The 72,089-nt window shown below is 44.9% G+C and overlaps 2 protein-coding genes and 1 long non-coding RNA gene across 9 annotated transcripts; 2 read left to right on the top strand and 1 right to left on the bottom strand.

The window, feature by feature from the left end:
- The first annotated feature begins 1,984 nt into the window (after positions 1-1,984).
- Positions 1,985-30,792, top strand: LOC125540634. Of its 6 annotated transcripts, none has more exons than XR_007297351.1 (7): positions 1,985-2,428; positions 2,688-2,725; positions 28,902-29,003; positions 29,104-29,160; positions 29,544-29,640; positions 29,759-30,496; positions 30,596-30,792. It is a non-coding gene; the product is annotated as an uncharacterized LOC125540634 (long non-coding RNA). The 6 variants fall into 6 exon arrangements; XR_007297350.1 differs by lacking the exon at positions 1,985-2,428 and having other exon boundaries at positions 2,458-2,725; positions 29,759-30,287; positions 30,384-30,496; XR_007297352.1 differs by lacking the exon at positions 1,985-2,428 and having other exon boundaries at positions 2,458-2,725; positions 29,759-30,214; positions 30,384-30,496.
- Positions 30,793-34,017: 3,225 nt separating this feature from the next.
- LOC125535063 (formamidopyrimidine-DNA glycosylase-like) lies at positions 34,018-39,296 on the top strand. The gene is made up of 10 exons (XM_048698119.1): positions 34,018-34,322; positions 34,963-35,014; positions 35,950-36,007; positions 36,561-36,629; positions 36,726-36,851; positions 37,211-37,261; positions 37,808-37,885; positions 38,347-38,449; positions 38,550-38,584; positions 38,688-39,296. Exons 1-10 carry the CDS (start codon positions 34,094-34,096, stop codon positions 39,120-39,122), a joined length of 1,236 nt encoding a protein of 411 aa, XP_048554076.1. The 5' UTR covers positions 34,018-34,093; the 3' UTR covers positions 39,123-39,296.
- Positions 39,297-47,488: 8,192 nt separating this feature from the next.
- On the bottom strand, positions 47,489-53,846 carry LOC125535064 (probable E3 ubiquitin-protein ligase HIP1). Of its 2 annotated transcripts, none has more exons than XM_048698121.1 (7): positions 53,610-53,846; positions 52,890-52,978; positions 50,436-52,219; positions 49,759-49,812; positions 48,879-48,971; positions 48,150-48,296; positions 47,489-47,956 (listed from the first exon to the last, which is right to left on the bottom strand). In XM_048698121.1, the coding sequence occupies exons 3-7, from the start codon at positions 52,113-52,115 to the stop codon at positions 47,825-47,827; spliced, it is 2,106 nt and encodes a 701-aa protein (XP_048554078.1). In that variant the 5' UTR covers positions 52,116-52,219; positions 52,890-52,978; positions 53,610-53,846; the 3' UTR covers positions 47,489-47,824. The 2 variants fall into 2 exon arrangements, with proteins under 2 accessions (XP_048554078.1, XP_048554077.1); XM_048698120.1 differs by having other exon boundaries at positions 53,606-53,846.
- Positions 53,847-72,089: the final 18,243 nt, after the last annotated feature.

The following is a 72,089-nucleotide window of genomic DNA, read 5'->3' on the forward strand; positions in this document are numbered from 1 at the left end:
ATCTACTACTATTATAAAAGAAAGAAAGGGGCAGATCCAAACAATCATATCCATCCATCATCAAAATCTAATGGCCTTTAATCATTCTATGTTTAACGCTATCAACCACGCAATAAGCCACGGTCTATCGATGCCCCGCATTAAAAAAGAAAGGAAACCGCCCACTCGCACGACCTCCTTCTCCCCGCACGACCTCCTCCTCCTCCTGCAGGCCGCAGCCGCGCCGTTCGCCTCCCGCAGCCGCGCCCTTCACCGCCTCCTCGCGCTGCCAGAGCCACGGGAAGCGGCCGCGGGTCGCCGGGAGCCTCCCCAGCCGCACGACCTCCTCCTCCTCCCCAGCCGCGGCTCGCCGGGAGCCTCCCCTGCCGCCGGAGCCGCCCCGCCGCAGCTTGGCCGCCGCCACTTCGCCTCCGCCACTCGACCCCGCCGTGGGACAGCCGTGGGACAGCCGGAGCCGTCGCGGGTGTGAGCTGCCGCCCCGCCCATCCTCTCCCACCTCCCGCCCATCCTCGCCCTCCGCTCGCCGATCCTCTTCTCCGCCGCCCGCCTTCCTCTGCTCCTCTCTGCCGTCGACGATCTCATCCGAGCCAGTAAGTTTTCTTTACATTCAAGTGTGCTTTGTTTGAACAACATGCTTGTGGTTCTGTTCTTTCCACACAAGATAATCTGATACATACATGATCCTTCTGGTTATGCATACATACATGATCCTTCCACACATCAGGAACAATTATTCTGGAACAATTGCCGTATGTGAATTATCATGATCCAACGCCAATGCCACACTCAACCCTAAAAGGGTTACAGTTTATGAGGACATATTGAATTAGTGAGAATTTCAGAAATTTGCAGCCCAAGCAACTCATACATTTGAAGTTTTGTTGCTTACCTTCCCATCCCATTGTGTTGCTATGCTCCTGAATTTGCCTAACTACAGGAAAAGGAGGCCAAAGTTTTGCTATATTGGGTTATCCACAATAGTATCGGCAGCGATGTTTTGTTTTGTCACAACTACTCAAATATATAATATAAATAATCTAAATATATAATCTGCACATTGTAGTTTGAGTTAAAAGAATACCACATTGTAGTTTCAATTAAGAATAAAGAAAACCCCGTGTTTTGTTGTTTCAAGAGATTGAGACATGGGCTGTGAGCAAGCATTATATATTGACACGAAAGGTAGATCTATTTAGATCATGAAGGTTTGCGCACTGTGATGCAAAGGCCGTATGCATCGACCAGGCGAAGGTGGGAAGGTGGGGCTTAGCGGGATGGGTTGAGAGGAGGCAGTGGAGAGAGGAAATGGGAGAGGCGGATGATGAATATAGGATGTTGATAGAATAGATGATTTTGCGCGTGCAGGTTATCTGTTCCAAGGTCTGCTCGGGGTATGCAGCCTTGTTGGAACTACTGGAGTTGGAATCTTCAAAGTTGTAGTTTAATCCTTTCTAATCAATGAATGTTATTGATGGAATTTTCCAACTATGTTCTCGACTATATGGAACCTCTTGCTATTAAACTGAAGTACCAACCATGGCTCTTGGGTCTTCTGTACATGTATGTGTACATTACTTACTAATTGTATATGCACTAGACCGTTCTGTATAGGATGACCCATTTACAGGCATAGGCATACAGAGGTTTCAATTTTGAAATTTGGCAGGCTTAATTAAAGAATTCAATTTCCTCCTATTTTTGTATGGACAAAATGTATGTGCCTCTTAGAAGATGACTTTCTATTCATACAAAGTACTATTTTGTGTGTGTCATGCATAGCCAAGACAACCTAACTATCTGATCTTTGGGATGCTAATTTGTGCACACACAATTAAAACCAGCAGCAACGACAATGTTTCCTGTAAAGATCAATACCTGCTACATCTTCATTGTTTCCTTTGATAATGAATTCTTGCTACAGCTACAGTGGATCCTGTGATGCATTGTGAGGCCTGCAACGTGATTCTGGTTCAGCATGGATAATGTTGATTAGGACTGTAAACATTGTCATGCTTAATTTTAGTTGCTAGATGGAAAAGCAGTGCTGCAAATTTTAGAACTAGGACGTCGTTTCCACGGTTCTATATAGTTATTTGCATTGTACAGTCACAGTTCTAAGCTTAATCTTATTAGTTCTGTAGCATTGCAGATCAGGGTCTTTTTTCCTAGCAGATCAATACCTTTGGTCGGATTTAGCTTATTTGATAGTGAACAAAACATAAATGGTGTGAATATAACGAATAATTACGCGGTGTGACCTATCAAAACTATTAACGTGAATTTTTCAGTTCTCATTTTTACACTTTTTATTCTTCCCTTGAGATCCACTGTTTGCTCTTCTAACAATATAATACTAGCTGTGCACTTGCAGCCCCTTTCAGTTGAGCTGGGTCCTGGTATCCTCGGGAACATTTTTTTGGGAATCCAGGTAAGCTCAGCATGATAAATTGATAATCAGTACATTTCGTTGATTTACTCTTTCTGTGTCACTTGTCACAACCTCATTCCTGTTAAATTTGAAGCGCCCACTAAAAACTATTGCTATTAGATCTAAAGACGATGCACTCTGGGAATTTAAGTGAAAAAAGTTGGGCAATGCATTTAGCATATTTTAACTGTGAACGAGGGACATTCCTGTTAATCATTGGAAGGCCCTCTAAAATATCTCCTTTTATTATTTGCTTCAGCTGTTGGAGATGTTCTCGCAGTCGGAGATCTATATGATGTAAGTTCTTACGATGTTGAATTTTTTTTATGGATATTATTGTACAAAGGATAGCAGCTTTGGGTCTGTGTGCTGGAATTTTGTCTATTTTGGGCATAGCCCAATAGCAGTTTCAGAAATTCCTAATAAATCCTAAAGGCCCACGCAGCCCATTTGTGCAAGGCAAGAGGTGGAACAAAAGTCTAGTCCCACATTGCTAGTTTAGAGGTAGTTGGACCTCTTTATAAGGGAGGTTCTTTCCCTACATGTATGAGCATGAGAACAAGAGGGACATCCACGCGCGCTCCTCCTCCGCCGCACGCCTCGTCACGACGCGGGTTGCGGGAATGAGCTGACGGGTATACGAAAGGTCACGTGGGAGTTGAAACGTTTTTCTGTAGTGGACACTGAATTCGAACGGCGCGCCTCTTCGGCCGTTGCCTGTTCGCTTCGTCTCCCTTCGTTGCTTCACCTCCCGCCGCAGCCTCTTTGCGTCCTTCTCCTGTGCCTATATAAGAGAGGTCGCTCCTCTCCAGAGAGACACACCAGAAGATCCCCTTCCTCTCGCCACAAAGTTCCTGAGCACTGCACTGCTGCTACGATCTTCCCCATCCCGGCTTGCGGCGTGGACCGCAGGTCGGGATAGTAGGCCTCCGAAACCGCACCTTTTGAGTCCTGTACGGGAGAAGGGTGATAAGATTTTTGGGGAGCGCTCAGCGCGACTACTGGCTGCTTCATCACGGACGATCCGGTCGCCAACAACTACTTCCCCGACGTCCACAACCTCCTCGACGACATGGCAGGCGAGGACACCGACCCCAAGTCCAGCGCTTCTGCTGCTGCTATCCCGTACGTGTTCTTGTCTTTCCTGTTAAAGGTTCTGCCGCAGTTCCTTGTTCTAGTCCTTGTCCTACACATGTTAGGTTCTACTTCATATATGCTACTTGCTATACTGTCTGCTTTAGATATGATAGGCTACGGTTCATATATGCAGAAGCTATTTACCTTCTCTCTGTCAGAACGCATGACTTGTTTTATCTCTTCTATATTAGTCATGCTTTATCTAGTATTTCTGTTAATAAAATCATTTGGTAAATTGCTCATATTTCCAACAATCCAAAAACCTTATTATAGGCAATTTACCCCAAGTGGTTTTGCTGCTTCCATGAGACCTCCTATGTTTGAGGGTATCCATTATAAGAGGTGACGCGTGAGAGTAGTCTTATGGTTTCAAACCATGAGTTGCTATGACGCCACTCTCGGCAAACCTGAAGGAGAGCTTGATGCTCAACGGGCACAAGCTTTTCAGAAAATGGATACTCTGTTTAAGGCTACTCTCTTGAGTGTTCTTGGTGAGAACATAGTTGATGCTTATGCGTCAATTGATAATGGAAAAGATATGTGGGATGCACTCGAGGCCAAGTTTGGGGTCTCGGATGCTGGCACTGAGTTGTGCATCATGGAGCAATTCTATGATTACAGGATGACTGAAGAGCGCTCCGTGGTTGAGCAAGCTCATGAGTTACAGTTATTTGCTAGAGAACTTGAGCACTTCAGTTGTATGCTACCAGACAAGTTTGTTGCCGGAGGTATCATCACTAAGCTTCCTCCTTCATGGAGGAACTTTGCCACCTTGCTGAAGCATAAGAGGCAGGAGTTTTCCGTCCCAGATCTCATTGGCACTCTTGATGTGGAAGAAAAGGCGAGAGCAAAGGACACACGTGCTCGAGGTATTGAGGGAGGATCTAGTGCCAATGTGGTACAGAAGCAGAACTTCCAGCCCCACAAGTTCAAGAACAAGGGCAAGTTTGATGGAAAAGCAAAGTTTGATGGGAAGAACAAGGCTGTGCAACACACGAACTTCAAGAAGAAGAATGGCAAGAAGAAAGGTGCTTGTCATGTGTGTGGGGATCCTGATCATTGGGCTCCTAGTTGCCCTAATCGCTATGACAAGCGTCATCCTGGGAAAGGCGGCAAGACCGCTAATGTTGTCATTGGAGACACTGACATGAAGGATGCTGGGTATGGTATATTTCCCACTATTCTTTCAGTATGTCATTCTCCTGACTGGTTGATTGACACGGGTGCTAATGTGCATGTATGCGGTGATATTTCCATGTTTTCGTCTTATCAGACCGCAGGGACTTCAACCGTGCTGATGGGCAACGGTTCAAGTGCTTCTGTTCATGGTGTTGGCACGGTCGATCTGAAGTTTACTTCGGGGAAGATCGTGCGGCTGAAGAACGTGCATTATGTCCCCTCCGTCAATAAAAATCTTGTTAGCGGATCTCTTCTGTGTAGAGATGGCTACAAGCTTGTCTTTGAGTCGAATAAATTTGTAATATCCAAGTATGGAACCTTTGTTGGTAAAGGCTATGAGTCATGAGGCTTGTTTCGTTTATCCTTATCAGACGTTTGCAATAAAGTTGTTAATCATATTTGCAACAATAGTGAATCCGATGTGTGGCATTCACGTCTTTGTCATGTTAACTTTGGTTGCATGTCGCGACTAGCGAAGTTGAACTTAATCCCTAGTTTCACCACCGTCAAGGGATCTAAGTGTCAAGTGTGTGTGCAAGCTAAGCAACCTCGTAAGTCTCACACGACTGCGGAAATAAGAAATCTTTCACCACTAGAGCTCATACATTCAGATCTATGTGAAATGAATGGTGTGTTGACAAAAGGTGGAAAGAAATATTTCATGACGTTAATTGATGACTCCACTAGATATTGCCGTGTGTATCTTCTGAAATCTAAGGATGAGGCTTTGAACTTTTTCAAGATCTACAAAGCTGAAGTGGAAAACCAACTTGATCGAAAAATCAAGAGGCTTAGGTCCGACCGTGGTGGAGAGTATTTTTCCAATGAGTTTGATGCTTTTTGTGCGGAACATGGTATAATCCATGAGAGGACTCCTCCCTACTCACCTCAGTCAAATGGGATGGCCGAAAGAAAGAACCGTACTCTAACTGATTTGGTTAACGCCATGTTAGATACATCGGGTCTCTCCAAGGCATGGTGGGGGAGGCGATATTGACAGCATGTCATGTCCTGAACTGAGTCCCCATAAAGAACAAAGAGATAACTCCATTCGAGGAATGGGAGAAGAAAAGGTTAAAACTCTCTTATCTGCGAACATGGGGTTGTTTGGCGAAAGTCAATGCTCCAATTTCAAAGAAGCGGAAGCTTGGACCAAAGACTATGGATTGTGTTTTCCTGGGATATGCTTTTCATAGCATTGGCTATAGATTCTTGGTTGTAAAATCTGAGGTACCTGACATGCATGTCGGTACGATCATGGAGTCGAATGATGCGACTTTCTTTGAAGATATCTTTCCCATGAAGGATATGGCTACCTCATCTAATCAGGAGATGCCTAGTTCATCGAATCAGGAACCAGTTACAATTACCGAACCCACAATTTCGATGGAACACTTTGAAAGTCCTGTGGAGGAGAACAATGAAGTTCCTATTAGGAGCAAGAGACAGAGGACTACAAAGTCCTTTGGTGATGATTTTCTTGTGTACCTCATAGCTGACACTCCCAGTTCTATTTCAGAGGCCTATGCATCTGAAGATGCTGACTACTGGAAGGAAGCGGTTCGTAGCGAGATGGATTCCATCTTGGCAAATGGAACTTGGGAGATAACTGATCGTCCTTATGGGTGCAAACCTATAGGATGCAAATGGGTATTCAAGAAGAAGCTTAGGCCTGATGGTACTATTGAAAAGTACAAGGCTCGGCTCGTGGCTAAGGGTTATACCCAAAAGGAAGGTGAAGACTTCTTTGATACTTACTCACCTGTGGCTCGACTGACCACTATTCGAGTTCTACTTTCACTAGCTGCCTCGCATGGTCTTCTCGTTCATCAAATGGATGTTAAGACTGCTTTCCTAAATGGAGAGTTGGACGAGGAAATTTATATGGAACAACCAGATGGGTTTGTACTAGATGGTCAGGAAGGGAAAGTGTGCAAATTGCTGAAGTCTTTGTACGGACTTAAGCAAGCACCCAAACAGTGGCACGAGAAGTTTGAACGAACTTTAACAGCTGCAGGCTTTGTTGTGAACGAAGCTGACAAATGTGTGTACTATCGCCATGGTGGGGGCGAGGGAGTTATCCTGTGCTTGTATGTTGATGACATACTGATTTTCGGAACCAATCTGAATGTTATTAAGGAGGTCAAGGATTTCCTATCTCGTTGTTTTGAGATGAAGGATTTAGGAGTGGCTGATGTCATTCTGAACATCAAGTTGTTGAGAGACGATGATGGTGGGATTACATTGCTTCAATCTCACTATGTGGAAAAGATCTTGAGTCGCTTTGGCTATAGTGACTGCAAGCCCTCTCCAACACCATATGATGCTAGTGTGTTGCTTCGAAAGAATCGAATAATTGCTAGAGACCAATTGAAGTATTCTCAGATTATTGGCTCGCTTATGTACTTAGCCAGTGCTACAAGACCTGACATCTCTTTTGCTGTTAGCAAACTGAGTCGGTTTGTTTCAAAACCAGGAGATGTGCATTGGAAAGCTCTAGAGAGAGTTTTGCGTTATTTGAAAGGCACTGCAAATTATGGAATTCACTACACCGGGCATCCAAAGGTGCTTGAAGGGTATAGTGACTCAAACTGGATCTCAGATGCTGATGAGATAAAGGCCACGAGCGGTTATGTATTCACTCATGAAGGTGGCGCTGTTTCTTGGAAGTCTTGCAAGCAGACCATCTTAACGAGGTCAACAATGAAAGCAGAACTCACAGCACTAGATACAGCTACGGTTGAAGCAGATTGGCTTCGCCGGCTCTTGAATGACTTGTCGGTTGTTGAGAAACCTGTACCGGGTGTCCTTATGAACTGCGACAATCAAACTGTGATCACGAAAGTGAGCAGCTCAAAGGATAACATGAAGTCATCAAGACACGTTCAGAGAAGGTTAAAGTCTGTCAGGAAAATGAAAAACTCCGAAGTTATTGCATTGGATTATATCCAAACGTCTAAAAAATCTGGCAGATCCTTTTACTAAGGGTCTATCACGTAATGTGATAGATAATGCATCGAGGGAGATGGGTATGAGACCCACAATATGAGTTGTTCACAGTGGTAACCTATTCTTTGTGATCGGAGATCCCGTGAATTAGATGTGGAAGACAAGCTGTTGGTCAACTGAGAGGAGAGTATCCTTACTATTCACAATACCACTCCATGAAGATGCAATACTCTCCTTATCTGCATGGCAGGTTGATGTATATCTTAATGTGTTCTAAGTGGCTTATTTAAGCAGAGATGTTATCCTGCAGAACATCTTTTGAAGAACACACCTATATGAGTCTGATTGTCAAACGTCGCAGTCTATGAGAGTAGGGTTCTCTCCAGTAAACTCATGAAAGGTCACGGAGTATGACGCATAAGCTCCACCCGCGGGGAAGACCCACAGTAGCCACGTATCGGTCAAGGCTTTATGTGAAGCTAGATTCGCAGAAAACTTGCAGTTCAAGGCCCAGTCCACTGTTCAAGTTGCTTACTAGTGTAGCATAGAGTTCTAGGTGAAAGTTCAACTTAACAGTCTCCACTGCAGTACCGGTATATAAAACAGTGTTTTGGAACCAAAGGAAAATTTTTGTGTGCCTCTGGGATCTGGTGGGGGATTGCTGGAATTTTGTCTATTTTGGGCCTAGCCCAATAGCAGTTTCAGAAATTCCTAATAAATCCTAGAGGCCCACGCAGCCCATTTGTGCAAGGCAAGAGGTGGAACAAAAGTTTAGTCCCACATTGCTAGTTTAGAAGGAGTTGGACCTCTTTATAAGGGAGGTTCTTTCCCCACATGTATGAACATGAGAACAAGAGGGACATCCACGCGCGCTCCTCCTCCGCCGCCCGCCTCGCCTCGCCACGCCACGCCACGCCTCGTCATGACGCGCCGCGCCGCGGGTTGCGGGAATGAGCCGAGCCGATGTCTAAATTTTTGCCACGCACGGATGGGTATACGAAAGGTCACGTGGGAGTTGAAATGTTTTTCTGTAGTGGACACTGAATTCGAACGGCGCGTGTTGAGGATATAACTACTGAGGGTAAACCGCCAACGAGGGGTCGGTTCACCTTCAGTTATACTGAAGCCCAAAGAAACCCAGAAGATGGCGCTTTACGGATGAAGCTTAGAGGCTCAAAGCCGCAGGCGATTTAGGGCCCATGATAGTAAACCGCCATGATTGTATGAACTTGCATTGTAAGATAAGAAAGAAGAGACCGAGGCGGACACTTGTATGAGCCAGCCTCAGGACTCTGTAGACCGGCCGGGGCCCTCCTGAGTATATAAAGGGGTGACCCGGCGGCGGTTCAGGGAGAGAGAAAAAAGGACAACTCGAAGCTAGACAAAGTGGATTCGCTCCCTGGCCTTCGAAACCCCAGCAATACCGATCACAACTAGACGTAGGCTTTTACCTTCATCGAAGGGGCCGAACTAGTATAAAACTCACGTGTCCCCTTGTCCGGTTTAACCCTTTCAAGCTAACCCGTAGCGATGGCTCCACGACTAAGTCCCTTCATGAGGACATATGTAACGCCCGGATAATTAAGCTACAGTGATCCTCTGCTAGTGCTGCCACGTGACCTCGTTTATAGTTCCTAATCTCGTGTTAGTTCGAAACTGATTCAAATTCAAATTCAAAATCAACCAAAGAATAAAAGTTTTCAAATATTAAAACTAAAATGTTCGGAGTGGACCAAATATTGCATAGGTAATTATGGTGGAGAAAGCACACCTTTATAAAATGTTTAAACACTCTAAAATGAATAAAATAGTAGCAATAATAATTATTTAAATGCTTTCAAAATGTTAAACAATTTCAAAACTATTTTGTTTCGGTGCTAAGTGGTTTGTGGCTGTGGCTTAGTTTGCAACCTCTATTTTGGTGCCACTGTAGTATTTTACTAAAATTGAGAAATAAAAGAAAACACAAAAACAGAAAATAAACAAAAGAAAAAGAAAATACACAACCCCCCCCCACCCTGGGCCAACCGGCCCAGCTAGCCAACCGGCCGACCCAGCCGGCCCTCCTCTCTGGCCTACAAGGCCACCTCCCCGAACCCTAACCCCCCACCCGATCCCCACTCCCCCCCACTCGCCCCACCCCGCTCGCCCCCCTCGCTCCCTCCCCGATCTGGATCGGGGAAGCGAACCCACGACCGCGCCGAGCCCAACGCGCCCCCGCCGCTCGACGACGACGCCGGAGCCGTCCCTCGCCGCAGCCGCTCGTCTCCCCGTCGCGCGGCCGTCCTCGTCCTCCCCCCCCCAACGGCCCCCACGAGCCCCCGCCGCCGCCCGGACCCCGCCCCCCCAACCCCCCCCCCCCCCCCCCCCCCCCCCCCCCCCCCCCCCCCCCCCCCCCCCCCCCCCCGACGCCACCGTCGCCTTCCTCCTCGCCGGCGCCGTCGTCACCGGACCACCTCGACCCCACGGCCGAGACCCTACGCCCCGCCGTGAGCTCCGGCCCCCTCCCTCTCTCCCCTGGTTCTCTGACCGCGGCCTCGCGTGGCCCCGCTGCTCGCCTCGCCGCCGTTCAGTGCCCGCGCGGCCTCTGCCCCGCGACGCTGCGCTCCCCCTGCTCGCTACCGCTGCCTCAGTCGCTCCTCTGCTGCTGCTCGCCCGCGCCCTGCCGTGGCCACGCACCGCTGCTGCCGCTGCGCCTCCCTAGCGCCCGCCGCGCCTGCGGTGGCCCTTGCGGCCCCGCCTCTCCGCCGGCCACCACTGCACCTGGCCTCGCCCCTGCTTCCCCTTGCTGGTGCCGCGCCGCCGCTCCGGTGGCCATCGCCGACCACGGCCTTGCCCGCGCCCCGTTCGGGCGAGCGCCCGCACCCGCTCGCCCGCGCCCTCTAGGCCCCTGGGGCCACTGACATGGGGGCCCCAGCCCCAGAACGTTTTGTTAAAAAAAAGAAAAGGAATTAAAAATAATATGTAAAATAAATAAAATAAATAAATAGATAATAATAATTTAATTAATTAATTAATTAAGGAATTAATTAAGTTAATTAGTCATAATTAGATTAACCTAACTAACTAATTAGTTTAATTAAACAGTAGTTAGTTTAGTTAAACACTTATTAGGCTAAACAGTCAATGACCAGTGGGTCCCACACGTCAGTTGACCAGTCAACACCTCTGTTGACTGCTGACGTCATGATGACGTCAGCAAGCACTGTTCTGGATAATGTTGTATTAAAATAATTAAATAAATCCTGAAAATGATTTAAATCTTTTAAAATTAATAGAAAATAAACCGCAGCTCAGATGGAAAAACTTTGTACATGAAAGTTGCTCAGAACGACGAGACGAATTTGAATACGCAGCCCGTTTATCCGCCACGCATCCCTAGCATAGCGAACACGCAACTTTCCCCCTCTGTTTCATCTGTGCGAAAACGCGAAACACCGGGGATACTTTCCCGGATGTTCCCCCCCTTCACCGGTATCACCTCATACCGCGATAGGGCACCCCTAGCACCGCTACTTGTCATGTCATGCATCGCTATGCATCTGTTTGCTTAAATATTTATTGTTTCTCCCCCCTCTTCTCTCGCTAGACACCGAGACCGACGCCGCTGCTACCCAGTACGACTACGGAGTTGACGATCCCTCTCTCTTGCCAGAGCAACCAGGCAAGCCCCCCCTTTGATCACCAGATATCGCCTACTCTTCTCTATACTGCTTGCATTAGAGTAGGGTAGCATGTTACTGCTTCCCGTTAATCCTATACTGATACATAGCCTGTCCTTGCTACTACTGTTGTTACCTTTACCTGCAATCCTAATGCTTAGTATAGGATGCTAGTTTATCATCAGTGGCCCTACATCCTTGTCCGTCTGCCATGCTATACTATCGGGCCGTGATCACTCGGGAGTTGATCACGAGTATATACTATATACTTTATACATGCTACATGTGGTGACTAAAGACGGGTCGGTTTGAGGAGCACCCGCGAGTGGATCTTTGAGGCGGAGCGACAGGGCAGGTTCCGACCACCTAGGAGAGAGGTGGGCCTGGCCCTGGTCGGCGTTCGCGGATACTTAACACGCTTAACGAGATCTGGGTATTTGATCTGAGTCCGGCCATTTGGTCTATACGCACTAACCATCTACGCGGGAGTAGTTATGGGTATCCCGGCGTCGTGGTATCAGCCGAAGCCTTTGTGACGTCAGCGACTGAGTGGCGCGCGCCGGATTGGACTGGAACGCCACTAGGCTAGGTCTGCTTTCGGCCGCGTACGCAACGTGCAGGTGTGCTAAGGGCGATGGGCCCAGACCCCTGTGCGCATAGGTTTAGACCGGCGTGCTGACCTCTCTGTTGTGCTTAGGTGGGGCTGCGACGTGTTGATCTTCCGAGGCCGGGCATGACCCAGGAAAGTGTGTCCGGCCAAATGGGATCGAGCGTGTTGGGGAATGTGGTGCACCCCTGCAGGGAAGTTAATCTATTCGAATAGCCGTGATCTTCGGTAACAGGACGACTTGGAGTTGTACCTTGACCTTATGACAACTAGAACCGGATACTTAATAAAACACACCCTTCCAAGTGCCAGATACAACCGGTGATCGCTCTCTCACAGGGCGACGAGGGGAGGATCATCGGTTAGGATTATGCTATACGATGCTACTTGGAGGACTTCAGTCTACTCTCTTCTACATGTTGCAAGACGGAGTCTGCCAGAAGCGTAGTCTTCGAAAGGATTAGTTATCCCCCTCTTATTCTGGCATTCTGCAGTTCAGTCCACATATGATACCCTTATTCCATTTGATACCCATGCATATGTAGTGTAGCTCCTTGCTTGCGAGTACTTTGGATGAGTACTCACGGTTGCTTTCTCCCTCTTTTCCCCCTATCCCTTCTACCTGGTTGTCGCAACCAAATGTTGGAGCCCAGGAGCCAGACGCCATCTTCGACGACGACTCCTACTACACCGGAGGTGCCTACTACTACGTGCTGCCCGCTGACGACGACCAGGAGTAGTTAGGAGGATCCCAGGCAGGAGGCCTGCGCCTCTTTCGATCTGTATCCCAGTTTGTGCTAGCCTTCTTAAGGCAAACTTGTTTAACTTATGTCTGTACTCAGATATTGTTGCTTCCGCTGACTCGTCTATGATCGAGCTCTTGTATTCGAGCCCTCGAGGCCCCTGGCTTGTAATATGATGCTTGTATGACTTATTTTATTTGTAGAGTTGTGTTGTGATATCTTCCCGTGAGTCCCTGATCTTGATCATACACGTTTGCGTGTATGATTAGTGTACGATTAAATCGGGGGCGTCACAACATATGCCGTGACAATTCCACGACAGTTGGCGCCCACCGTGGGGCTATCGCACGATGGTTTCGAGTTCTTGAAGGGCAGCTTCGATGGACTTACGGGATATGCTGTGGGCCGGATGACGAAGAGTTGCCGCGGCAAGCTCTACATCGACAACGCAGGATGGGGTCCCGAGGCTAATTCAATCGAATATGGGTACCGGGTCCCCTTTGGTGGGATTCACATCTTCATCGGCAAGATCGGCGAACCAGCCCCCGAGCCGGACACCTGCACTGACAACATCGAGACGGCTCGGCATGCAAGTTCTTCACCGGTTCAGCCTGAGGCCAGGCATGTTTTCGTAGGTGTCGTCCACGGTTCGGGTTACGAGGAGGAACCGATCTCCGATGGAGAAACCATAGTCCGTAGTGATGACGAGTCTTCCGGAGAAACCGAATCGCTTTACCAGTTGTACGACGGACGGATTAAGGGAGGATCCGAGGGCAACAGTATTCCGGATTCCCCCGGTCTGCCAAACCGGGCCGCTGTCTTCATGGCCGGCACACGACCGGCGCCTCATTCATCCACCGCCGCATGCAGGAAGCTCGGCGCCGCCTCCGGCCCAAGTCTTGTCTGATTTGTTTGACACTCTAGCAGCACTGATGTCCGCGGAGGTAGACGCAACAGCCAGGGATCAGCATGATGCGGAGATTCTAAAAGTGAAAGATCAGATAGCCCAGGCTAAAGCGGACCTGGCAGCAGAGAATGCTAGGATGGCCACAGAGCGGGCCGAGTTGGAAGCACAGGCTTACCGGATTAGACTAGATCAGAATGCTTCAGAAGAGGTCATGAGAAGAAGGTACCGATCATGTCTCCCGTCGGTTTATGAGCCGCAGAATCTTTTCAACACGCCAGGGGCAGGAGCTGGTAACCAACCCGCGCCAAACCAGGCGGGGGCACCAGAAGCAGGAGCATCGGTTCAGCCACGCGCAACAAACCTGCCTCGCCAGAACAACGTTGTATCATCAACGCCGCCCGGGCATTATTCCAACCCGTTGGATAATATTGTGGCCGCCGCTTCACGCCTGGCGGCTCTCCCAACCGACGGCGAATCACCAGTTGCAGTGGAAGCGCGTCGGGCCAGGGATCTCCTTCAGACAGCACTAAATCAACAGCAAGTGTATTCACACAGCCGTGAGAGGATTCATTCCACTCCCGACCAAGCCGGAGTTACAGCAGGCGCGTGGAAGATGAACCGGCCGTGTCCAGCAGTGCGCACCACTGACAACATACTCCGGTTCACCCCACTGCCTCCGTGGAGCCAGGGGTAATGTTCAGCTCCCTAGGGGTACCATGCTTAACTCCCGCATTGCGTAATGTGCGATTGCCCAAGGATTTCAAGGGACCTCGTAAGGTACCAAATTACACCACCGATTTGCAGCCAGAGGCATGGGTGGAGAGCTATGAGATGGCAATGGAGATGTTAGATGTGGATGAGGCGGTATGTGCTAAATATTTTACCATGATGCTGGAAGGAACAGCTCGCACTTGGTTGAAGAGCTTGCCAACCAACTCTATCGATTCATGGGCCGAATTAAATCGTCGGTTTATCCAGAACTTCAAGGACACGTGCAAGCAGCCGATGTCAATTGTAGATCTGGCCGCTTGTATCCAAGAGGAGGGGGAGTCCACGACCCATTGGGTTAAACGGGTCTCGACGATTTTGCATTCGTCAGATCGTATTAATGCAGATACCGCAGTATTAACGTTGGAGGGCAATTGCCGTTTCAAGCCGTTGAAACAGAAGTTGGGAAGGCTCAAACGTCATTGCAACGACATGTCAACACTCATGGCCGCTTTAGTTAAGTATGCCGATTCAGATAATACCAAGGATCCGGATTCAGAGGAGGACAAACCGGAGAAGGGAAAGAAGAACGGCGGTACAAAATGGCAGCACCACAACCAAGGGGGCCATGGGAATAACAGTAAGCGTAAAGCAGATAATTCAGATTTGGTGGCTAACATAAATATGCAGCGTCGCAAAGGTAAACCGCCCCAGCACGGCATGAATCTGGAGCGTTTGTTAAACCAGCCCTGCCTGAAGCATGGAACCAAGGAGGCCCCTTCCACACATCTTTGGAAGGATTGTCACATATGAGAGAGTTCAAAAATTCTAATTTATACCGGTATGATCAGGATCCACCGGGCGGTTCAGGCCCAGGTTTCCATGGAGGCGGCGGTTCAAACTCTGGATTTCAGAACAACCAGGGCCATCAAAACAACCATGGTAATAACCAGCAGAATAACCGAGGGAATCAGCAACAGTCAGGTTACCAGAGTCACCCCAAACAGTTGAACAGCGGACAGTATCATGTGTTCACTACTAGCTTGTGCAAGCGAGATCAGAAACTTCACAAGAGGGCAGTCAATGCTGTTGAACCGGCCGTACCACATTATCTACGATGGTCGGAGCAACCCATTGTATGGAGCAGAGAGGATCACCCACCCCGGGTTGACAATCCGGGTCAACTAGCTTTGGTGGTAGCCCCTCAGGTAGGGGGCTATAAGTTTACCAAGGTTCTGATGGATGGAGGGAGTAGCATCAACATCCTGTATTATGAGACTTTCCGTCGCATGGGGTTGACAGATAAGAATCTTAAACTATCAAACACTGTTTTTCATGGTGTAGTACCAGGTAAATCGGCATACCTTGTGGGGAAGATTGCTTTGGAAGTTGTGTTTGGAGATGAGCTTGATTCCAGGTCTGAGACGTTGACCTTTGAGGTGGTGAAAATCCAGAGTCCATATCACGCGCTATTTGGACGGCCGGCTTACGCAAAATTCATGGCGAGACCCTGTTATGTTTATCTACAGCTCAAAATGTCGGGTTATAAGGGGACGATCACAGTACATGGGAGTCGAAAGATTGCCTTGGATTGCGAGGAAGGTGAAGCGGCATATGCTGAATCGGTTTGTGCAACAGAGGAGCTGAAATTCTATAAAGACAATGTTGATCTGGCGGACATGACCCCTCTGAAGGAGCCTATGACGGAGCATGACCCGGCCCTGACGTTCAAACCGGCTAACGAGACTAAACTCGTTGACTTCGTCCCTGGTGATTCATCCAAGCAGTTTAGTATCAGTACAAATCTGGATCCGAAATAGGAAAGCGCGCTCATCGAGTTCATCCGTTGGAACCAGGACATCTTTGCATGGAAACCTTCTGACATGCCAGGTGTACCGAGGGAACTCACTGAGCACACGCTAAATATTGATCCTAAGTTTAAACCGGTCAAACAGTACCTTCGCCGCTTTAACGAAGAAAGACGCAAGGCCATCGGCGAAGAGGTAGCCCGGCTGCTGGCAGCTGGGTTTATCGTCGAAGTGTTTCATCCCGAATGGTTGTCTAATCCGGTGCTTGTTCTTAAGAAAAATGGCACTTGGCGTATGTGTGTGGACTACACTGATTTGAATAAAGCTTGCCCGGCAGATCCTTTCGCTCTCCCACGTATTGATCAGATCATTGATGCAACGGCGGGTTGTGAGCACCTGAGTTTTCTGGATGCTTATTCAGGTTATCATCAGATTAAGATGGCAGTTAAGGACCAGGAGAAAACAGCCTTCATCACTCCCTTTGGAGCCTTCTGCTATGTTTCTATGCCCTTTGGGCTCAAGAGTGCCCAAGCAACCTACCAGTGTTGTGTGCAGAATTGTCTTCACAACCAGATCGGGCGTAATGTTCATGCCTATGTGGATGATATCGTGGTGAAGTCCAGGAAGCAGGAAACCCTGATAAATGATCTCAAGGAGAAGTTCGACAATCTTCGGGTTTACAAGATGATGCTCAACCCAGACAAATGCGTTTTTGGTGTTCCGGCAGGCAAACTTTTGGGTTTTCTTGTGTCTAACAGGGGTATTGAGGCAAATCCGGAGAAGATCAAAGCAATCACATCCTTGGCTAAACCGGCGTGTATCAATGATGTTCAGTGTCTGGCGGGCCGGATTGCAGCCCTCAGCCGATTTATCAGCCGTTTGGGAGAGAAGGCGATTCCCCTGTATCAGATGTTGAAGAAAACGGATAAATTCGTCTGGACTGACGCCGCCAATGCGGCATTCGAGGAATTGAAGCGGCAGCTAGCTGAACTGCCAGTCCTCGCTGCTCCAGTTGATAATGAGCCTCTATTGTTGTACGTGGCTGCCAACGCCCGGGCGGTCAGTGTGGCGATTGTGGTTGAGCGTAAGGAGGCCGGAAAAGAATATCCGGTTCAACGACCAGTTTATTATATCAGTGAGGTACTGATCGAATCAAAGCAAAGATATCCGCATTGGCAGAAGCTAGTGTATGGAGTTTTCATGGCAAGTAGGAAACTCAAGCAATATTTTCAAGGTCATCCTATCACAGTGGTCAGTTCTGCTCCTCTGGGCGATATAATCCAGAATAGAGAGGCAACTGGCCGGGTTGCGAAGTGGGCGATCGAGCTTGGTCCCTATGGTTTGAGGTATACACCCCGAACAGCTATCAAATCTCAGGCGCTTGTGGACTTCGTCAATGATTGGACCGAGTTACAGGAACCAGAAGACAAACCGGATAATACATACTGGACCATTCACTTTGATGGATCCAGGTAGCTGGAAGGCTCGGGGGCTGGAGTTGTCCTCACTTCCCCTCGAGGAGATAAGATTTGTTATGTTCTCCGCTTAATGTTTCCTTGTACTAACAATGCAGCGGAGTACGAGGCCTTGCTCGACGGTCTTCGTGTAGCTAAGGAAATGAACTTAAGCCGGGTTCGATGCTTTGGAGATTCTGATCTGGTGGCTCAGCAAGTTTCTGGTACTTGGGATTCTAAAGACCCGCTCATGGCGGCTTATAGGCGCGAGGTGGATATTGTAGCAGGTCACTTTAAGGGTTATCAGGTGGAGCACATCGACCGGCGCAAGAATGAAGCAGCAGATGCTCTAAGCCGACTGGGATCTCAGCGTAAACCGGTACCACCTAATACCTTTCTAGATATCTTGCATAACCCGTCTGTCAAGTTGCCTATAGAGGAGGATTTAGCTGTTCCTGATCCGGAGGCCCAGTTGGTAGCCGTTTTACATGCCACTCTGGATTGGACGGTTCCATATTTGGCGTATCTGAACCAGGGCGAATTACCAGAAGACGAACTTTTTGCCAGGCAGATAGTCCGGCGGTCCAAGTCTATGGTTGTTCACAATGGCGAGTTGCACCGTTCTAGCGTTTCAGGCGTATTCCAACGTTGTGTTTCTCCTGAAGAAGGACAAGAGATTCTACGAGAAATCCATGAAGGGGATTGCGGTCACCATGCCAGCTCAAAATCCTTGGTTGCTAAGGCTTTCCGACACGGGTTCTACTGGTTGACAGCTCATTCTGATGCGGAAGACTTGGTAAAGCGGTGTGACGCTTGCCAGAAATTTTCACGTCGTGCTCATGTTCCTGCTCAGGAGTTAGGCATGATCCCCATCACTTGGCCGTTTGCTACTTGGGGGCTTGATATGGTTGGACCCTTTAAGCGTTCTAAGGACAAGAAGACCCACCTGTTGGTGGCGGTTGACAAGTTCACCAAATGGGTTGAAGCGGAGCCCGTCAGTAAATATGATGCAGCCACGGCGGTTCAATTTATCAAAAAGATTATTTTCCGTTTCGGCTTTCCACATAACATCATCACAGATAATGGTACGAACCTTTCTAAAGGTGAGATGGAGGAGTTCTGCCAACGAGAGCACATCCGGCTTGATGTAGCGTCCGTGGCTCACCCCCAGTCCAATGGTCAAGCTAAGAGGGCGAATCAAGAAATCCTGAAGGGTATCAAGCCTCGGCTCATGGTCCCTTTGAAGCGGACGCCGGGTTGTTGGGTGGAGGAATTACCATCTGTGTTATGGAGCATAAATACCACCCCAAACCGATCTACGGGATATACACCCTTGTTCCTGGTCTATGGGGCTGAGGCTGTCCTCCCAAGTGATATTCGTCACGACTCGCCCCGGGTCGCGAATTATGTTGAAGCGGATAATGAGCAAGCACGCCAAGAGGCGCTGGACCTGTTAGATGAGAAGCGAGACATGGCTTTGGCTCGGTCGGCGGTTTATCAGCAAGACCTGCGGCGTTATCACAGCCGCCGGGTTAAGACAAGAACCTTTCAAGAAGGCGATTTGGTACTTCGGCTCATTCAAGACCAGACTGATATGCATAAGTTATCCCCACCTTGGGAAGGGCCTTTTGTGGTCAGCAAAAATCTGCACAACGGATCATACTACCTCATTGACGTCCGAGAAGACTCACGTAGCTCTGAGGAGGAGACCCGGCGGCCATGGAACATAGCTCTCCTACGGCCTTATTACACTTGAAGCCACAGGCTTTTCATATGTACATATTTCAACAATGTATATATTATGATTAATATAATAAACCGGCATCCTTGCTATCAAGCAGGGCCTCCGCCGTTTTTTCTTCAAATATCTGTTAACATGGGGGCTTCCTGTTCAAACATAGGTGTATTCACCAAAGAGAACATAGCGTTACTACCCTCTTGACGCAGCTATCACGCCACAACAAAGCTTGGGAGCTTCACACCCAAGGAGCCAAAGAGAGTCTTGTTGCTACGCACAACTCAAACATAGGCACCCATTGAGCACAACTCACAAAGTTACTTGGGGGCTCTTTGCGTCAAATACCAAAGAGTTTGAAAGGACCCTTGTAGCTGGGTATCGACCCACGGCTTGGAAGCCTGGTGTATTCACCTAAAACCCCGGGTTAACCTGCCTTCATCAAGTAAGCCACTCCTATCCAGGTAATCCTGGCACGACCCGTTGAACGTTTGACAGTTACTCTCATTGAGACCCTGAACTTGTCAAAATTAAAACGATGATTGGTTAGTTGGAGGGCCATCTTAAAAGGCTTTGCCAAAATGGTTTAACTCAGTGGCCTGGCAGCCCATGAAAAGCCTCGATTTGGGCCTGGCAGCCCTCGAAAAGCCTCGACTACGTTTTTTTGTTTGCTTTTTCCCAAGTTTTTGTTTTTCGTGAGGTCGACGTTAAACCGGAGTTTTTTAACCCGGCATGGCTTACGGATCTTCTGTTAAAATATACAATTAAAGGTAATCCGGCATCCCTCAAAACCGGTCTGGCTTTGACACTTTGTCTGCAGCAATCGGCCGGTGCTCATCACAACCCGGTTCTATATCATATATATACATATATATATATATATATATATATATGTATATATATATATGTATATATATATATATACCAACATGGTATGGTGGAAGTTGGGTTTTCACCTTTCTTCAAATCACAATTGGTAAACCAACAACAATGTTTTATATCACAGGTATGATTTATTATTGCTGCAACTGTAGTTTCTTATAAAGTTGTGTTGGGTATTTTGACCCGTCCGGTGGTAAACCGCCTGGACAGATTTTCCTTATGCAGGCACAGGGATTGCATAATATTGTAAAAATACATAAGCCAGTACTGAAATTCTCATGACAAATCAACGCAAAGTGTATCCCGCTGCACGAGGGCAACGGATCAAAGTATTTTCCACTAGCTTATTACAAGGCGCTTGAAGGCCCAAAATATGGTGTTTCCAGCAGAACAAGGTCACTCTAATTGCCGGATCAAGTCTCATTACCATGTTGATGCGAAGTTGATGGGTCATCTGGCGTCGATTCAGCCTCCTCTTCCCCACCTAGCAGCTGGAAGTTTGTGGTGGTCCAGTCAATCCGGGTTAAGGCCTGAAAGATAGCTTCTTCACTGATAAGTTCTGACGGATCAATGTCAGGGGCATAAGTGTGCTTACGGATTCCTGGAATAAGATTTTGCGCCTCCGGAATGACAAGGTTAGCCCGTTTGTTGTTGGCATCATAATAGGACCGGTGAACCGTCAAGTTAGCATCTTCTGCCAGCTGACTCGCCAGAGGACGCATCTCCCTTGTCACTCTTTTAAGGGTTGCATCATCAAAATCTGCCCCGTTTTCTTGTGTGCTTGGAAAGCCTTTGGCAAGGTCAACCGGATCCAAGTCAGCTATCCATGCTTTGGCTCGGGTAAGTGCCAACAAAGCGCCGGCCCTGGCAGCAGATCGCTTCACCTCTTCTAGTTGTGCTGGTACCATGGATAGCCTTATCAGAGTATCCTTGATCAGTGTTGGGGCCGGATTGTCATAGGAGGCGGCACAGATAACCCGTTGAGCACCGGTGTAAAGTTGTTCCAGAAGAGTATATGCTACTTTCAGCTTCATGCGTACATCTGAGCCCAGATGAGTAATGCGGCTCCCTGCAACGGTTTAAGAATTTCATATTTCAACCGGTACCTTACAAGATGGATATTTCAAATATTTTGCTAGGGGTACTTACCAAATACTGCGGAGGTCATGGCGTTCACTTGACGCTTTAACCCAGAAAGCTCTTCTGCCACCGGTTTAAGTGCAGATTCGGCGTCTTCAGCCCGTTTCAGCAATGTCCCCTTTTCAGTGTCACAGTTGGCACGTTCCGTCTTGAATTCTTCTTTCAGTCGTTCCATGGAAGTTAAAGCGGCTCGAAGTTCATCTTTGTCTTTGGAAGATTCTTCTTGGTGAGATTTGATACTTTCTTGGAAATCAGCAATCTGCGTCTGTTGATGGTTTATGTCAGCCTGCCAAAATCAAGAGGAGCATTTCAATATTTTATCAAAAGTCCCAAGCATACAACTGGTTCTACACTTGGCACTTGGGGGCTAATGCGGATTAATTCTTTCTTACTACTTATTCAAAGTCCCAAGGATTCATACAAGTTTCAATCCTGGCACTTGGGGGCTAATGCGGATTAATTCTTTCTTACTGCTTATTCAAAGTCCCAAGGATTCATACAAGTTTCAATCCTGGCACTTGGGGCTAATGTGTGTTTGTTCAAAAAACTTAAAGGTCAACAATGTGCAGTTTGGAAATTCAAAGTCCAGGTTTTTTTTACAAATTAAACCGACCCTTGGGGGCTACAGGATACAAGGCAGTGAAAATACAAAGATAAGGAGGAAAATGTTTACCTCATAATGTTCCTTCATCAGATTTACCAAGTCAGCCTCATTATCTCGACTTGTATAAAGCCGGTTCAAGAAACCGGAATGAAGATCCTGGGCAAAAAGATTAGCATATTTTGACATATCAGTTTCCATCTTCCTCTTGCCCATTGAAATAAACTCATCCTTGGCGGTATGTTTTGCCAAGACAACTGGATCACCCGGAGTGGTATAAGCAGTGCCAGTAACAATAACGTCATCGTCTTTGGCTGGGCTTGGCGGATTAGCACTTGACTTTAGTGGATCAGCAGCAGGACTTGCGGGCATAGCATGTGGACTTGAGGTATCCTCATGTATGGCCGGTTCAGCTTCCAGCGGATTAGCATTGATAGTTGGCTCTGGCAGGGTAAAATCATCCATGAGATTATCAAGATTTTTATCAAGATCCTCAGGAGCTTTCTCTAGTTCAACTTCACCGGTAGGGGCGCTGGTCTTGGCCTTCTTACTCAAACGAGCTTGAGCACTAATATTAAAACAAAGATTAGCATGGTCAACTGAGTTATGAAAGAGAAGGGAAGACTACACACTTACCCAGGGACGGTTTTCAGTGGAGGCAGCTGAGTGGTTGATGAACCGCCAGATGAATTAGAAGATGCCTGATAATTTGAATGAGAGGAATTGGGAGGGCATCGGAAGAAACCTTTCAAAAGATAACGTTTTTCAGGAGAACAAGCAACCTCTGGACGACGTTTCCGGTTTGGGGTGTGAGGTAAACCGGAAGAAGTGACCTGTTCACCACTGTGCCGGGTTGTGCGACGCCCTTCGGTTTGCTATGTCTCCAAAGAAAGTTTTTGATCCAAATGAGCAACAGGGTGAGAGCATTTCACTTTTCGAACTGCACGGCGAAATCGTTGAACCGGCACAAGTTCTGAGTCAGAAAGACAAATTACCTCAACATGATCTGCATGGCTGGCCTCCGCATCATCCTGGGAATAATCATTATCAGTAAAATATCTGGATAGAAGTCAAGGGAGTCAAACTTTACCTCACCAGCCGAGTCATCGACATCTTCTGGTGGTTCCGAAGACTCAGCAGTTTTCTTTTTGGTAGTTTTTTTGATGACTTTGGTCTTACCACGAGGAGCTTTAGCTGCTTTGTCTTGAGTTTTCTTTTTCCAAAAGGAGCTACTAGCCTATGAAATTGCACAAAAAGATTATTATAGCAGTGTCGAAGCGGAGAAGGATCAGGAAAAGTACAAGATTAAAATATTTACCACTGGCGGTTTGTTGGAGGCGTAAAAAGGACGCAGACCAATTTGAGTACATACGGCGAGCAGTTCGTCAAGTATCTTCTTTACACCTTCACTGACTTCATCGTCCGTCAGTTCTATTGAATTAAACCGTTGAGGATCATTGGTGTTGCCGGTGTATTCAAACATCAATCCGGGCCGGCGGCTTAAAGGAAGAATGCACCATGAAATCCAGCAACAGACGAGATCAACACCAGTTAAACCGTTGGCAAGAAGAGCCCGGAGTTTGGCGAGTTGAGGTGCATAGGCTTGTCGATCTTTGGCAGGCAATCTCTGAGGTAAAGGGTGATTATTACTGAGCCGGTGCGGACGGTAGCCCGGCAAGGGATTCTCTTCGGCAGGGGCAGTATTCTGACAATAGAACCAGGTTTGGTTCCAGTCTTTTGGATGGCTATGAAGTTTGGCGTGAGGAAAATCAACCTCTTTCCTCTTTTGGATTGACACACCGCCAAGTTCAGTATTAGGTCCATCAGAAAATTCCGTCCGGCGGTTTAAGTGAAAGAGATCTAGAAAGAGGTCGACAGTTGGTTCTTCTTGCAGATAAACCTCGCAGAATACTTGGAAATTGCATATGTTGGACACAGAATTTGGTCCAATATCTTGAGGATGAAGTTGGAGCCTGGCAAGAACATCCTGGAAATTTTTTGATCCGGGAGGACTGAAACCTCGAGCTAAATGTTGCAAGAATACAATCACTTCTCCATCTTGAGGTTCAGGGGGGCACTCAGGGCCAGGAACTCGCCAACGGAGGACATTTTTTGAAGCCAAAGCGCCGGTGGTGATATATTCATTGATTTGCGTTTCTGTGGTCCGAGACGGAACCCAGTTGCAAGCAGCAAATTGCTTCGTCATCTTACAAAGTCTGTAAAAGGATTATGGATGATTTACGATTGGCAGTTCGTATGTGTTTGTCAAAATGTTAAACCGGCAATTCAAGGTATACGTATGAAGTGAACCGGGCATGGATGTTCAAAGTCTAGATGGCGGTTTACGAGAGGGCTAATGACATACGACAGATTATCAACACTAAAGGATAAACCGCCTTTTGGAGGTAGAACCCCAAGCTGGAAATTTGTTAAGTGTGGAACAAACAGGTTTCACAAGTTGCACTTATTATTTTGGATCAAACGGTCGCTCTAGAAGGAAAAATTTCTAGACCTAAAGTAGTGCAGAGAAGTTCATACATTTGAAGAGGGCTTCCAAACAATGGAAATAAGATCTATTTTTTACGCAAGATAAGCACAAACAGTTGCCGCAGCAGTTCTACGTTGTTTTTACGATCTAAACAGGGCATTGGAGGTGAAAACTAACAAGGGTTTTGCATCGGGCGGCGATGACCGCCGATGAACTCAACAAAGTTCCAATGTAGATCTGAGAAGGGGAAGGAGAAGAACTCACGGATGTGGACGAGCTGCGGAGGTTCGCCGTTGATTTCTGGTCAGAATCAGGTCGATGCAGCGGCCTGAGTCGGTGCGTACTGGAAGATCAACGACGGTGGTGGCGGCGATACTTGAGGTCTTCGGGTCGCGAGGAGGAAGACGATGTGGTTTTGGAAAGGGGGAGAATGGAAGGCACCTCGGTCTTATTTATAAGGAAGTGGGATAAAACAGCAGGCGCGAAAATCGAGGAATTGGAAGCGGCAAAAGAGGATGCTGCTGTCGCCTCGATCCTCGGGAGTTAATTAAAGAGAAGGGAATCTTTATAAAAACTTTTTATACAGGGATGATGCCACAATGATTTATTACAGTAACAGAAGATGACGTCATGGCGATTCACCAAGGTTCACAGGGAGAAGACGATATGGCGGTTTACGTGAATTGCCAAAAATTCAAGGATTGAAGATTGACATGAACAGGTCCAAACCAATCTGGGGCCTAATGTTGAGGATATAACTACTGAGGGTAAACCGCCAACGAGGGGCCGGTTCACCTTCAGTTATACTGAAGCCCAAAGAAACCCAGAAGATGGCGCTTTACGGATGAAGCTTAGAGGCTCAGAGCCGCAGGCGATTTAGGGCCCATGACAGTAAACCGCCATGATTGTATAAACTTGCATTGTAAGATAAGAAAGAAGAGACCGAGGCGGACACTTGTATGAGCCAGCCTCAGGACTCTGTAGACCGGCCGGGGCCCTCCTGAGTATATAAAGGGGTGACCCGGCGGCGGTTCAGGGAGAGAGAAAAAAGGACAACTCGAAGCTAGACAAAGTGGATTCGCTCCCTGGCCTTCGAAACCCCAGCAATACCAATCACAACTAGACGTAGGCTTTTACCTTCATCGAAGGGGCCGAACTAGTATAAAACTCACGTGTCCCCTTGTCCGGTTTAACCCTTTCAAGCTAACCCGTAGCGATGGCTCCACGACTAAGTCCCTTCATGAGGACATCTGCCGTGACAATTCCACGACAGCGCGTCTCTTCGGCCGCTGCCTGTTCGCTTCACCTCCCACCGCAGCCTCTTCGCGTCCTTCTCCTGTGCCTATATAAGAGAGGTCGCTCCTCTCCAGAGAGACACACCAGAAGATCCCCTTCCTCTCGCCAAAAAGTTCCTGAGCACTGCGATGCTGCTACGATCTTCCCCATCCCGGCTTGCGGCGTGCACCGCAGGTCAGGACAGTAGGCCTCCGAAACCACACCTTTTGAGTCCTGTATGGGAGAAGGGTGATAAGGTTTTGGGGGAGCGCTCAGCGCGACTACTGGCTGCTTCATCACGGACGATCCGGTCGCCAACAACTACTTCCCCGACAACGACTTCTTCCCCGACGTCCACGACCTCCTCGACGACATGGCAGGCGAGGACACCGACCCCAAGTCCAGCGCTTCTGCAGCTGCTGTCCCGTATGTGTTTTTGTCTTTCCTGTTAAAGGTTCTGCCGCAGTTCCTTGTTCTAGTCCTTGTCCTACACATGTTAGGTTCTACTTCCTGTTAAATGTGTGTACTATCGCCATGGTGGGGGCGAGGGAGTTATCATGTGCTTGTATGTTGATGACATACTGATTTTCGGAACCAATCTGAATGTTATTAAGGAGGTCAAGGATTTCCTATCTCGTTGTTTTGAGATGAAGGATTTAGGAGTGGCTGATGTCATTCTGAACATCAAGTTGTTGAGAGACGATGATGGTGGGATTACATTGCTTCAATCTCACTATGTGGAAAAGATCTTGAGTCGCTTTGGCTATAGTGACTGCAAGCCCTCTCCAACACCATATGATGCTAGTGTGTTGCTTCGAAAGAATCGAATAATTGCTAGAGACCAATTGAAGTATTCTCAGATTATTGGCTCGCTTATGTACTTAGCCAGTGCTACAAGACCTGACATCTCTTTTGCTGTTAGCAAACTGAGTCAGTTTGTTTCAAAACCAGGAGATGTGCATTGGAAAGCTCTAGAGAGAGTTTTGCGTTATTTGAAAGGCACTGCAAATTATGGAATTCACTACACCGGGCATCCAAAGGTGCTTGAAGGGTATAGTGACTCAAACTGGATCTCAGATGCTGATGAGATAAAGGCCACGAGCGGTTATGTATTCACTCATGCAGGTGGCGCTGTTTCTTGGAAGTCTTGCAAGCAGACCATCTTAACGAGGTCAACAATGGAAGCAGAACTCACAGCACTAGATACAGCTACGGTCGAAGCAGATTGGCTTCATCGGCTCTTGAATGACTTACCGGTTGTTGAGAAACCTGTACCGGGTATCCTTATAAACTGCGACAATCAAACTGTGATCACGAAAGTGAGCAGCTCAAAGGATAACATGAAGTCATCAAGACACGTTCAGAGAAGGTTAAAGTCTGTCAGGAAAATGAAAAACTCCGAAGTTATTGCATTGGATTATATCCAAACGTCTAAAAAATCTGGCAGATCCTTTTACTAAGGGTCTATCACGTAATGTGATAGATAATGCATCGAGGGAGATGGGTATGAGACCCACAATATGAGTTGTTCACAGTGGTAACCTATTCTTTGTGATCGGAGATCCCGTGAATTAGATGTGGAAGACAAGCTGTTGGTCAACTGAGAGGAGAGTATCCTTACTATTCACAATACCACTCCATGAAGATGCAATACTCTCCTTATCTGCATGGCAGGTTGATGTATATCTTAATGTGTTCTAAGTGGCTTATTTAAGCAGAGATGTTATCCTGCAGAACATCTTCTGAAGAACACACCTATATGAGTCTGATTGTCAAACGTCGCACTCTATGAGAGTAGGGTTCTCTCTAGTAAACTCATGAAAGGTCACGGAGTATGACGCATAAGCTCCACCCGCGGGGAAGACCCACGGTAGCCACGTATCGGTCAAGGCTTTATGTGAAGCTAGATTCACAGAAAACTTGCAGTTCAAGGCCCAGTCCACTGTTCAAGTTGCTTACTAGTGTAGCATAGAGTTTTAGGTGGAAGTTCAACTTAACAGTCTCCACTGCAGTACCGGTATATAAAACAGTGTTTTGGAACCAAAGGCAAATTTTTGTGTGCCTCTGGGATCTGGTGGGGGATTGCTGGAATTTTGTCTATTTTGGGCCTAGCCCAATAGCAGTTTCAGAAATTCCTAATGAATCCTAGAGGCCCACGCAGTCCATTTGTGCAAGGCAAGAGGTGGAACAAAAGTTTGGTCCCACATTGCTAGTTTAGAGGGAGTTGGACCTCTTTATAAGGGAGGTTCTTTCCCCACATGTATGAGCATGAGAACAAGAGGGACATCCACGCGCGCTCCTCCTCCGCCGCCCGCCTCGTCACGACACGCCGCGGGTTGCGGGAATGAGCCGAGCCGATGTCTAAATTTTTGCCACGCACGATGGGTATACGAAAGGTCACGTGGGAGTTGAAATGTTTTTCTGTAGTGGACACTGAATTCGAACGGACGCGCCTCTTTGGCCGCTGCCTGTTCGCTTCGTCTCCCTTCGTTGCTTCACCTCCCGCCGTAGCCTCTTCGCGTCCTTCTCCTGTGCCTATATAAGAGAGGTCGCTCCTCTCCAGAGAGACACACCAGAAGATCCCCTTCCTCTCGCCACAAAGTTCTTGAGCACTACGCTGCTGCTACGATCTTCCTCATCCCGGCTTGCGGCGTGCACCGCAGGTCGGGACAGTAGGCCTCCGAAACCGCACCTTTTGAGTCCTGTACGGGAGAAGGGTGATAAGGTTTTTGGGGAGCGCTCAGCGCGACTACTGGCTGCTTCATCACGGACGATCCGGTCGCCGACGACTACTTCCCCGACGACGACTTCTTCCCCGACGTCCACGACCTCCTCGACGACATGGCAGGCGAGGACACCGACCCCAAGTCCAGCGCTTCTGCTGCTGCTGTCCCGTACGTGTTCTTGTCTTTCCTGTTAAAGTTCTGCCGCAGTTCCTTGTTCTAGTCCTTGTCCTACACATGTTAGGTTCTACTTCATATATGCTACTTGATATACTGTCTGCTTTAGATATGATAGGCTACGGTTCATATATGCAAAAGCTATTTACCTTCTCTTTGTCAGAACGCATGACTTGTTTTATCTCTTCTATATTAGTCATGCTTTATCTAGTATTTCTGTTAATAAAATCATTTGGTAAATTGCTCATATTTCCAACAGCCTGTGTGCACATGCTAATGTTCGCTGACTCTATTGTAGACTGTCTTCGAGAACAATTTGATGAACCACAGTGTCGCCCTTCCACCTGGTTCTATGGGGAAAGTAAATTACGTCGCTTCAGCTGTTCAATACAGCCTATAGGTTAGTGGAAGCTATCACTTTATTCCAATTTCTAATTTATCTGCATGTGTTCTACCCATGCTTAACTTTATTTGAAACACTACTCTTGTCATGTATGCAGGATACAGTGCTAGAGTTAGAATTTCAGGGCATGAAAAAGCAATTTACTATGCTTCAGGTAAGAAAGTTATTTCATACAACTCTTTTTAGGAAGTTGGTACTCCCTCTGTAAGATCTTTTAGAGTCCATGATAGTGTCAAAAAACGTTTTATTTTAAATTACAGAGGCAGTAGCTTATTGTGTTGAATTTATTGAACAACAGACATGCCATGTGTGTACACCAAGACCTGTTGCATCAAAGCTTTTTGCGGATACACCTCTTCATACAGGACAGCTTTGTGTACAACTCATCTTTAGCTTCAATTTCCATAATAAAATGTGTTCTTTTGTTTTATCATCATGGTTTCTCTTCTTACGTAACCAAACATTCTCAGATGTTAGTTTCTTATTGCCCTCTGAGTCCATTAAATCTCAGTCCTATCTATTTTGTGATGGTTCCAGCGTGTGCTTGACGCATCCCTTGGTTCTTGGAGAAACATGTGCTATTCCTGGTGCTTTTGGTTGTGGAAAAACTGTTATTAGTCAGGCACTTTCCAAGGTGATCACTAATTCTCCATTCTTTACTGCCCTGATGTAATAGCTCCAGAGAATTGTTCCTTCCATATATTTCTTGGTGGCATCTCTATACTGATTGTTGAGTTTAACAATCTCTGTAGTACTCCAGTTCTGAAGTTGTGGTTTATGTGAGATGTGGTGAAAGAACAAATGAGATGGCTGGGGTTCTCATGGACTTGCCCCAATTGACAACGACGTTGCCCAACGAACGTGAAGAGTTTGTCATGAAGAGAACAACATTGGTTTCTAACGCGTCTAACATGCCCGTTGCTGCTCGTGAAGCCTCCATTTATACAGGTAAAGGTGTAATGCCTTGAAAGCCGTGGAAGTAAAGGGGATTTATTGATCAAGCTGGCTCATTATATTAGGGTTGTCTTGATCTTGCTTACTCAAGTGCTTCGCCAGTAGAGCTGCACAACATGTGCGATGTGCCAAGCCGTGCTTTCAAGTTGTGTCCTCGGCCCTCCCCGTCGTAATGGTGGTCTAGCATGAAGCTTGAAAGTTGATCCAAACCAACACCATGTATTCTTATGGATGTATGAGTCAACTCATTGTAGGTGGAGCTTTTCTCTTGCGCACAACTTACTTTATTTTATGCTTTATCAGTGTAATGTCCAGTTTCATTTGCAGGTATACCATTACTCTTCTCATGGTATTGCAGATGCATCATGTGTAGCTTTTCAGCCTTGCAAAATAGAAGTTTAATTTATACATGCATATTGTCAGAATATTGGTGCGTTCAAAAGACTATGGGTGGAATTAACAAACTGGCTGAAAATATGAAACAAATCCAGGATGCTTTGCCAGCTTTTCATGGAGATTCTGCTAATTTCAACACGGTAATATTTAAGATTAATTAAAATCTTGCATTTCATTGTTTTATCTGAATCACTTATCATCTATACTATTGCACACAAAACAGTTGCATGATTAACCAGAGGAGGAACTTCAAGAATTGGAGGGAGAGTGTGTGTCTGGTCAATAGGCAAGCAGTCCCCCCTGCTCCATCGGAAGCTACAATTGAAGAGGTTGCTGCACTACAAGCTAAAATGACGAAACAACCAAGTTAATGTTTGATCTTTTGTTACATCGATTTGTAAACCTTAATGTCTATTTGCTGCTTTCACAAGACTAACTCGCTGTTGGACGTTGAAATACTACACATACAAGTAGATTTCCACATATAACTGTAATATTAGTCAAGACATGCGTTGCACGTGCACGCTTACTAGTATCATAGAAAGAAAACAAATGAAGCAAAATCACGAGATAGAAAACATAGTAAACTCGGGAATGAAGCAAATGAAGCACTTTTCTATGAAGAAAACAAATGAAGCACTTTTTTCTAGGAGTAGTTGCATATTATTTTTTCGAAAATTACATCTACAGTTTATTGAAAACTGAAATGGATTAATCAAGAGGAGAAAAAATATCAAACCAGATTGCCTTCTCCAAAAACATGGTAGTTGGACATTTTTATTTCTTCATAGAAAAGTGCAACTCGGGAATAATCAGACTAGATAATGCTTACACGGAACTCGGATGCACTTTTACAAAACTGACAGTTCCGCATTTCTTTTAAAAAATGTGTGAGTACCTTTTCTAGAAAATTTGTATCAAGTTTAAAAAGCCCACGAAATATTCACGAACCCGAAACATATTTATAAGTTTAAAAAATGTTTATGATTTTTTAAAGAGACAAAAAAAGGATGAAGAAGTAAGAGAATAGTTTGAAAAGGGAAAAACTGCAAAAGAAACGAAAAAGAAAAGAATCCGGAAGAAAAAACAAAGAAAAACAAAAAAACAAGAAAAACACATGTAAAAAGAGGAAGAAACCCAGCCTAGAAACTTACTAAAACCGGATCATAAGCTACCGAAACCTTCTAAACCCACTTCCGAAAACCAGCTAGCTGAACGCTCCGAGCAATTAATGAGCGGTCCGTACTTGTTTGTTCTTTCGGCGATCTGTGTTCGTTCGGTTTTTTTTTTCCTTTTTATTTATGTTTTCTTTTTTTGGTTTTATTATTCCTTCTACAGATTTCTTTCATTTTCTTTTTTGTGTCGTTATACTTATTTTTGTTTCTTTCATGATTTTATTCTCTTTCTTATTTTTTTGTTCTTGTTTCTTTTGGTTTCCAACAGTTTTCTTTTTGTTAATCTTTGTTTCTTTATCAATTTTCCCTATTTTTTAATCTGTTTTTTCTTTGAGTTACTTTTTCATTTATTTTCTTTCAATTGTTTCATTTTTTGTTTCAATGGGTTTTTTCTTGTATTTGTTTTTATTTCCATTATAAATATTTTTGTATATGTCATGAATATTTTTCTAATACACGGATACATTTTTTCTAATACAAGTTAAATTTTTTTAGTAAATGCTTAAAAATATTCTACACATTTCTTAACATTTTTAAATACTTGATTACAAAATTAAAATAAAAGATTAACATTTTTAATACATGAACCACATTTTTTCTATATGTATTTTGATATTTTTCAAATGCTTGATTAACAATTTTCAAAAACAGGATTAATACTTTTTAATACATGGACAGTATCTTTCAATATACATTTACATTTTTTAAATGCTTTATAAATATTTTTCAAATGCAAGATTAACAACTTTTTAATAAACGATGACCATTTTTTTCTATACACATTTAACAGTTTTCAAATACTTGTGTAGCATTTTTAAATACTTAATTAAAATTTTATAAATAAATGATCAACTTTTCTCACACACGTTATATTTTGTTTCGTATACTTAAGAAACATATTCATTATACACATTTAACATTTTCTAAACGCTTTGTTTACATTTTCTCAGACGTTTTATACAAGACTTGATTCTTTCTTCTGTGAGGCTTGTTATAGGCGTCAAAGCTACTTGGTGCTCGACGCTTTTGGCCGGTTATTTGGTATAGGCGTACAGGTTTTCTCGGATGTTAGTTGATGTACCCTCTATTGTACTCCCTCCGTTCGGAATTACTTGTCTCAAAAATGGATGTATTTAGAACTAAAATACGTCTAGATACATCCATTTCTGCGACAAGTAATTTCGAACGGAGGGAGTAGGTTGCATCATGTTTGAAAACCTAGCGCGACCTAGCCAGCCGCCGCCTTCAAAAAGCTAGGGTTCTCTGCCTTCCACCGATGCAGGCGCCAGTCCGTTCCGTCTCCTGTGACCTTAGGGCCATGGAGGCGGAGTGGATATCGGCTCTTGCCGGTGGGAGGGCTTCGTTTTTATTTCTTTTTTTTTTGAGCTTTACTAGGGTTTGTGTCCTGCTCAGGAAGGCGAGACGGCGGCGGCTCCTTGATGGAATAAAGGTCTCCCGTCTAGCCCCCGATTCGGTGATGTATCTAGCATCATCGGTGGACATGTGAAGGTGTGTCTTCGGCGGATCTGTCTTTGGTGGATTTGCTCGGATTTGTTCATCGTTCGTCTTCGTTCGTGTGTCTTCGTGTTGGATCCTTTTGATCTACACTCTTCATCCGCGGCGGGTGCTGTTCTGGTGTGTTGGTTCCATGTGGTCTTAGCACGACGACTTTCCGACTGTCTACTACAACAAGGTTTGCCCGACTCCAGTGAAGGAGGGGCGATAACAGCGGCGCGCCTTCGGCTCGCTTCAGTGCTTGTAGTCGTCGCTAGATGGTCTATGGATTTGGATGTAATTTTTATTATTTCTAGTGTTGACTGTACTATCATGATTGAAGATGACTAGGTTGGAAAAAAATTTCCGAAAGAAAAAAAAAGATTTCTTGGATGTTGCTTGGCCCTTAAGCCCTCAGTCTGTTTGGTAAACACTCGGGCAGGGAAATGAAAATTTGCACAAGGGTGTTTATGAAGAGATTAGATACGGGAAGTAGATTTTTACTCTCATCCTCTTGTTTTGGCATATGATGGGAAATGACGTGGGATAAAACTTTGCTCACGAATTAACAGAGTATCCTTGGGAAGAAATCGATGAGAATTGGTTTTCTCAACTCGCATTTCCCTTCCCATTTAAACTCTCATTCCTTCTAATCACATATAGTGGACTTTTAATCTCCTCCCACTCCCCACCTCTAATTCTCCCGGAACAAACCCGCTGTCTTGGTTGGTCGCTTGCTCGTCGAGAGGGACGACAATGACAAATTACAGGCATCCTCGGCTTTTTAAGAGTGTGTAGACGGCCTTGTGGGTAGTCAGATTGGCCAGGAGCCCTTTTTTATGGGTGTGATGTTAACGAACGAATCAAAAAGAAATCTCGTGGGCATGATTTAACCGTTTTCGTCTGAGTTTGCGCAAATTAACCGGTAAATTTAATGAAATGGAGATCCTCCACGCCCGTCTTTAAAAAAAAACTCCCGTAGAAAAGCGGCACTGGTAGGGGAAGGAGTCGTGAGAGAGAGAAAAAACAGAAACAGAAACTAGAAGTGGGCGAGAGGCGGAGAGGGAGATGCCGGAGCTGCCGGAGGTGGAGGCGGCGCGGCTGGCGCTGGAGGAGCACTGCGTCGGGAAGCGGATCGTGCGGTGCTCCGCCGCGGAGGACACCAAGGTCATCGACGGCGTCGCCCCGTCGCGGCTGGAGGCGGCGCTGGTCGGGAGGACCATCGCCGCCGCGCGCCGCAAGGGCAAGAACCTATGGCTCGTGCTGGATTCGCCGCCGTCCCCCTCCTTCCAGTTCGGTCCGTCTCCGATCCACACCCCACCACATTCAATCTACTCCCATTTTGTTTCTCTTTCCTCCCCTTTTGCAATGATTTTATTAAAACATGTTTCTTTTATTTTTCAAGAACGGCATCGTCCTTTCAGGCCTGAGCATTTTGTTCGCGGTGCCATGTTTTTATTTCTTGTGTGATTGTGACCGTGCTTTTGGTTAGGGTTTTCTACACATCTAGGGTTATATGATTTCAGATTCATGAACAATGGAGTCAGCTATTCGATTCCATGAACTGTAATGGTAACTATTTTACTAAATAAAATATGCATCTCTGTTATGGTAAACGGACAGTGTAAACATCACAATGGCTTTTTTTTATCTCGTCAGTGTTACAATGTAGTCCCCTCCTGAAAATGTGGTATTGAAGTTGTAGGAATTGTGTTGACTTGCTTTAGCTCATTTGATCACGAAGATTTGTCAGATTTTGTTTGACTTTTACTTAGAGCAAGTGACAGGTATTACAGAACAATGTAGAGAGACTTTATTGTAAATTTAGGTTGTAGTCTCCAGAGTTTGAACTGGGCAAGCATGAATGAATGGTCTTGATTATATAGAAGTCAGTTCCAGTTATACATAAAGCGCCTAAATGTTAATCTTTGTCACAGGAATGGCTGGAGCTATTTACATCAAGGGTGTGGAACTGAGCAAATATAAAAGGTTTCATCTTCTTTCTTTGTTGGTGCTTGTTTTACCCTTACCTACTGTTAAAAGCTGCTATCATCTCTCAAAAAGGAGAGACAGCTATATGGTTTAGAAATAGCATTGTTATTTCCATTCTAGTATATTGACTGCGTACTTAGCTAGGTCTTTTTTCCATGCACTGCTACATTATCAGGTATATTCAATTAGCATTGTAATGTTTGATGCCATTACCACCTGATGCTCTGCGTGCTGTGATATGTTATAGTCCCTGTTCAAGAATTCATCCGATTAACCAGTTAACTTGCCGATTAATCCCTACTCATAGGGTCACCGAGTAGCCAATAAACCGAAAAATCGTCCGTTTAATTGATTAAATGGCCGATTAACTTGCCGATTAGCCGATTAATCCCCTACTCGCTAGCCAACCGAGCAGCTACCAGTTAACGATTTCCTCAACAATGGTTATAGCATTAGTGCACACCAGAAAATCTAGACACTACCGGTAGAACCTTATGCTATAGTATGATTGACGAATGTTCGCGTCTGTTATAGAAATTCTGATAGTTTGGTAGATGTTCTAGTACTGACGGAAAAAGGTGTTACCTCCAATTTCAGACATTTGAGGACTTTGTAAGATTGCTTTTATCAAAATTGCATAGTGCATTGTTTGGGTTAGTTATAAACCAGATGTGATTCCATCGTGTTAAAGAAAAAGAAAAACTATGTTAAACAATAAGCACGATGATTGGGGGTCCTCTGTGTTGACATAGGTACAGCAAAGCCACTTAGAATTTGAAGGTGTGGTCAGGCATTCAGGACTAGGCTACTACTCTTTGCATAAATGTTTGCTGTGTCTTTAGCTCATCATTCTAGTGTTGCTAAAACTTGACCCTGTGGCTTCAGTGAACTGAAATAATTTGGATCCTTCATTCCTGTGGCATTTAATTTAGGTCTGCAGTGAGCCCAACTGAGGAATGGCCTTCAAAGTACTCCAAACTATTTGTTGAAGTATGGAACCTAATCTGGTGACCTTCCTTATGACAATTTCTTTTCTTTCCTTTATCATCATGCGTGGGAATTATGTTTCTTGCAATTCATCTTGTCTGGCTCATTTCACACATGGGTGCTTATAGTTATTTTTGTTTTATGTATTTTTATCAACCCTTCTCATAGATGAATCTGTAATATCTTATGGTGGTCAGTTATAGGATTTGGATAATTATCTGCATTTGCCTATCTGGGATGTGATGCTAGAATATATATTATGCTAAGTCTGATTTAACAATGTTTAAGATCTTGGAGGCAGCCGACACCATGTTCTATCTCCTGGGATCATGCTAATGCTTAAATGAACTGCAGTAGAATAGCGGAAGTTGAAGCAAGTAAAGAAAAAATCATGCTAATGCTTATAGATTCTAGAAACAGTAACGTGATGAAATATGCACCTTAGTAGTCTTCACCTTTCTTGTTAACTACTACTTTCTTCTTTGGTCTGTGCTAATTATTTACTTTTTGGAAAATCTTTGCCATGTTTCATCTTGCTCTTCTCAACTTATTACAGTTGGATGATGGCTTGGAGTTCTCCTTCACTGATAAGAGGCGTTTTGCAAAAATACGATTGCTTGACAATGTAATATTCTTGTGATTCCTTGAAAACAAAATTTGTTCTCTCAATATGTGGTAACATTTTGTAATTTGTTTTTGTTATTATGTCTCTGTTTAATAGCCAGAAGCTGTCCCTCCAATTTCTGAACTTGGACCAGATGCCCTATGCGAACCAATGCAGCTTGATGATTTTGTACAATCTTTTGGTAGAAAGAATGCTCCAATAAAATCCCTTTTGCTTGATCAGGTATGATCTTAAGCTCCATACTCCGCTCAAACTGCTTGTCTGAATCAGAAGGAGTTATCCATATTATATTCAGTTATCCATATTATATTCAAAACTCAGTTATGAGCTTATAAGAAAGTGTTGTCAAACAACTAAAGAAATTTCTTGGCTTCGTTTCCAAATATTTCTAAACCTCAAGCACTGGTTGACATTTTTTACCAGTTAATTTATAGATTGTGGTTTAAGATAATCATGCAGTTGCCTCAGCACCAGCCACACACAGCCATCCCTTTCATTCTTATTGTCAAGATATTTTTTAGCACAAAAACCTTTTAATTATGCCAATTCTTACACCCCCTTTTGTTGAATCATCTTTGCAGAGCTTTATGTCAGGAATCGGCAACTGGATGGCAGATGAGGTGCTTTATCAGGTCTGTTTCCCTGACATTGCTAAAACGCTTTGCTAGATAAAATTATAAGAGGCATTAGTCTTTTAATTTTTCTATCCTCTGTATTAATGCCTACTGCATAGAATGTATCATAGTTCTACCCTAGTGAGGTGATTTGTTATAAAGATCAATCGTATTTGTCTAATGATAGGTATAATGTGTCTCTTGGGCAAAATAGCCATATGTCATAGCTACTGTTCACACATGTGTTAGTACACCTCACCATCAGCAAATTCCTATTCATCAAGTCGCATGGACTCTCTACTCTGTAAAGAAAGGCTAATTTGTGAGGTACTATAGAAAATTGGCCCAAACTTGAGCAAGCCCTCTAGCAACACAGCCAGGGACAAGGTCAAGCCTTGTTATCCCCTTCGCCTTAACACTGATTCGCATTGCTATCTTCATCCACCTATCCCGTCCACCTGTGCTCATAAGTTTGGGCATCCGCAGTTTTGCAAACATGCTATTGCTGTGGTACCATTTTTGTGTAAATCTTGAAGTTTCACCTTTTGCTTGATCTGGGTATAGGCAAGGATCCATCCTATGCAAACTTCATCGAAGATATCCAAGGAGAAGTGCAAGGCACTCCATCGGTGCATCAAAGAGGTTAGCTCGTGAACTGCGGTTGACCTGCAGTGTTATCCTTTGACCTTTGCTGGAAATGGATTTCAGTTGCAAAATAGTGAAAGACATCAATCCATTAAAATTTGGATGTTTGTTGTTTGTCCTGTAAAGCAATTAGCATGCAAAAGTAATCTTTTTATGTACTATTCTATATACACTAACCACATACTGATATTGAACAAATTTCAGAAAATTTGAATGTCAGATATTATTTTCTGCCACTTGCTTTGTTGTGCTTGTGCATGTGCTTGCGCAGAGGCTTGAGTTGAATTACAACTGTAGGAGTCTGCTTTACCTGTACAATACTTGATCCCCATGCAATAAAACTAGTGACATTTCTAGCATGGCTGCAGTTATCTTTGTCCCTCCTTGTGCATGTTATTATGGTGGCAATTGTACTATATGGAAATCATGGTTTGCCTGTCTCTGGCAATTCTCCATAGGTGATTGAAAAATCCGTTGAAGTTGGTGCTGACAGCAACGAATTTCCAGAGAACTGGATATTTCATTCTAGGGAGAAGAAACCCGGCAAGGCCTTTGTGGATGGTCTGATAATTTACTCTTCCACTTTTCTTTTCTTTTCTGGTGCACATACAGCACACCCGTGTTGTCTATCAGTGTTGAACGTTGCATTTGCTGCATGCAGGGAAGAAGATCGACTTTGTTACAGTAGGCGGCAGGGTAAGCTTCAGACTGAGCTCACCGTACTATGCCTTTCTTTTCGCGCGCTATGTTTTTTCAGACTTGCTGTGTTCTGCTCTTACTTGCGCTGTTGTTTGTTCAGACGTCGGCGTACGTTCCAGAGCTGCAGATGCTGGATGGGGCTGATGCTGCGGCAGCAAACAGGTCAAAGAAAGGCAGGGACAAGGTAGAGGAAAATGTGGGTAAAACATCAAAGAAAGGCCAGAAGGCTGCTCTGAAGGAAGGGGGGAAGGCGGCACAGAAGACAGATGTTGATGAAGAGGAAGAGGATGATAAACCAGCAAAGCGAAGAGCCAAGGGGGCAAAGGCCCTACCGAAGAAAGTGGGTAATACTCGTGCTGATGATCACGAGGAGGGAGAAGATGAAGATGAAGAGTCGAAGCCCGCCAAGAGGGGGAGGAAGCGGCCAGCAAAGGGCCCATCGAAGAAAGAAGGTTGTTCTTCAGACGATGAAGACTCGGCTGGCAAGGAAGAGACTGTGGTTGCGGCAAAGAGGCCGCAGAGGAAGAAGCGGTGAGCCGATCTAGGGAGGGATTTCCACCTTGTCTGGCCCTTTGCTTTGCAGTGTAGAAACTGGCACTACTAGATGAACTTCCACCCGGGAAGGAAGACGCCTGGGCTGTTGCTCGACGCGACTAGATCCTGGCCATTTAGTTGTTTTATGCACAGATTGGTCGACGCCTCTATCTAACCCGTGTGGCGATGCGAGACTGGCTGCGGGCATGCCGTCTTCCTTTTTGTGGTTGCTGAAGGTTTAACTTCCCCTTTCGAAATCGTCACGGTTTGACGAATCCTCGCGCTCAACAAAGCTTCAGAGGAAGCTGTGTGTGTCGCACACAACGGCCCGCCCCGCCTTGAGCAGAGGTAGGCGCCACAGGTCGGAGAAGAGTAACACGGTGGCGCAGCGGGTGTGGCGCTGAGTGTGCAAGATTCATTATCTGTTTGCAAGTGCCATGTGCGTGAGCAAGTGGCTGTTCAGCTGGGAGTTGTAACTGAACAAGATTCGGTCTGAAATAGAACCTGAAAACTGCCTTCCTCTTCTTCTTCATCTCCAATTTTTACCTGTCAACATAAATGCACAAACCGAAGCCTGGGTTCGTGTTCGATTTGCTAGGCCGTGGCTGAGGGCGAACCCGCTACGTTGGCCAATAATAATTAAGAGACCTCCACTGCAGAAGACCCTTTGGAGATGGGCAATTACAGGTGTTTCTTAAAAAAAACTCGCTCACTCAAGAAAAAAAGGGCCCTGGTTCGCTTGGTTTTTTATTTCCCTGGTTCACTCAGTTTGCCCGGGTTTTCTATTAAAAAACTTGGTTTGGTCGGGTCCTAATTGACCATTCGCTGTGGACCGTTTACAAGAGACCACGTTGGCTGTTGATTTTTTTTTTTCATAATGTTCATGAATTCAAAAAAGTTCATGCAATAAAAAATAAAAAAATAGAAAAGTTTCATAATCTTGAAAAAAAGTTCACGGCTTTAAAATAAAAAATCATGAATTCATAAAAGGTTCATCAATTTGAAAAATGTTCACAAATCTGGAAAAGTCCATTGATTTTGAAATAAAAATCACAAATTTGAAAAAACTTCAACTTGAAAAAAGTTCACGAACTTAAAAAAAGTTATCCTACGTAATCAAATGCAAGTAGAAACAGTTGGTCATTACTAGGCCGTTAATTGTATCTTTAATTATTTCGCCGTAGTAGCTCTTAGACATGTCGCACTCTATATAACTAATGATACCCCATGTGTTGCTGTGAAAATTGGTTGCAATATATTTTAATAAGATTTGGTTGTATCAAACATTAATATCTAAGTTAATAACGTGAGAATAAAAAATACATAAGCTTTATTGCATTTTTGCAATTGAATATAAGTTGCATAATTAAATAGAAAGCATGTTCGGTTTGGGACATGGAGTATTTGATCCCGAGCTCATATGCTCCCGCATGAACAGTAAAATAAAAAATAGTAAAAAATCTGAAAAAAAATTATGATGAACATTGATAAATTTTCTAACTTCGTGCAAAATTTTAGGTTGAAATGACATCGTGGAGGTCTAGGCAAAAAAGAAAACCGATGGTCCAAAAGACTATTGTTGGAAGCATTTTGGAGCATCGATTCTGTTATTTTTGCCCAAACCTCCACAAATGTCATTTCGACCTGAAATTTTACACACAGTTAGAACATTCATCATTTATTTTATTTTATTGTTCATGCGGGAGCATATGAGCTCGGGATCAAAAGAGCACTGTCGGTTTGGATCGCCGTCTTACTTTGAAATACCCCTGTAAAAAATGCATCGCCGCGTCGTTTTGGTTTTGGCCCAAAATTACTCAGTGGCCGGTATGATACAAGTTAAACACCTCCGCACTAGATTATACCGTTCCCAAGCGCGCTTCAAGTGTCCAGCCTTGGTGCGTGTACGCACAACTCGTTCATTCTAACTAATAGGTGTTGCAGGATGTTGAGGACGCGGGGCAGCTATATAAACTTGCGCCATCACTATGCTCAGAACCATCCATCACTCACACACAAAAAAGAGGGGCAAAGTGTGGTGCTCTTGGTGTATGTATCGGGGCCGCCTCCTACTACGGCGATCGTGACGGGCCAACAAACCTTTGCTATGTTGTACTCTGTACCAGGGCCGGCCCTAGCCCATGACGAAAGGCGGCGGCCAACAAACCTTTGCTATGTTGTACTCTGTACCACGGCCTACTCAAATAAGGGCCGAATACATGTGCATTCTGAAATGCATTACAAAAATATTATGTATAAATTATGAAAATATTATTTGTGAAACATAACATCAACACTAATGAATGGATGGAGAGGGGACCATCCCCCCCCCCCCCCCCCCTAACTTCACCATGTTGTATTTATTCAACATTTCTTTTATATTTGAGTACATGTGCCTAATCACCATTGTTTGTATCCTACAATCACATATACATGTTGCATTAAGACTTTGTTTGTGAATTAAAAATACATGCTTGATGTTTATGCCTTTATAATAATTTTCATGATATGCAATATATATATCGGTAAAAATATTTATGTTACTATGTTATAGTTGGTAGGTCTATTATGCCTCATTCGCCGCACTAGGCCGTTCATAATGGTCTGGCCGGCCTGCTCCGCACCATCAACCTCGCTGATTTCTGGAGTACTTTCTTTCTAGTTTCTCATATATTCTTTGTTTGTTCTCTTGATGTTCCTCTGATGCTTTATTTCAGCCTGCTACTGCGGTTATGGAACCGCCATCACAAGGTTGGCCTTCTCAACACTCGTGTTGTCGGCTAGCCAGGAATCGGGGACCCTGGCTGTGGTGTGTGCCTCGGAATCAGGTGCAAACACCCTACATGCAACAATGACATCATGATGATGACATTCACGGACACCTACCACGGAGGCCCGTGTCACACTGTCCTGCTGAGCTACTATGCATTCTCTTCCATGGCCCAGCCAGGCAGGGAGCCTGAGCTGAGGGCGGCTCGCATAGTCGAAATCACATAGGAAGAGTAAGTCCACTGAGGCGCTCCCTTTTGAAGTTTCTGTTTATTTAATTATAAGCTACTCCCTCCGTCCCATAATATAAGAACATTTTTCAAGCTATGCTAGCTTAAAAATATATTTTTATATTATAGGACGGAGAGAGTAACAGATATGGTTGCAGGTTTGACTGCTTGTGCTCCTGCCTAGTGGCGGAGGTACATGCGACTCGGGGGGGGGGGGGGTACCGCACCAGCCATGGTGTGATTACTGAAGTAAACAATGAAGGCTCAAGTTAACAGAAGTTCTGTCATTTGGGCCCCCAAACGTGCATATCCCCATTCCCCCCCCCCCCTCCCCCCATACTCTGCTAGCTCTGGTGGTACTCCTATACCAGGTTGATCCAAGTGGGGTAGCAGACCAATTCCACTATGAGTCCTATTCTACACTCTAGGGTACGCAAAATGTGAACATGCTTACCTTGCTCTTCAAGGACTCCCTCAGAACGCCTTACCTTATTGTAGTTTCCATCATTTCCATTACTCTCCTGTTCTCTATTACTTTTTCTAGTGCACTTTAATTATAGTATGATCCTTCTTGAAAATTTTCCAAGCGCGCTTTGAGTGTCCAGCCTTGGTGCATGTACGCGCAACTCGTTCATTCTAACTAATAGGTGTTGCAGGATGTTGAGGACGCGGAGCGGCTATATAAACTTGCGCCATCACTATGCTCAGAACCATCCATCACTCACACACAAAAAAGAGGGGCAAAGTGTGGTGCTCTTGGTGTATGCATCGGGGCCGCCTCCTACTACGGCGACCGTGACGGGCCAACAAACCTTTGCTACGTTGTAGTTTGTACCAGGGCCGGCCCTAGCCCATGATGAAAGGCGGCGGCCTAAGGCCTACTCAAATAAGGGCCAAATACATGTACATTCTGAAATGCATTATAAAAATATTATGTATAATTATGAAAATATTATTTGTGAAACATAATATCAACACTAATGAATGGATGGATGCCCCCCCCCCCAACTTCACCATGTTATATTTATTCATTTTTTCTTTTATATTTAAGTACATGTGCCTTATCATCATTATTTGTTTCCTACGGTCACATATACATGTTGTATTAAGACTTTGTTTGTGAATTAAAAATACATGCTTGATGTTTATGCCTTTATAATAATTTTCATGATATGCAATATATATACAGGTAAAAATATTTATGTTACTATGTTATAGTTGGTAGGTCCATTATGCCTCATTCGCCGCACTAGGTTGTTCATAATGGTCGGGCCAGCCTGCTCCGCACCATCAACCTCGGTAATTTCTGGAGTATTTTCTTTCTAGTTTCTCGTATATTCTTTGTTTGTTCTCTTGATGTTCCTCTGATGCTTTATTTCAGCTTGCTACTGCGGTTATGGAACCGCCATCACAAGGCTGACCTTTTCATCACTCGTGTTATCGGCCAGCCAGGACTCGGGGTTCCACCCCGGTTGCGGTGTGTGCCTCGGAATGAGGTGCAAACACCCTACATGCAACAACGACATCATGACGACAACATTCATGGACACCTACCACGGAGGCCCGTGTCAAGACACTGTCCTACTGAGCTACTATGCATTCTCTTCCATGGCCGAGCCAGGCAGGGAGCCTGAGCTGAGGGCGGCTTGCATAGTCGAAATCACACAGGAAGAATAAGTCCACCGGGGCGCTCCCTTTTGAAGTTTTTGTTTATTTATAAACTACTCCCTCCGTCCCATAATATAAGAACGTTTTTAAGCTATGCTAGCTTAAAAAATATCCTTATATTACTGGACGGAGAGAGTAACAGATATGATTGCAGGTTTGACTGCTTATACTCCTGCCTAGTGGTGGAGGTACATGCGACTCAGGGGGTACCGCACCAGCCATGGTGTGATTACTGAAGTAAACAATGAAGGCTCAAGTTAACAGAAGTTCTGTCATTTGGGCCCCCAAACATGCATATGATCACACACCCCCCACCCCACACCACCACATGGCATACCAGGTTGATCCAAGCACGATAGCAGACCAGCTCCACTATGAGTCCTATTCTACGTTCTAGGGTACGCAAATGTGAACATGCTTACCGTGCTATTCAAGGACTCCTTACCCTATTGTAGTTTCCATCATTTCTATTACTCTCCTATTCTCTATTACTTTTTCTAGTGCACTTAAATTATAGTATGATCCTTCTTGAAAATTGTCTTCCCGGTGAGCTTTTGCTTTGGAATGAAAATAACTTGCGGGCACATTCTGATAAATAGCTATACCATTTCCTAAGCTCTGTGCAGGGTCAATACTCTTACTTTGAATAGGCTACAAATCAACCATGTGCACTTGCAGGACATCACATTGTTCGACACTAGCAATTCCAGTCATGAGAATTTTTTTGCGCGCCATTGGTAAAGAGGTTTGCTTAATACTATGTGCTTGTCTCGTGTACATGGTGACAACACCATGCGAGAAATGTTAGAAGGATTCACAAGAAGGCAACATAGAAGATGGTTGTCGATGAAGAGGAAGAGGATGATGAACCAACAAAGCAAGCGATGATCCAATGGACATCGAAGAGAGTTGGTAATGCTTGTACTGATGATCATCCCGAGGAGTAGGACGAATGGTGAGAAAGATGAATGGAAGCCCGCCAAGATGGGGAGTAAGCGGCCAACAGCGAAGGTCTTATCGAGGGAAGATGGCCGTTCTCCAGATGGTGATGAAGACTCGACAGGCAAGGAACAAACCTGGTTGTAGTGAAAAGACCAGAGGAAGATGCGGTGAGCTGATGTAAGGATTTCTGCTCTGGCTAGTACTTTTTCTTAGCAGTGCAGAAACTGGTTCATACTGGATGAACTTCCACCCAAGAAGGAAGCTGGCCCGGGCTCGTGCTCGGTGCGACTAGATCATGGCCCCGGTTAGTTCACATACCGAAGCCCCAGTTAGTTTACAAGTAGCAAGTAAATGAAAAATGAACTATGGTACGTCCATGTTGAAATATGTTGCATTCCGTACGTGTAGGAAGTTAGAGGTGTTGTAATCTTTGGTTATGTTTGTGTAAATATGGCTCTATCCGATGTATAGTTTCCTTAGGAGCCATTTCTAGATCGCAACAAAACCAAACTCATGTAGACAAAAATCTCTCTGAAGCTATTCATGGAATCTCCATATTCATGTTGATTTATGTTGATGATATTATTGTCACAAGCTCTTGTCCAAAGGTAGGCTCTCCGCCATTATATGTGTGGTGATTTACAGATCCCTTGATAATCAGGCAGCAAGAAGCTTTTCGGCGCAATCCCAACTAAGATAAGTTAAGTTGTGATAGAGAAAAGGGGATGTTGAAATATGTTGTATTTCGTGCGTTAGGCAGATAGAGTTGTTGTAATCTTTGGTCCTGTTTGTGCAAGATATGGCTGTATCCGATGTATAGTTTCCTTAAGGGCATGTACAATTGTGCTATCTTAGGAGTGCCATGTAGGATAAATAATGAGGTGAATGAGAGAGAACTCATAAGAAAAGACTTGTCTTCTCTTATTTAAGAGAAGACAAGATATGATCTCTTAGCACGATATGGCTCACCATATTTTTAGGAATAACTAGTTACTGAAGATAAGGCTAAGAGATGACCCATTGTAGATATGTTTTCTTGTCATCTCTAATTTAAATGCAAGATTCAAGATAAAAGTATCTTATCAACCATTGTACATGCCTTTGGAAGCCACGTCTTGATCACACCAGAACCAATCTCCTGAAAACAGAGTTTTGTCTGTATAACACGTACGAGTCCCTGGTGCCGATATATACATCAAACGCTTGCACCAATTTCAGTCCGGTACCTCGTTTCTACTACCGCCGGATGCTTTAAGGGCGTACCTAACAAGTACTTCCTCCGTTCCAAATTACTTATCGTGGTTTTAGTTCAATTTGTATTAAACGTTCAGCTCGGCTGCTTGCCGGGCCTGTGGAGCAGACGCAGATGTGTTACTTTTGGCTGTGCCCGTGTATGCCATGGTCTGACGCAGAGCCCTATATTTTTGCCGCTTCTTTGCATTTTTTTTTTCTGGGGGATAATGTGAATGCACCAGCTGACTAGCAAGAATATGAGCAGCTACATTAGCCTCTTTAGGACAATGACCAAAAGAAATTTGATCGAAATGATGACCACGCATAAAAAGCTACAAATTCTTCTTACGCTGCATAACTTGGAGCACATGCATGCAATACACACAAAATAGGATGCAACCGTTCGGCATGAACGATGAGATATATCAAAATCAAAATAGGATGCAGTTGGACCTTGCTTTGTTTCCGTTATTCCTGCTGCGCGGTGCAACCCGGCCACTTTGGTCCTCTTTTTCTTTCCTTTTTTGAGATTGCTTTTACGACGCTTGCCGGGTGGTGGCCGCTTTTGGGAGAAAAAGCAACATATCTCTTCTATTACATGTTTTGTATGCGCTACCGTCCCTTATTTTCTATTTGAACTAAAACCACGACATTTAACATGAATCAGAGAGAGTAACTTATTTGTATGGTTGTTTAAATTCCTAGACTTGGTGTCGATGCTCGGTCTCTCCGAGGCACTCGTAGTCATATGAGTAGTGTCGTGGTTTTGTCACGACAGATGTCTTAGTGTGAGGACTTTGTCGTAAGGTCATTGCAATTAGGTGATTAGCTTGTCAGGGTTGAGCGGGACGAGAGACACGATTTATTCAGATTCGGCCCCTCACGATGGTGGTAAAAGCCTACTTCTTTTCTGCTTATTGCTTGAGTATTGATTACAAAGAAACGGATTCGCTTGACCTAGCTCTCGATTGATTATAACTTGCCCCTATTCTATGCAGGGACTCGCCTTTATATACAGGTTGAGGCCACCTGCTTACAAGAGTCCAGGTCGGGGTCATGATCTGTGACCGATCATAACTCTAAGTCACCTTGCCTTCTATGACAAGTCATCATCGGGTCACCTTGCCTTCTATGACAAGTCATCATCGGGCGGCTTACATCTCCAGGCCGCATGCCGTCTTCTGGCCTTGGGCCTTAAGCCGGCCCATCTTTGAGCCGCCCCTCTGGCTCTGGCGTCTTGATCAGCCTGAACCGGCCCTTTCAAGGCGGGTTATAGCACGGGGTTATATCCCTAACATGTAGGGTTCTGAATTCAACCTTCTTTTTGTCCAACAAAGTGGATATTTAAATGCATTGCGTTCAGTTCTAAACCCGTTTGTTTCCTTGATAGCTAGCCAAGGGATCATCATCCACATTGTTTCCCTAAGTTGCTTACAGCTTAATTTCATCCCCATTTACATGCCACTTACGTAGCTCAACCCAAACCGCAGCCAGGCACAAGAGGGAAACGAGATTAACCGCCCGGTTAAAATGTAACAATGTCATTTCAATAAATTTTGAATATCATCAAATCTAGGTTTGAACAGAAGCAGAAACCAACTCCATCCAGGTCTACTACAGCCAATGTCGGCTTTTCCATTCAGTAAGAGGGGTGCCATGTGGTACCCCGCCGCCTATAGGTATAATTTCCACCTGCCCGTCGTGCCCTTGACGACGTTGCTTCTTGGGAGAAGGAAAAGAGGTGTTGCATGCTTGCTTTGCCGCTTATAACCCACTTGGTCTAGTAAAGGGGGGAACAGGGGAGGGGGGCATCCCTGCGGATTTCCACAGGAGCGCCGCTAGCGGCCTTGCGGGCGGTTGTTTAGGTGCCCAGCGCTGCCTTTTTACAGATGGGGCAAGTGTTCTTGATCACCAGCCACTGCTTGATGCACGCCGTGTGGAAGTAGTGCCCGCACTCCACCCTGCCCATGTCCTCACCGTCGGCATAGTCTTCCTGCAAACACCGAAATAAGGTATGCTCAGTCAGTAAGTGAGCGAGCTATTTTTAAGTTTAAAAAACAATCGTTGAACAATAGTTAAATCATGTGGGCTCAAAAGTTCTAAACGATGACAATGTTCTCTCAAAGTGACTTAAAATCAAGCAAATTTACAGCAGCAAGTACAGAAAATGTAAGCTTTTGAATTACCTGGCAAATACAGCATGGTTCAATAACTGTTGCAGGTTCCTCCAATGGTATGTGGAGATACTTCCACTGCTTCAAGCCACTCATTATTTTCTCCTCACTGAGTCCAGTACTTACATGCCCAATACGTTCACCAAGTGCCAACAGTTCCTGGATAAACCACAGCAAATTGCAGTAATTGAACACAAATTCAACAATGTCATACAAATGGTACCACTTAAACCACACTTTCAGGTCGCGGACTAGTTACAATGTACCACTCGTGTCAGCTCCAAACATGTAGTATAAAGGAATTAGTTACAGAGAACTATAAAAGCCTAGGACCATAGCCGATATAGCACTGGTCATCAAAATTGAAACAGCGAACTTGAATCTGGTTAGATCCTGCCAAGAGTGACAGGTCCCCACCTGGAATTACTGTCCTTGATTCAAGTTCTGAAGGAATAAACTAATACAAAGCTTTCCAAATTGTTATTTGTCCCTATCACTAGTTCCAAGGGCTAGGCCAGGCCCGTCTCATCCCAAGTTTATATTGTATATCCTGGTACTTATTTAAAGCCATGTCACAGGGTGTTATTTTCATGGAAAGGAAAGCAATAAGCTTGGCATGGACATATTTAAGGGGAAAAAATCAGTATCAGAGCAGTCCATGATAGGATTTCTGACCGAGGGATAGATAACACAGACTTGTGATCTAGGAATGGGGTGAAGGTGCTGCTACTAGTTTATTACCTCATATGACATGTTATCCACATCAAGCCGCATTTCACGATGCCTATCAACCAAACTGGCTCTCCTGATAAGTTGACGATCAACAAGAAAATCCTGCCCAAACATCAATGCCATTATTATATAGCTATTCCAGTAAAAGAATAGATATTAGCAGTAACATATATACATCACTTGCCGTTGAAGAACCTTAAGTGTACTTGAAAGTATGAAAACTATGCGAATAATCAAATCTTAAATGACAGTCCATCAGTCTTTCACCTTTTTTAAAAAAATATTCCTGGTTGAAGGATACACATAAATAGCGTAAAAAAGGATACCTGTGGTGGAAGCATTGTGGTTCGTAGTACATGACATAGATGCAAATGAACAAGTTCTGTCAATGCACGTCCTTCTTTCACCAAATATTGAATTCAGGGGGAAAGGTAACTTCATTATTTGGAATGAAAGAGGTACTATGATTGTTAGCAGCTTTTAGACTGTACTTAAAGGCACTTGTACTATAACAGCTGGCACAGGAGATTTAATATTTGCCTTTTTAATGCCAATATTGTTAAGCGGCAAACAATAAGTAGGAACATGAACTATCTGGTCAATAATTGGTACTTGGACGAGTACAATTTGTATGGCACTAGTAGTAAGAACTTAGGGCTTACAAAATTGGTTGCTTAGCAAAACTAACACATTTACGTTTAAGTATACAGGCAAGTTTCACATTTGTTATCAGGAGACCAGTATGTTCAACAAACTAAGTTGTTGTCGCAGACAATAGAATTGAACATGAAAAGCAACTTCAGCAAATTGAAGGTTAAGTTCCATAATTCACACCCGATCCAGAAGCTAATTGAAATATAACAGTGTGTATTAAATAAACCATTCTCACCTCCAGTCTAGCAGCACTTCTCCCCTGACGAATTTGTTCAACCACATTACGAAGCTGTACAAGAAAAAAACATATGGCAAAATTTTAGAAGCAGAAAAAGTAAGTAATAAATTTATTAGATTACTGGAAAATGCTGAATTCAGAAGATTCTGAAGTCATCCCGGTATCAGCTCAGAGGTACCGAAGCTACATTTGATTTGCAAACTACCTTACAGAGCAGGTAAGAGAAAAAAAAAGCCATTTGCAACAGCGGAACACATCTACAGTAGGAAATAATTAATACATTGTAGAGATATTCAAGGATAGGTTCATAGACCAACAAAGGAAAGGAAAGGTTGAGTAACTTTATAAGAAATAGTTCATAATTCAAGTGGGGATATTGCCAGATAAGAAATAGTTCATAATTCAAGTGCAAATCGCAAGGCAAGAAGATGAAATAGCTCACACGGAAATAAACTTCACATGAAAAGTGGATTTTAGTGCGGGTTATTAGCCAGCAAATGAAAATAATATCCTCTTTGAGAAACATAGTAAGGAAGGTAAAAAAACAGAGATAGACAAAGGGAACTTTCCTTGCAGCACATCATCAATTTAAGATAAATATGGAACTACATATCCACACCTGTGCTTAGTAAGAACGGAAGAATATTAGATGGAATTACTCCAGGGAAGCATACCTCTGAGACCGTCCTGCTTCCTTCTCTTGAAGCAGCGATGCTCTGCATAAAAGACTGAAGGTCCAAGTAACCTGGGTTTTGCCTATCAATAGAGGGAGGAACTGCCCTGGAGTAGTGTTGCAGACTTGCACGAGCGCTTGATCCTGGTTGATGGTTCCGAATCTCGTGTGATGAAGATGAATGCCCACGGTGCTGCAATGCAATACTTGGACTTCTGGAATGAGAAACACTAGCAGCAAGTGAGGCTCTCCTGGGTACATCAGCTGAACCTCTTGCGGCTGAACTTGGCTGAGATGAATTCAACCCAGGAACCTGTTGGGGTCCTACATTTGCAGCAGCTCGAAGTGTAGAGCTGGAGCCGGGATTTTGCTGGTTACTTCTGCTTCCGGGTGCAGATAGCAAGTTTGTTGAATCAGTAGTAAACAACGACGGACCTAGCATAAAGGGCTCAGGGAGATTGCTTCTTGCCAGGCTGCTACCAGGATCTTGTGAAGCAGGTGTCGGATTTATTGTATCAGCAGAACTCCCTGCTCTTGAACCGAAATTACCATTTGATGGATGTCGCTGCAGACTTTGCGAGAATTGAGCAACAGCAGGTACATGAGGACGATTTTGAGAACTTGCTGAAGAACTCACTCCTCTAGGTTGCACTGGCGTAAAAGAAGACTGTTGCCGCGCAGGCTGATGAGCTGAACACCTGAAACTTTCCTCAGGCAGCAGATTAGAGAGTGATTGCTCATACTCATTGGCGCTTATTCTCATCCGGGTATTTCTCAGGAATCTTTGACTTTCATGCAGATGACCAGATAGTGTATAAGGGTCAGAAAAAATGTCATCATCTGAGGTATCAGTATTCTGGTCCAATTGCTCCATGGGAGGGTATGAAAAACCATAGTTTACAGAGGTCATATTTAAATTAGCAGTACTTTCATGACTGGACAGCGAAGGTAGCAGCATATCATTGTTTTGGCAATGATTGCGTGAACTCCCATTGGCAGAAGACTCTCCGAGACTTCCAGCAACATTCTTTCTCTTGATAGATGACCGAAAATGGTTCACAGTATGTGAAGAACTTCCACCGGTTTCTTGGCCTGCTGTACCATCAAAAAAGTTTGCAGAATGCAAGGAACTTCTTATAGCACCAGGAGAAATTTCACGACGAAGAACATTTTCAGTGGTCGAAAGACCTCTATTCGGAGGATAAGTATTCATCCCAGAGTGTCCATTACTCTGAACCATATCAACATTCCCGGTCTCAAATTGATCAGCCTGATTAATGTTCAGGTCTATGTTTAAGTTGTGTGAAGGCAATGAACTACTGCTTTCTCGTCTTCTCCCTTCGATGATTAAAGGGCCGCCTATAGACAAAGCAGGTGCAAAATGTTCCCTTTTGGCCTGTAAAAGGCTATCATGATCCGCTAGGAAGCCCGCGGAGCTAGAACCAGGTGAATCCCACAAACTCAAGCTTGTATTTTGCTGACCAATCATGCCTCCACTTGGCATTCCCACCTCGTGACTATTGAGAACATAGTGTGGGTAGTTCTCACTCTCTAGGGTATCAGGAAGTAGATTATGCTCATCAACAGCAGGGTTCTGCTGATCGATAGCCTGGTTGTTGGAACTAGAACCAAGGTGGCATGTTTCCGAGGAAGACAGCATAGTGACCCTATTATGTTGCATCAAAACCTGTGTTCCTTGGTGACTTGATGAGGAGCTCAAATGATTTCAGTAGAATAAACAATCACTCGCTAATAAGCATCGGTTGAAACTTGAAGTAGATAATCCTGGCAAATAGGACAGATGGAAAATAGTAAGGAACAGTCACAACATATAGCAGGTGCAGAAATAACAGAAACAACAATAAACTATGTGCAGACTGTGCACCTACTTTGTTGAGGTTTCTTGAAGCATATCCATTAACTAATATATGCATGTGCAAGACGGACCCCACATTACCAAGACTAGTTTTACAGCTTACTAAACAGAGGAGAGAGGATCAACGACGCAACTACATTTGTCTAGAATGCTGAGAGACAACAAAGCCTTTAGTCCCAAACAAGTTGGGGTAGGCTAGAGCTGAAACCCATAAGAATCTCACAACCAATGCCGAGAGACAAGTCATACAAAATAAAATACTGAATCAAATAGGACTGTACCCATTGTATATTGTGTGTTGAATACAGATAAAAGTAAAAAAAAACTTTAATACAGGATGCACAGGACTAATCGCTTATACTGGTCAAATGGCAATAAACATTTGGCCTCAGCACGGCAAATACAAAAGGACCATGTACATGTACATCGAAATCATACTATAAATTACCATGTTTCTATACATCAAGATCAAGTAGAGTCATTACACTGCAGGAAACTCTATAAATAAACACCAGTCCAAATACATCACCATTATAACCAGAAGGAGCAATGTGGGATGCAGGTGGCATACATACATACCTCAAGTCCAAGAGCAGCAACGAATCACAGAGACAAATGATGGAAGCCCTTGCAGCCTCCGGCTACGAAACTGTCTCCCTGGCTTCAGCCTAGAAAAGAGAGCATCACAGGTTAATTAGTTTCTGTCCGGAATGGAAATGGAATCACATAAGCACATAACAAGTCATAGAAGTAACAAGTCAAAATCGGCAAACGCAATAATTTGGAACAGCTCCGATTGTTTGTGACCCTGTAAAGGGATGGGCTTGTACCAAAATCCCGTGCCTGTCCCATGCCCCCATGGCGTGCAGCCCATCTCTAGACCTCGGGGCAAGATTACATACAGACTAGGTTAGGTAGCACATCGACGGCCTTCTAGGAACACGACCACGAATAAGCATAGGTCGAGCGCCTTATCCTGTCTACCCCGAGCAAAGATTCACTTTTTCACCACGGAATCCTCTCCTACCACAAAACAGACCCCGAATCGACGAAATTCGGACCAATCCACCCGCGAGACCCCGAGGAACGGAGGCCCCCAGATCCGCCCCGCGCAGATCTCAGCACCCCGCAGCGCCGGCCCGCAAATCGACCCCATCCGGGCACCCCCAATCCAGACCCGCCGTCCCGCTCCTCCAAGAACCAACCACTCCTCTCCGCACAACCACCCGCGCTCCTCCCCCACCACGACGACGCCGGAGACCAAAGCAGGGGCAAAGGGGAATCAAGAAACGTACGGACCCAGAGCGCCGTCCGTGCGTCCGGCGCAGCGCCTCCCGATCGGCCCCCTTCCTTCCTCCCGATCGGCCGATCGGCGGCGTGGGAGGGAGGGACGAGGAGCGGAGGGGGGGGAGGGGGAGCCCGGTTCCTCCCGTCCGCTGCTGCCTCTGCCTGCTGCGCTGTCGCCTGCGTCTCGGGGCTCGAGGAGGAAAATAGGGGGGAGAGAGAGTGGGAGGGGCGACGATGATGGGTGGGGTGGGTTGCGGCGTTTTTCAGGGGTGGGGTGGGCGAAAGCGAGCCGAGCCCACGGGCGGAGGCGGGGTCGCGGCCGTCCGATCGCGGAGATCGACGGCTGGGGGATGTGGAGGGGTGTATGTGTATGTGTGTGTGTGTGTGTCGGGATGGGAAATCCTGGTGCTCTGGGGGACGTGGGTGATTTAAAACTGGCCATCAATTAATGCTGGCGACGGGCTCGCTTTCGGATCTTCTCGTGGATGCTGCTTAGATTTGGACCCCTCGTGTGGGCTGCGGGCTGCCCGGCCCGGCCTGATATTTGCCTGGGTCGGGCCGGGCTGAGCTACGGTGTGAAATGTGGGGCTCTTGTCTTCCACCTTTTTTTAACATGAGAATTGTGGTTTGCGTCATTTTGTGGTTTGAGAAGTGGTTGAATGCGCTCGTTTAATTCTATGGGAACTTAAATGATTGTTGTTGGTATCTGTTTTGTACTCCCTCCGGTCCTTTTTAGTCTACATATAAATTTTGCTCAAAGTCAAAGTGTCTTTACTTTGACATGCATGTATTGATTGTGCACGATCATACAATGTCGAGCATGCTAATTCCCAAGGTCGACACTTTTCATGAGGAGAATTATATGACTACATATGCATACTCGTGTTCGTTAATCGGTTATATATCTGAGGTGGTCCAACTTGTGTTGTGATGAATACCTTCAAGATAAAGCCGATGCATGTTCATGTTTGATTGGTTTCCGCTTTTGGCATGCATGTGTCGATTATCCGTGGACATGTATTGGCAAGCATGTTGTCCATCCCCGCTAATAGAGGACAATATGACTTTCAAAATTGGTCTTTTCGGAGTAACTAGAAGTATTTTTTTTAATTCTATCAGTAAATGATGGTAATATTTGGGTCATTGGTTGGGCATGCGCAGTTTTGAGGATGTTGGGCTGGGTCGGGTCGGGCCCTGTGGGCTGTGGGCTGTGAGTTGGGTTGGGTTGGGCAGGGTCGAGATATGGTCTGAAATGGGCCCCTTGTCTTCTCCTTTCTGAATAAGAGAATGGTGGTTCCCGTCATTTTTGTGCTTTTGATAATTGATTGAATCTGCTAGTTTGAATCTATGGGAAGTACGATGGATATTGTTGGTGTCTACGTTGGATTTACGTCCCATTTGTGGCCAGGGTTATCCATTTCCATATCCAGGTATCCCGACTTGTGTTTTGATGTGTACCGACAAGGTAGGGAAGGCGCATTTCCGTAGGTTTTCACCTTTGAAATGCATATATTGATTGTGCATGATCATATACTATCGAGCAAGCGGATTCCCAAGGCCGACACTTTTCATGAGAATTATGGCTACATATGCATGCTCATGTTCGTTAATCAGTTCTATATCCGAGGTGATCCAACTTGTGTTGTGATGAATACCATCAAGGTAAAGCCAATGCATGTTCATGTTTGATTGGTTTCCGCTTTTGGCATGCATGTATCGATTATAGTGGACGTGTATTACCAAGCATGTTGTTCATCCCCACTAATAGAGGACAAACATGACTTCAAAATTGGTGTTTTCGCAATAACTGGAAGTTTTTTTTTAATTCTACTAGTAAGTGATGGTTATTGGATCCTTGGTTGGGCATGCACAGTTCTGAGGATTTTGGGGGTCGGGTTAAGGTATGTAATGATGGGCACTTGTCTTGGTTGAATGGAGTAGTTTAAGTTCAGGGAAAGTAGGATGAATATCATTGGTACCTACTTTGTATTTGCTTTGCTATTGTAACTGAAGTTATCCATTCCCATATCTAATGCATTTCGACATGTGTCGTAATGAATATCGACAATGTAGAGGCAATGCATTCTGGTAAATTTTTGCCTTTGGTGTAGATGTATTGATTATGCATGTCATGTATTATCAAGCATGTTGTTCCTAAAATTGACACTTTTAACGAGGAGAATCATGACTTCCTAGTGTGGGTTGGTTAGCTTTGGACCCCTGGAGTGGGTTGTGTGAGGTATGGGCAGCCCAGCCTGGCCTGTTGTGGTGCTGGAGCTAAGGGGTTTTTGCCTCGGTTAGGTTGGGTTGGATTGGGCAGGGCCGGGCTAGGGTATGAAATGGGGGGCTCTTATCTTCCCTCTTTTGAGTAAGGGGATCGTGGTTCACACCATTTGATGTTTTGAGAAGTGGTTGAATGCGCTGGTTTAAATATATGGAAAGTGAGATGGATATTGTTGGTGTTTGCTTTGTATTCATGTTCCAGTTGTGGACGACTGATACATCTTCTATGTATCTATAATTTCTTTTATTGTTTCATGCTATTATATTATCAATTTTATATACTTTATATGCAATTTTATATTATTATTAGGAAGTAATCTATTAACCTAGTGCCTAGTGCCCGTTGTTGTTTTCTTCTTGTTTTTGGTTTTACAGAAAATCCATACCGAAGGAGTCCAAACATGACGAAACTTTTTGATGATTTTTTCTGGACCAAAAGAGACCTTGGAAGTTTCGGGAGGAGTCCAGACAAGAAACGAGGAGATGGCAAGACAACAGAGCGCGCCCTGTTGCCTTGTGGGGCCCCCGTGGCTCCGTTTGATCTAATTCCAACGTTATAAATTCTCCAATATTGGGAAACCCTTGAAGGCACCACTGAAACATTTTTTTCGCCACCGTGAGTCTCTATTCTTCCGTGATCACATATGGAGGCCTTCGACGGTACTCTGTCGGATGGGGAATTGATCATGGAGGGCTTCTACATCAACTTTGCTACACCTTCGATGATGTGTGAGTAGTTCCTACAAGACCTACGAGTCCATAGTGATTAGCTAGATGGCTCTCTCTCTCTGATCTTCAATACAATGTTTTCCTCGGAGTTCTATTCGATATAATCTTCTTTTGTAGTGTGTTTATTGGGATCCAATGAATTGTGGGTTTATAATCAGTTATTCACTGGAAGTAATTGAGTCTTTTCTAAACTTTATTATGTATGATTGCTATAGCTATGTAATGTTCTCCGATCTATCAGTTTGGTTTGGCCAACTAGATTGATTTGTCTTCAACGGGAGTGGTGCATAGTAGTAGGTTCAATCTTGCGGTGTCCTCATCCAGTGACAGAAGGGGTAGCGAGGCACGTATTTGTATTTTTTCTATTAAGGAGAAAACAACGGGGTTTAATCATATTACTTGATTTTATTATATCTACATTATGTTGCCATACTTCATGCATTACTCTATTTGTCATGAACTTAATACATAGAGAGGCAAGCATAGAAGCGTTCTAGAAGTGGAGTAACAGTAGTAGATGCATGAAGGAGTCGGTCTACTTGTCATGGATGTAATGCCTATGTACATGATCATGCCATGAATAACGTCATAATTATGCGCTTTTCTGTCAATTGCCGAACAGTAGTTTGTCTACCCAATGCTATTTTTATGAGAGAGATGCCTCTAGTGATAACGATGGCTCCCATGTCTATTTTAATCATATTACTAAAACCAAAAATACCTTGCTACAATTTATTTACTTTTATTTTAGTTTGCAATTTATCTATCACCTACTATGAGATTTGATCATTGCAATTAACGAGTACAAGGGGATTGGTAACCATCTTGCCCGCGTTGGGTGCAAGTATTTGCTCTTGTGTGTGTACGTACCGTCGACGGTTGTTTGCGTGGATCTTCTATTGGTTCAATAACCTTGGTTCTCTACTGGGGGAAATACTATTTCCTACTATATTGCTTCACCCTTCCTCTTCGGGGAAAACCCAACGCAACTCACAAGTAGCAATGGTGTTATCCATATCTATATCTGAGGTGCCCCAACTTGTGTCTTGATGATATCAACAAGGTAGGGAAGACACATTTCGGTAGGTTTTCGCCTTTGACATGCATATATTGATGGGTGTGCATGATCATGTATTTATCGAGCATGTTGATTGCTACTTGTGAGCTGCGTTAGAATTTTCCCCAAAGAGGAAGGGCGAAGCAATATAGTAGTGGTAAGTATTTCCCTCAGTTGATAACCAAGCTTTATCGAACCAATAGGAGAACCACATAAATCCTCGTGAACAACACCTACACACACAAAAGCAAGTACTTACACCCAACGCGGGCAAAAGGGTTGTCGATCCCCTTGAACTCATTATTTGCAAGGATCAAATCTTGTATAGGTAGATAGATGATGTCTACTACACAACTTGTTCTTGTAGACTCATGTTGGGTCTCCAAGCACAGAGTTTTCTAGGACAGTATAGCAATTTTCCCTTAAGTGGATGACCTAAAGTTTTTCAATTCGTGGGAGGTGTAGGATGAAGATGGTCTCTCTCCAACAACCCTGCAACCAAATAATAAAAAGTCTCTTGTGTCCTCAACACACCAAATACAATGGTAAATTGTATAGGTGCACCAGTTCGGCGAAGAAATGGTGATACAAGTGTAGTAAATATAGCAGATATTGATTTTTGTAATAGGGACAATAAAAAACAGCAAGGTAGCAATTGATAAAACGAAGCATAAACGGTATTGCAATGCTTGAAAATGAGGCCTATGGTCCGTACTTTCACTAGTGCAATCTCTCAACAATGCTAATATAATTGGATCATATAACCATCCCACAACGTGCGATGAAGAATCTGTTGGGGAACGTAGCAGAATTTTAAAATTTTCTACGCATCACCAAGATTAATCTATGGAGTCATCTAGCAACGAGGGAGAGAGGAGTGCATCTACATACCCTTGTAGATCACGAGCGGAAGCGTTCAAGTGAACAGGGATGATGGAGTCGTACTCGCCGTGATCCAAATCACCGATGACCAAGTGCCGAACGGACAGCACCTCCGCGTTCAACACACGTACGGTTGGGAAGACGTCTCCTCCTTCTTGATCCAGGAAGGGGGAAGGAGAGGTTGATGAAGATCCAGCAGCACGACGGCGTGGTGGTGGATGCAGTAGGATCCCGGCAGGGCTTCGCCAAGCACAAGCGGGGAGGAGAGGTGTTACGGAGGGAGAGGGAGGCGCCAAGAGCAAGGTGCGGCTACCCTCCCTCCCTTCCACTATATATAGGGGCTAGGGGGGCGCATGCCCCCTTGGAGATCCCATCTAAAAGGGGGGGGCGGCGGCCCCTGGGGGCAACGACCCCCTTAGGGTTTCCAACCAGGGGGCGCATGCCCCCTCGGGGGGCAACGCCCCCTAGGGTTTCCAACCCTAGGCGCCTTGGGCCCTTGGGTGGGGCGCACCAGCCCATGAGGGGCTGGTTCCCACGCCACTTCAGCCCATGGGGCCCTCCGGGATAGGTGGCCCCATCCGGTGGACCCCCGGGACCCTTCCGGTGGTCCCGGTACAATACCGGTAACCCCCGAAACCTTCCCGCTGGCCGAAACTGGACTTCCTATATATAAATCTTTACCTCCGGACCATTCCGGAACTCCTCGTGACGTCCGGGATCTCATCTGGGACTCCAAACAACTTTCGGGTTACTGCATACTAATATCTCTACAACCCTAGCGTCACCGAACCTTAAGTGTGTAGACCCTACAGGTTCGGGAGACACGCAGACATGACCGAGACGCCTCTCCGGTCAATAACCAACAGCGGGATCTGGATACCCATGTTGGCTCCCACATGCTCCTCGATGATCTCATCGGATGAACCACGATGTCGAGGACTTAATCAATCCCGTATTCAATTCCCTTTGTCAATCGGTACGTTACTTGCCCGAGACTCTATCGTCGGTATCCCAATACCTTGTTCAATCTCGTTACCGGCAAGTCACTTTACTCGTACCGTAATGCATGATCCCGTGACCAACCCCTTGGTCACATTGAGCTCATTATGATGATGCATTACCGAGTGGGCCCAGAGATACCTCTCCGTCATACGGAGTGACAAATCCCAGTCTCGATTCATGCCAACCCAACAGACACTTTCGGAGATACCTGTAATGTACCTTTATAGTCACCCAGTTACGTTGTGACGTTTGGCACACCCAAGGCACTCCTATGGTATCCGGGAGTTGCACAATCTCATGGTCTAAGGAAATGATACTTGACATTCAAAAAAGCTACAGCAAACGAACTACACGATCTTTGAGCTAAGCTTAGGATTGGGTCTTGTCCATCACATCATTTCCTAATTATGTGATCCCGTTATCAATGACATCCCCATGTCCATAGCCAGGAAACCATGACTATCTGTTGATCAACGAGCTAGTCAACTAGAGGCTCACTAGGGAGACATTGTGGTCTATGTATTCACACATGTATTACGATTTCCGGATAATACAATTATAGCATGAATAATAGACAATTATCATGAACAAGGAAATATAATAATCATTTTATTATTGCCTCTAGGGCATATTTCCAACAGTCTCCCACTTGCACTAGAGTCAATCATCTAGTTACATTGTGATGAATCGAACACCCATGGAATTCTGGTGTTGATCATGTTTTGCTCTAGGGAGAGGTTTAGTCAACGGATCTGCTACATTCAGGTCCGTATGTACTTTACAAATTTCTATGTCTCCATTTTGAACACTTTCACGAATGGAGTTGAAGCGGACGCTTGATATGCCTGGTCTTCCTGTGAAACCTGGGCTCCTTGGCAAGGGCAATAGCTCCAGTGTTGTCACAGAAGAGAGTCATCGGCCCCGACGCATTGGGTATGACTCCTAGGTCGGTGATGAACTCCTTCAACCAGATTGCTTCTTGTGATGCCTCCGAGGCTGCCATGTACTCCGCTTCACATGTAGATCCCGCCACAATGCTTTGCTTGCAACTGCACCAGCTTACTGCCCCACCATTCAAAATATACACGTATCCGGTTTGTGACTTAGAGTCATCCAGATCTGTGTCGAAGCTAGCATCGACGTAACCCTTTATGACGAGCTCTTCGTCACCTCCATAAACGAGAAACATTTCCTTAGTCCTTTTCAGGTACTTCAGGATATTCTTGACCGTTGTCCAGTGTTCCATGCCGGGATTACTTTGGTACCTTCCTACCAAACTCACGGCAAGGTTTACATCAGGTCTGGTGCACAGCATAGCATACATGATAGACCCTATGGGCGAGGCATAGGGGACGACACTCATCTTTTCTCTATCTTCTGCCGTGGTCGGGCATTGAGCCATGCTCAATCTTGTACCTTGCAATACAGGCAAGAACCCCTTCTTTGACTGATCCATTTTGAACTTCTTCAATATCTTGTCAAGGTACGTACTCTGTGAAAGACCAATGAGGCATCTCGATCTATCTCTATAGATCTTGATGCCTAATATATAAGCAGCTTCTCCAAGGTTCTTCATTGAAAAACACTTGTTCAAGTAGGCCTTTATGCTTTCCAAGAATTCTATATCATTTCCCATCAACAGTATGTCATCCACATACAATATGAGAAATGCTACAGAGCTCCCACTCACTTTCTTGTAAATGCAGGCTTCTCCATAAGTCTGCATAAACCCAAACGCTTTGATCATCTCATCAAAACGAATGTTCCAACTCCGAGATGCTTGCACCAGCCCATAAATCGAGCGTTGGAGCTTGCACACCTTGTCAGCATTCTTAGGATCGACAAAACCTTCCGACTGCATCATATACAATTCTTCCTTAAGGAAACCATTAAGGAATGCCGTTTTGACGTCCATTTGCCATATCTCATAATTATAGAATGCGGCAATTGCTAACATGATTCGGACGGACTTCAGCTTCGCTACGGGTGAGAAAGTCTCATCGTAGTCAACCCCCTGAACTTGTCGATAACCCTTAGCGACAAGCCGAGCTTTATAGATGGTCACATTACCATCCACGTCTGTCTTCTTCTTAAAGATCCATTTATTTTCTATGGCTCGCCGATCAACGGGCAAGTCAGTCAAAGTCCATACTTCGTTTTCATACATGGATCCTATCTCGGATTTCATGGCTTCCAGCCATTTGTCGGAATCCGGGCCCGCCATCGCTTCTTCATAGTTTGAAGGTTCACCGTTGTCTAACAACATGATTTCCAAGACAGGGTTGCCGTACCACTCTGGTGCGGAACGTGTCCTTGTGGACCTACGAAGTTCAGTAGCAACTTGATCTGAAGTTTCATGATCATCATCATCAACTTCCTCTCTAGTCGGTGCAGGCACCTCAGCAACATTTTCTTGAGCTGCGCCACTTACCGGTTCAAGAGGTAATACTTCATCAAGTTCTACCTTCCTCCCACTTATTTCTTTCGAGAGAAACTCTTTCTCTAGAAAGGACCCATTCTTGGCAACAAAGATCTTGCCTTCGGATCTGAGGTAGAAGGTATACCCAACAGTTTCTTTAGGGTATCCTATGAAGACGATTTTTCCGACTTGGGTTCGAGCTTTTCAGGTTGAAGTTTCTTGACATAAGCATCGCATCCCCAAACTTTTAGAAACGACAGCTTAGGTTTCTTCCCAAACCATAATTCATACGGTGTCGTCTCAACGGATTTCGACGGAGCCCTATTTAAAGTGAATGCGGCAGTCTCTAAAGCATAGCCCCAAAATGATAGCGGTAAATCGGTAAGAGACATCATAGATCGCACCATATCTAATAGAGTGCTATTACGACGTTCGGACACACCATTACGCTGAGGTGTTCTAGGCGGCGTGAGTTGTGAAACTATTCCACATTTTCTTAAATGTGTGCCAAATTCGTGACTCAAGTATTCTCCCCCACAATCTGATCGCAAGAACTTAATTTTCCTGTCACGTTGATTCTCAACCTCACTCTGAAATTCCTTGAACTTTTCAAAGGTCTCAGACTTGTGTTTCATTAAGTAGACATACCCATATCTACTCAAGTCATCAGTGAGGGTGAGAACATAACGATAGCCACCGCGAGCCTCAACACTCATTGGACCACACACATCAGTATGTATGATTTCCAATAAGTTGGTTGCTCGCTCCATTGTTCCTGAGAACGGAGTCTTGGTCATTTTACCCATGAGGCATAGTTCGCACGTGTCAAATGATTCGTAATCAAGAGACTCTAAAAGTCCATCTGCATGGAGCTTCTTCATGCGTTTGACACCTATGTGACCAAGGCGGCAGTGTCACAAGTATGTGGGACTATCATTATCAACCTTACATCTTTTGGTATTCACACTATGAATATGTGTAGCATTACGCTCGAGATTCATTAAGAATAAACCATTCACCATCGGAGCATGACCATAAAACATATCTCTCATATAAATAGAACAACCATTATTCTCGGATTTAAATGAGTAGCCATCTCATATTAAAGGAGATCCTGATACAATGTTCATGCTCAAAGCTGGCACTAAATAACAATTATTGAGGTTTAAAACTAATCCCGTAGGTAAATGTAGAGGTAGCGTGCCGATGGCGATCACATCGACCTTGGAACCATTCCTGACGCGCATCGTCACCTCGTCCTTCGCCAGTCTCCGTTTATTCCGCAACTCCTGCTTTGAGTTACAAATGTGAGCAACCGCACTGGTATTAAATACCCAGGAGCTACTACGAGTACTGGTAAGGTACACATCAATTACATGTATATCACATATACCTTTCGTGATGCCGGCCTTCTTGTCCGCTAAGTATTTGGGGCAGTTCCGCTTCCAGTGACCACTTCCCTTGCAATAAAAGCACTCAGTCTCGGGCTTGGGTCCATTCTTTGGCTTCTTCCCGGCAGCTTGCTTACCGGGCGCGACAACTCCCTTGCCGTCCTTCTTGAAGTTCTTCTTACCCTTTCCTTTCTTGAACTTAGTGGTTTTATTCACCATCAACACTTGATGTTCCTTTTTGACTTCTACCTCTGCTGATTTCAGCATTGCAAATACTTCAGGAATGGTCTTTTCCATCCCCTGCATATTGAAGTTCATCACAAAGCTCTTGTAGCTCGGTGGAAGCGACTGAAGGATTCTGTCAATGACCGCGTCATCCGGGAGATTAACTCCCAGCTGAGTCAAGCGGTTATGCAACCCAGACATTTTGAGTATGTGCTCACTGACAGAACTATTTTCCTCCATCTTACAGCTGAAGAACTTATCAGAGACTTCATATCTCTCGACCCGGGCATGAGCTTGAAAAACCATTTTCAGCTCTTCGAACATCTCATATGCTCCGTGTCTCTCAAAACGCTTTTGGAGCCCCGGTTCTAAGCTGTAAAGCATGCCACACTGAACGAGGGAGTAATCATCAGCACGTGGCTGCCAAGCGTTCATAACGTCTTGGTTCTGTGGGACGGGTGCGTCACCTAGCGGTGCTTCTAGGACATAATCTTTCTTGGCAGCTATGAGGATGATCCTCAGGTTCCGGACCCAGTCTGTATAGTTGCTGCCATCGTCTTTCAGCTTGGTTTTCTCTAGGAAACGTTGAAGTTGAGGACAACGTGGGCCATTTTGATCTACAAGACATATTGTAAAGATTTTAGACTAAGTTCATGATAATTAAGTTCATCTAATCAAATTATTAAATGAACTCCCACTCAGATAGACATCCCTCCAGTCATCTAAGTATAACATGATCCGAGTTAACTAGGTCGTGTCCGATCATCACGTGAGACGGACTAGTCAACATCGGTGAACATCTTCATGTTGATCGTATCTTCTATACGACTCATGCTCGACCTTTCGGTCTTTTGTGTTCCGAGGCCATGTCTGTACATGCTAGGCTCGTCAAGTCAACCTAAGTGTATTGCGTGTGTAAATCTGGCTTACACCCGTTGTATTCGAACGTTAGAATCTATCACACCCGATCATCACGTGGTGCTTCGAAACAACGAACCTTCGCAACGGTGCACAGTTAGGGGGAACACTTTCTTGAAATTATTACGAGGGATCATCTTATTTAAGCTACTGTTTTTCTAAGCAAATAAGATGTAAAACATGATAAACATCACATGCAATCAAATAGTGACATGATATGGCCAATATCATTTGCTCCTTTGATCTCCATCTTCGGGGCTCCATGATCATCGTTGTCACCGGCATGACACCATGATCTCCATCATCGTGTCTTCTTGAAGTTGTCTCATCATCTATTACTTCTACTACTATGGCTAATGCTTTAGCAATAAAGTAAAGTAATTACATGACGTTTATGTTGACACGCAGGTCATAAATAAATAAAGACAACTCCTATGGCTCCTGCCGGTTGTCATACTCATCGACATGCAAGTCGTGATTCCTATTACAAGAACATGATCAATCTCATACATCACATATATCATTCATCATTCATCATAACCTTTGGCCATATCACATCACAAAACACTTGCTGCAAAAACAAGTTAGACGTCCTCTAATTGTTGTTGCAAGTTTTTACGTGGCTGCTATAGGTTTCTAGCAAGAACGTTTCTTACCTACGCCAAAACCACAACGTGAATTGCCAATTTCTATTTACCCTTCATAAGGACCCTGTTCATCGAATCCGATCCGACTAAAGTGGGAGAGACAGACACCCGCCAGCCACCTTATGCAACTAGTGCATGTCAGTCGGTGGAACCGGTCTCACGTAAGCGTACGTGTACGGTTGGTCCGGGCCGCTTCATCCCATGATGCCGCCGAATCAAGATAAGACTAGTAACGGCAAGCAAATTGACAATATCGACGCCCACAACTACTTTGTGTTCTACTCGTGCATAATAACTACGCATAGACCTAGCTCATGATGCCACTGTTGGGGAACGTAGCAGAATTTTAAAATTTTCTACGCATCACCAAGATCAATCTATGGAGTCATCTAGCAACGAGGGAGAGAGGAGTGCATCTACATACCCTTATAGATCACGAGCGGAAGCGTTCAAGTGAACGGGGATGATGGAGTCGTACTCGCCGTGATCCAAATCACCGATGACCAAGTGCCGAACGGACAGCACCTCCGCGTTCAACACACGTACGGTTGGGAAGATGTCTCCTCCTTCTTGATCCAGGAAGGGGGAAGGAGAGGTTGATGAAGATCCAGCAGCACGACGGCGTGGTGGTGGATGCAGTAGGATCCCGGCAGGGCTTCGCCAAGCACAAGCGGGGAGGAGAGGTGTTACGGAGGGAGAGGGAGGCACCAAGAGCAAGGTGCGGCTACCCTCCCTCCCTTCCACTATATATAGGGGCTAGGGGGGCGCATGCCCCCTTGGAGATCCCATCTAAAAGGGGGGGGGGCGGCGGCCCCTGGGGGCAGCGGCCCCTGGGGGCAACGGCCCCCTTAGGGTTTCCAACCAGGGGGCGCATGCCCCCTCGGGGGGCAACGGCCCCCTAGGGTTTCCAACCCTAGGCGCCTTGGGCCCTTGGGTGGGGCGCACCAGCCCATCAGGGGCTGGTTCCCACGCCACTTCAGCCCATGGGGCCCTCCGGGATAGGTGGCCCCATCCGGTGGACCCCCGGGACCCTTCCGGTGGTCCCGGTACAATACCGGTAACCCCCGAAACCTTCCCGCTGGCCGAAACTGGACTTCCTATATATAAATCTTTACCTCCGAACCATTCCGGAACTCCTCGTGACGTCCGGGATCTCATCCGGGACTCCAAACAACTTTCGGGTTACTGCATACTAATATCTCTACAACCCTAGCGTCACCGAACCTTAAGTGTGTAGACCCTATAGGTTCGGGAGACACGCAGACATGACCGAGACGCCTCTCCGGTCAATAACCAACAGCGGGATCTGGATACCCATGTTGGCTCCCACATGCTCCTCGATGATCTCATCGGATGAACCACGATGTCGAGGACTTAATCAATCCCGTATTCAATTCCCTTTGTCAATCGGTACGTTACTTGCCCGAGACTCTATCGTCGGTATCCCAATACCTTGTTCAATCTCGTTACCGGCAAGTCACTTTACTCGTACCGTAATGCATGATCCCATGACCAACCCCTTGGTCACATTGAGCTCATTATGATGATGCATTACCGAGTGGGCCCAGAGATACCTCTCCGTCATACGGAGTGACAAATCCCAGTCTCGATTCATGCCAACCCAACAGACACTTTCGGAGATACCTGTAATGTACCTTTATAGTCACCCAGTTATGTTGTGATGTTTGGCACACCCAAGGCACTCCTATGGTATCCGGGAGTTGCACAATCTCATGGTCTAAGGAAATGATACTTGACATTCAAAAAAGCTACAGCAAACGAACTACACGATCTTTGAGCTAAGCTTAGGATTGGGTCTTGTCCATCACATCATTCTCCTAATGATGTGATCCCGTTATCAATGACATCCCCATGTCCATAGCCAGGAAACCATGACTATCTGTTGATCAACGAGCTAGTCAACTAGAGGCTCACTAGGGAGACATTGTGGTCTATGTATTCACACATGTATTACGATTTCCGGATAATACAATTATAGCATGAATAATAGACAATTATCATGAACAAGGAAATATAATAATCATTTTATTATTGCCTCTAGGGCATATTTCCAACAGAATCACTCTAAAGTTCTTATCTAGTGGAGAGCATAAGACAAAATTGTTTATAGGGTGCGAAACCACCTCAAAGTTATCCTTTCCGATCAATCTATCCAAGAGTTCGTATTAAAATAACCACAAGTTATCCTTTCTGATCGATCTATCTAAGAGTTCGTACTAAAATAACACCATATGATACGCATCAACCAACTCTAATGTTATCTAGATACTCCAATGTCACCTCGGGTATCCGTGAGTTGATTATGTGATATGCATCCAACACAAAGAACCTCAAAGAGTGCCCCAAGATTTCTACCGGAGAAACAAGGACGAGAACGTGAATCAACCCCTATGCATAGATTACCCCAATGTCACCTCGGGAATCCACGAGTTGAGTGCCAAAACACATATCAAGTGAATCAATATGATACCCATTGTCACCACGGGTATTCATAGAAAGACATATATCAAGTGCTCTCAGATCCATAAAAGTATTGAATTCGATAACAATGAAATATCAAAGGGAAAACTCAATTCATCACAACAAGATAGAGATGGAGAAACACCATATGATTCAACTATATTAACAAAGCTCGCGACACATCAAGATTGTGCCAAATCAAGAACACGAGAGAGAGATTAAACACATAGCTACTAATACAAACCCTCAGCCCCAAGGGTGGACTACTCCCTCCTCATCATGGTGGGCGCCGAGATAATGAAGATGGCCACTAGTGATGATTTCCCCCTCAGGCAGGGTGCCGCAACGGGGTCTAGATTGGTTTTTCGTGGCTACAAAGGCTTGCGGTGGTGGAACTTCTGATCTAGGGTTATTTTCTGGGGGTTTCTGTATTTATAGATTTTTTTGACGTCGGTCTCACGCTAAGATGGGCCTCGAGGTGACCACAACCCACTAGGACGAGCCAGGACCCTGATACGTCTCCATCGTATCTACTTTTCCAAACTCTTTTGCCCTTGTTTTGTACTCTAATTTGCATGATTTGAATGGAAATAACCCGGACTGATGCTGTTTTCAGCAGAATTGCCTTGGTGTTAATTTTGTGCAGAAATAAAAGTTCTCAGAATGACCTGGAAATTTATGAAGAATATTTTTGGAATAAATAAAAATATTGGTGAAAGAATCAACCAGAGGGGACCCACCTGCTGTCCACAAGGGTGGAGGGGGCGCCCTACCCCCTGGGCGCGCCCCCTACCTTGTGGGTCCCCTGGACCTCCATCGACCTCAACTCCAACTCTATATATTCACTTTTTGGGAGAAAAAAATCAGAGAGAAGGATTCATCGCGTTTTACTATAAGGAGCCGCCGCCACCTCCTGTTCTTCATCGGGAGGGCAGATCTGAAGTCCGTTCGGGGCTCCGGAGAGGGGGATTTGTCGCCATCATCATCACCAACCTCCCTCCATCACCAATTTCATGATGCTCAGCGTCGTGCGTGAGTAATTCCATCGTAGGCTTGCTGGATGGTGATGGGTTGGATGAGATTTATCATGTAATCGAGTTAGTTTTGTTAGTGTTTGATTCCTAGTATCCACTATGTTCTGAGATTGATGTTGCTATGACTTTGCTATGCTTAATACTTGTCACTAGGGCCCGAGTGCCATGATTTCAGATCTGAATCTATTATGTTTTCATTAATATATTTGTGTTCTTGATCATATCTTGCAAGTTGTAGACACCTATTACGAGTTAGGATCCGCATACCCCAAGGTGACAATAATTGGAATTCTTTCCGGTGATTACCGTAGTTAATTTGAGGAGTTCATGTATTCACTAAGTGCTAATGCTTTGGTACGGTTCTCTATTAAAAGGAGGCCTTAATATCTCTTAGTTTCCATTAGGACTCCGCTGCCACGGGAGGGTAGGACAAAAGATGGCATGCAAGTTCTTTTTCACGTATGACTATATTTGGAATACATGTCTACATTATATTGATGAATTGGAGCTAGTTCCGTGTCACCCTAGGTTATAACTATTGCATGATGAGTGCCATCCGACATAATTATCCATCATTGATTCATTGCCTACGAGCTTTTCACATATTGATTTTTGCCATGTTACTTTGCCGTTGCTACTGTTACAATTGCTACAGTTACTTTTGCCACTGTTACCATTATTTCCATACTACTTTGCTACTAAATACTTTGCCGTAGATATTAAGTCTTTCAGGTGTGGTTGAGTTGACAAATCAGTTGCTAATACTTGAGAATATTCTTTGGCTCCCCTCGTGTCGAATCAATAAATTCGGGTTGAATACTCTACCCTCGAAAACTGTTGCGACCCCCTTATACTTGTGGGTTATCAGACCCCTAGCGCGCCCTGGTGTCTTGTGGGGCCCTCGTGGCTCTTCTGGCCCTCCCACGAAGCTTCTAGTACCTCTTTTCTTCCAAAAAAATCGTGAAAAAGTTTTGCTGCATTTGGAGAACTTTGATTTTTGCACAAAAAACAACACCATGGTAGTTCTGCTGAAAACAACATCAGTGCAGGTTAGTTTCATTCAAATTATATCTAAACCATATAAAATTATTGTAAACATGACATGAATACTTCATAAATTATAGATACATTAGAGACATATCAATAGATAAATTGCAAAATAAAATAAAAGTAAATAAATTGCGGCAAAATAATTTTGATTTTAGTAATATGATTAAATAGACCCGCCGGGGGGGGGGGGGGGCAAAATTTTCCCTAGATACTTCTCTCTCGAAACAATAACAATAGTTTTCCACAGGAGCTCCTCCCTTGATCCCTTTGCTTCATTCGTTTATGTAGTAAAATATCACATTAAATAACGTGATTCCACCATCATTTCTATAAAACTTTATTTGCTACAGAAGTCGTTACCTGCGGAATACCGACAAAAAGTAGTGCGCTAACGTGGTAAAATTCCACAAAGGCTACCATGTAGGCACAAAATAATTATCAAAATTATCACATAAACTAGACTCATTAGGGAGTATTTCCAATGGGTGACCTTCTTGGAAATTTTTAGAACATTTAAAAATGGATTTTTTTTCAAATGAATGAATATATTTTGAAAGTGCAAACATCTTTTCCAAAGTTGTGACTTTTCTTAAAATAGTGATTTTTAAACAAGTGGACACATCTTAAAAATACATTTTTTTGACAAAAAAGCATACATTTTTTCAAATTTACATTTTTTTTGCAAAGTGAACATATTTTGAGGAAAATACCAACATTTTTCCATGTTCATCAATAGTTTTTAAAATTGGAACTTTTTTAAAAATCTGATTTTTTTTCATGTTTGCAAACTTTTTGTAAAAGACTAAACATTTTTAGAAAAGCATGATTTTTTAAGATTGCGAACATTGTTATAAAAGCATGAGAATTTTTTATTTTTTTTTAATTTTAAGAAGAAAATACAGAATAAAAGAAAAAGGAACACACAAAATTTTATTTCAAAAAGAAAACAAAAAAAACTTTCAAGGAAACAAAAGAATAAAGAAACCTGATTTAAGAACCCTAGACCGGCCTAGTAACCAGATGCCACGCTGTGCTGATGCCACGAAGAAGTCATGCACTTTTTTTCTTTACATCTTTATATTTATTTCCTTTTTTGTATTTTCACTTTATTTTATTTCTTCGCATATATAACAAGAATAGGATTTACATAAAATTTTGAAAAATGTTTATCTTTCATTTGGAAAATTCTAAAATGTCTGTATAATTTTTTTTGTTGTAGACAAGAAAAGTATAAATATGAATCTAAAAAGTAGAAAATGAAATCATGTGGACAAAAAATGTTAATCCTATGTATGTAAAATGTTTCTGACAATAACAAAATATCACAGATTTTAAAAAGTCAATCTGACAATTAAAGATTATTTATAATAATGTTAAAAGTGTATGTGTGATACAATAAAAATGTTTCATACATTTTAAAAAGGGACTTTACGCTTTACTAAATCTTGACAATCACATCAATCACATCCAATCACATCCTCTTCCCTCCCGAGTCGCCCCCCGCGTCGGCGGCCGGGAGGCCCCCAGATCCCGTTGGCCGGCCCTCCCCCACTCCTCCTCCTCCTCCCTCGCCGCCGCCCAAGGGCGCGGCCAGGCAAAGCCTGGTCGTCGCCGGCGGCGGCGGGGACTCGGGCCATCTTGCTCGCGTGGGGCTGGCGCGGGCCGGCGCCCCCGGGCTGGAGCATGGCGGCGGGCCGGACGCCACAGCAGGTGGTGGCGGCGCCTCGGCGACTTCGCTCCCCCGCGACAGGAGGCCTCGCGATCTGGTGCGTCGCGGTCGCCAGGGACGGCGGCGGCGTGACCGGATCGGATCACGGCGGCGCGACCGGATCTATGCCCACGCGTGGGCCTTGATCGTTGGTCTGCCGTCGGCACAGTGGCGGGTGCGACTCGTCGGCAGCTGGGCAGATCCGCCGGGATTCTACCCTTGTCCGATCCTTGACAGCGTGGGCATCTCTGGGGGAAACCCTAGATCTCCTTGCGATCGAGTGATGACGGCGATTTTGCGTCGTAGTCCCTCTTTAGGGCATCGTTTGGGAGTTTACTCCGGTTGAAGGGACCATCGACGTCGGTGGCGCACGTCTAGTGGAGCAACTGCCGATGAAAATCGCGCCGACTACGGTCATGGCGGACGATGACGGCGTCTTAGATGTCGTTCCCTTGCCGAGGCATCGTCGTTGCAGTCTGCGTCATCAGGCTTGGGATGCTCCGAGGGAAACCCTAGATCTGGGTCTTCCGGATCGGGCGATGATGGCGTTTTATCGCTTTCCCTCCTGGGGGCATCGTTTTGGAGCAAGTGATGGCTAGGGGGATGGTGGAGCGGTACTTCATCTCACACATTGATGGCGGCGGACATCGGCGGCATGGTGCTGTG

Source organism: Triticum urartu, chromosome 2 (assembly GCF_003073215.2).
Source record: "Triticum urartu cultivar G1812 chromosome 2, Tu2.1, whole genome shotgun sequence".
Classification (NCBI taxonomy): Eukaryota; Viridiplantae; Streptophyta; class Magnoliopsida; order Poales; family Poaceae; genus Triticum; species Triticum urartu.

Bases quoted from the DNA above. Each gene is read 5' to 3' on its own strand.
- LOC125535064 (XM_048698121.1), bottom strand. From the start codon at position 52,115: ATGCAACATAATAGGGTCACTATGCTGTCTTCCTCGGAAACATGCCAC. The intron at 49,813-50,435 runs GTATGCTTCCCT...TTTCTTGTACAG, and splicing joins GAAGCAGGACGGTCTCAGAG to CTTCGTAATGTGGTTGAACA. The intron at 48,972-49,758 runs GTGAGAATGGTT...ATGTTTGGGCAG, and splicing joins GAAGTGCTGCTAGACTGGAG to GATTTTCTTGTTGATCGTCA.
- LOC125535063 (XM_048698119.1), top strand. From the start codon at position 34,094: ATGCCGGAGCTGCCGGAGGTGGAGGCGGCGCGGCTGGCGCTGGAGGAG. The intron at 35,015-35,949 runs GTTTCATCTTCT...CATTTAATTTAG, and splicing joins GAACTGAGCAAATATAAAAG to GTCTGCAGTGAGCCCAACTG. The intron at 38,585-38,687 runs GTAAGCTTCAGA...TTGTTTGTTCAG, and splicing joins TTGTTACAGTAGGCGGCAGG to ACGTCGGCGTACGTTCCAGA.